This window comes from Saccostrea echinata, unplaced genomic scaffold (genome assembly GCF_033153115.1).
Source record: "Saccostrea echinata isolate AGI-Se365-2 ecotype Australia unplaced genomic scaffold, CSIRO_AGI_Sech_v1 ptg000064l, whole genome shotgun sequence".
Taxonomy (NCBI): Eukaryota; Metazoa; Mollusca; class Bivalvia; order Ostreida; family Ostreidae; genus Saccostrea; species Saccostrea echinata.
In genome coordinates this window covers 6,279,812-6,351,900 of record NW_026889813.1, presented here as the reverse complement: position 1 = coordinate 6,351,900, position 72,089 = coordinate 6,279,812, and the positions used below count along the sequence as shown (strand labels likewise).

Genomic DNA, 72,089 nt, shown 5'->3' with positions numbered 1-72,089 from the left:
GCTTGAAATAGTAATGATAAATTAGCAATTATTCTTTGCAGAAAAAATAATCGTTAAACAAGTTTATTTTTTCTTTCTTCACATATAAGATTATGTTTATCTTCCTTATCCAAATGAATTAAAATGATTCACGAAGTTTATTTGAAAAATCGACCATGTCTTTTTAAAGTCGGAAATTTCATGAGCATTACACAACCTTATAACCTTAAACCCATTTGAATAAAATTTTCAATGTTTAAGCTCAAGGACTTGGATATTAAATGTATTGAGGACATCCGAAATAAGGTATTAAAAGATTTTAAAAGAGCACAACTTTATTGCTCTTCAAGATCGTCAATAACGTAAAGTTCACATGGAAAATATGGACGTAACCTGAAAAGAAAATGCTAATGAGCATCCCCTTTTATTGTGATGTAAGTGCAGTGACACACTATAGGTACTTTAGAGGTTAGGTATAAGTTGGATTGTAATTGCCAAAGCATGAGTGAAATGTCTATGTAACTAAGCACAAGGTGAAAACATTTCAATTAAACTTCCCCTCAAAGAGTCAGATATTTGTTCATTATTCTTTGCAGGTGATACTAGTATTTCATCATCTGAGTTCATCATTATGCATAGTATAGTATAGTTAAAAATTCAACGTCAACAAAAAAAATCATTTCTTCCACCTTTTATCAGTGATATTTTACCCATGAGTCCAACACTTTGACAGTATTATACTTCAATTGAAAGGGGGAAAATCTATTGCATTTCATTGCGCATATTTTGTTATATCTTCACTTTGCTTTTAAGAAACTTTATTTGAAAGGCTCTTTGTGGCTCCTTAAATAAAATAAATCTATCTAAAGCTCTTCGAATGCATGGATGTAAGATTAATTATCATTTTGCCATGTCCATTGATCTTTTACCATAAAAAGTCTTTTTCATTAGCTAACTATAAAGCCAGGGGTTCTTCAATATTTCATGAAACTTAATGTAGTATCCAGGATCCTCTATTTACAAATAGGATTGGAAGTCCTGGACATGTCAATAACTGTTTTGTCATTTCATGCCTCTAAATGCCAGCGTCCAATATTGGATGATTTAAGAAGTAATAACATCAAGTAAAGATGTACAGCTGTCAAGTGTTCAAGTCTTCATTTCGAACAAGCTTCGTTCCAATGTGTAAACACTGACCATAAAAGGTCTAAATTAACAGCAATTCTGCAGTGACATCTGTGAGTCAAGGCAAACTATGTTTGTGCTATCATAGCAATCCGGAGAATTTGCCGTCGTCCGAACCGCCGTTCCTTTCATGCAGTATAATGATAGGCATTGTTCCGGTGAACCAATGCTTAAGAACAATTAAATAACAACACTGATAGCATGCGCTGTAATGTCAACTGTTTGGCTGAATGATGCTCATCTGATTAAAAGACAGAAATAGTTAACAAGTACATGTATGATGGTACTTGTTCTTGTTTTGCAGAAACTAATTCGGGAAATGTTTTACCACACTTGAGGGAAAGCAAAACACGGTGTTTCAAGAATCTGGCGAAAATTCGAACACAATGATTCCATATATTACGACTTGTAATGTTTGTTTGTTTGTTTATTGTTTAACGTCCCTCTCGAGAATTTTTCACTCGTATGGAGACGCCACCACTTGCCGGTGGAGAGCTGCAAATTTTAACCTATACTCGGCACTCAGGGCCATTGAGCAGTGAGGGATCTTTTTCTTGCCAGCACCTACTGCAACAAGGGACCTCAGTTTATACGGTCTCATCCGAAGGACCGGTCTCCACGTCCCACAGTGGGATTCGAACCCGCGACGTAGGGATCAACTCCTAACTCCGCGACTCTAGAGCGAACGCTATAACCACTGCGCCACTCGGGTGACACGACTTGTAATGGGAAAAAAATGAATTCGTTGAAATGGGATAAAAGATATCAAGATATTTCCAAAAAATATTCTCTTAATTTTAATTCTAGACAAAAGCGTGAAAAATAATTAATGAAATTTACAAAGAATGTAATAACTGCTTTTGTAAATGCTCAATTCTTAATCATGTCCTTTTCAGTATATGTATGGCTACAAATTCAGAAATTTTCAACTTTAATCCAGAATTAAACCATCTCTCAATATTGTATGAAAGAACAACTGTAGACAGTATTTAATCATTTTAAAGCATTGTTTGAAACAGACTTTTAAACTAAATTGGTACTAAGCAGTTATCAAAACTGTTTACAAAGCTCGCAAATAACCCGTTTATTTTATAATGTCATTGAAATTTTGTTTTCAAAGGGGCATTTCCATAATACGGCATCTTCAATCATTGAATACCGCCTTGAAAGCTGATTATTACAATGTCTTTATCATTAAATTTAATAGTGTCTCATTGCAAAGCATCTGTCTTCGGTTCTGAGTGTATTTTTATACATTTTCAACTTTATAATGTATCTTAATGCCATTGTTATCTGCCCTTAAAGAAATGGCAAAATCACTCTCATATTTTGCATCAGAGTGAGAAAGAGATGCCTAAGTGACGCCTCAGTTCTTTCTGAAATGGCGACGAGCTAAATGAAAGCACTTGAGAAGCAGACGACCTGGCATTACACGAGTACATGCGCATTGAGCCTATAATCTGCCCTTTGTTTGTAGGAGAGGAGATGTTGCTCTATATGCTGTAGTCCAAATAGTAAAAGAATGTGAGAAATATGTACAAATGGAATAATTTAGTCAGATTTAGCTTCCAAATTTTTATATCAAAGTCAAGCATGGCGACAGCGATATGGGAGATTTATTGAAACTATCTTTTAATGATAATCTGTAAAAGAAAGGGTGTCTGGATAAGAAGATCCGAGGTGTGAAGTCTTAAATTTATTAAATTGTGAATGCTTCAGCTGCTTTTTCCCCTTTCCATTCCCTTCACAATCTGCTGTATCAAACTGTTTTGTACTAGGCTGAGCAAAATTAAAATTTAAAAAAAAATTATCAATACATTTTATAATTTGATTTTGCAAAATTGTGTCTTCGAATTTCGAACAAACCGAATAATTACAAGACGTTATTATTACTAAATGTGCAGAAGAACGCAAAAAAAAAAAAATAAATAAATACATGTACGTTTTTGTCTAGATAATATTCACGAGAAATATGGCTGGTTTTCAGAATATTGATAATTACATGGTTATGTTATATCACTTTGACACAAGCCTTTTTGAATGAATACTGTCATCGAATATCTTTACCCCTCTTCTTCTTATATAAAATTGTTATAGAGCTTGCATTATTATTCATCCAAACAGTCGAAAATTAAAAAGAACCGCAAATCTTGAAGGTGTTTAAAAAAATTTAATTTCTATATATATTAATAATCAATCTTCATTAAAGTGAGTAAACTAGAGAACATTTCCTATTGTAATGGATCTACAGCATGAAAGCTTCATGACAAAGCTTAAGAATTCTATCATATAGAAGTTTTTGGTTAATCATAACTTGGATTACTGTCAGAATAGAAGAACTGAGTTGGAGTCCTGTTAAGTGATAGAGCTAGTTCATGAACAGAGCCTACGTGATTATCAGGATTCCATTTTTGGATCGAGATTATAGATATCGTTTGTTTTGGGTTTTTTTTTTTAAATCGTAGGCGCTTAAGCTCACGGCTTGAAAATATTGTTGGGTCTTAGAGATTTTACCTTAAAAGAAACTTATCTTTTAGCTTGAGCTACTACCAGAATATTGGGGTTTTTTCGTTCGAAGATTAGTATCAAAAATTTTAGCCTTAGGTGAGTAGTTTTGGAATGAAGTTTGAGGGTTCGAACAGAAAGAATACAAGGTAATCAGTTTGAGCCAAAGGGAACGCAGGGTAGGAGTTCTAAATCGCAGCATGATGGTACTACATGTAGCAGGATAATTTTTTTTTTATCAAAACATGCAGCTTTTATGAGATTCAAAATTAGAGCACGAGGACTAAACCTTGAAATGGAGTAAGTCCTATTAAAATAGGATTCTTCATGGAAGATGGGAAGAAGATGGGTGAACAAGGCGGGCGAAGTGCCTAAAGTGCGACAAACATGAATTGAAAAATAAAATCTCAATTATATAAAAATTTTCTTTGATATTTTATCTAACATTAAAGTATATTTTATGCTAAATCTCTACAATTTACAAAAATCTCACAAAGACTGAAATTATTTGCCTACGAAATAGCTTACACACACTAAAGAGGACAAAAAGGGTCATTTTCTCACACTTTAACAAAATTTTTCGATATGAGTGGGTCTTCGCTCCATTTTTTTGAAAGTTGATCCTAAAAGTTTGCATAAAAATATACATTTATTGGTTTACGAAAACATGGAGCAAAGACCCACTATACCTTAAAAGTACACTTTTATGACAAAGCATTCACATCTTTCCGAGAAATACTTGAAGTCCATTAAGTCAAGGGTCATATCACAAACATGATTTAAATGCCGCTATTCGTCAGGAGATGCGTGGCGTAGTGGTTAGCGTGTTGGTCTCAATACAATATGAAACTCCGGATTTTTATTTTTAGGGGGTTCGAATCCCACGAATACCATTTTATTTTTTAAATAAAAGAATAATTTTTTCCGAGATCTTTTTTCTCAGAAAAGTTTTGTTGATCATAATTTAATAAATTTCAATAATGAGAACTTTATTTTAAAGACTTAATTCATAAATTGAATATGATTTTATTAATATCGGAATCTATAGGCATTCTGCACGCCTTGTTCACCCATCTTCTTTGTTAGATTAGGGTCTTAAATGGTTGGCAGAGAAGCGTAGTGATTAGGATTTAGAATTAGAGTTTGAATTCTGCCTTGATAAGACAAAAAGACTTCATACTGCCCTGATTACTTTGTTTTGAATAGGAAGTCATAAAGTAAGTTTTTTTTAAGAAAAGTGCAATATTGCAAAGGTATTAGTATTTGCTCCATTTTTTTCAAGCCGATTGTGAATTGTATCTTATAATTATAAGTATTTTGTCATATTTAATACTTCTACGTTGTATAGGCAGCTACACGTTAATATATTGTATATATTTTTGGGGGATAAAATGCCTCAGCGGTACCACTGAAGACGAGAGAAGAAGGAAAACATTGTCAAATATTTAAAGACAATCATTTTACAGAAAGGAGAGTGTAAAATATGAAATATTTATCTAGGTTCAAATCACTTTACCTCAGCCAGACATCTGCTAACCATTTTAAGTCCAGAAAGAATCCTATATATAACCGAGGGCGTTTGGAAGTGTACAGATAAAAACCAAACACATTGAAAATGGGTTCCTTCAGATACAAACGCATCGAACAGTCGAAAGAAAATATCATTAAGATATATGAAAAAATTCAATAATTATAAAAATAAATGCTAAGTAAGCCTATTACCACACGATAACAACGTTACCGACGTCTATACGACGTTAATTTTCGGAACTCGTTTTCATTTTCTTCACAGATCTATGGAATATCTCAAAATCGTTTCTATTTCCCTGTCTTCAAATAATGTTTACGGCAAATTTCGCTCACGCTTCTACATGTAGCTTTGAATTGTTACATCTCAACTTTATCTTGAAAACACTATTTTATATTCCTAAAGTTTAAAATCGAAGGGGGAAAAAGTTTCAACACTAAATGCCACGAAAAATTATCGAAAAGGATCTGGAAAGTCTTATTGCAATGTAATAATATCAAAATAGTGAAAATAGTGAAACTTTTCTTTAAAACTAAACAGGGTTTAAAGAGGATGTTAAGATATAAAAGATGGCCACAGGCGAAAAGATGGACAGAGGCTATAGATAGAAACACAAGACATGAAATATCGGACAATTTTTATTCACTTGCTTTTAAAGTTACCCGGAAACAAAATGAATTTTGTGAAAGCATATTGAAGTGAACTTTTAACAAAATTATTCAAATTGAGACGTATGTGTGCAAAGAAGCTTTGAAGAATATCAAAAGGCACGAAACAGAAAAACGTGAGAGAGATTCCAAAGACTTGTGAGAAACGATAATGAAATCCAAAAGTCCACATCGTAACGGTCGTATATACAGATTACGTTGTTGTCGTGCAGCGATAGGCGTAACTAGTGACTGGCAATCGGAATTTTTTTTTCATAATCGATTATTGGAATATAAATGGACGTACTATAATCAATTCATAATCGATTGATTTTAAATGTTAAATTTTTTAAAGAATATTCTGGAGTGATTTCTAAAATGCATTTTTGATGTACATGTGTATTTTGTATCATTGGCTACATTTATTAAATTATTACTTAGAATTTAATGAATGAATCAAGAAATCATAGGAATAATTTGCTTTGACTATTATTTCGATTAATCGATTATCAAAATTAGGATTGATTATCGTCAAATATAATCTATAAGCAATTTTGATTAGATAATCGATTAATCGGTACATCACTAGACGTTTGCAACTTTGTGGGTTTTTTTTTTAATTTAATAATTTTTAGAAAATTTTCAGGCAACAATCAAAACAGATAGAGGTATTAGTATTCATAAAATGTTGATGGTTTACCATTATCAAGGATTTTATAACAATTGTGTTTTTCTTTGATAATAAGTGTATTTTATATCACCATATTCTCAAAAAAATCAAAGCAAGTGATTTTATAGCAGATCGATGAATCTCGTTACATACTATGAGAGCTGAAATGTGTGTTTACATTCATTTTAAAATTTTATATGAAAATAAAACATATTCAACAGAACAAAGTAAAGTAGTTGTGTTTAATTTTATATGATAGACTGATGGAAAAGCATATCTAAACCTTTTCACTTCAGTACATAACAGAATAAATAATATATAATAGTGAAATCTTTAACATCAGTGTAGAGAATTTCTAAACGTCATTCAGTGAAATTCTCATGTATATGTATACCGTGTAACGGGTATTTTCTGCGGTTGTCCAATTTTTGCGGAATTTTGCGGAAAGGACAAATCCGCAAAAATTACAATCGCAAAATATTTTTCAATATTTCTTCAGATATATATTTTATACATGCAAGTATGATAAGTTGTGCGTATGTCACAGGATTCTCATTAACGCAAGAAGCTGCGTACTAGACGCAGCAAAATTATTTGGGACGCAAGGTTCTTAAAAACGATGCGTCCGCAGACTCATGAGTGGACACGTCCTCGTTAGCGAGAATATTCGGGTGTCATCGAAAGTCGAAGATTTTAGATGTCACTCAGGATTTGTCCAAAACATATTGAATCAAAACGTTCCTGTAAATAATATCAATTCAATAATTTTATACAAAAGATCTTTTCTTGTACCTATTTCTTTATTTTATACGGATATGCATGTAGGCCTACATGTAAATGACTAAAAGAGATTTCGCAATTATTCGTCCAAACTCCGATAGCTTCAAACAACACATATTAGCTTTTCTTTCTTTCTTTAACACTTTTTTTAATCTTGTGTTTTATCTTGAGACCATAATTACTGCTTGTATACACAATGTGGCTTGATTGTCTCGTGAATTTCACTCAATGCAGACGACTGACATGATTAGTTACGCCTCATTGCACATGGCACCTGTGATTGTATACGGTCAACTTTAGGTTACTTGATTATGCAACTGTTTGTTTGAGCTTAAAATATAAACACCAGGTTAATTTTGATGGCAATTAACTATAAGTGTATTTGTAGAATATGGCTTGGATGCATTAATTATCTATATATTTAAATATTTTAATAGATCGCATAAAACGTTTGTTACAATGTAGAATAAAGATTTTTATTGTTGTTTGGGTGGACTGATACTACGGTGGTACATTTAGGACACGTAATAATTTTTTTTAAGATACCAGGAAATATTTATCTCGTGAAAACGACATAATATATCGTGAAAACGACTTATTTTCTCGTGAAAACGAGAAAATATCTCGTGAAAACGAGATATTATCTCGTGAAAACGACATAATATCTCGTGAAAACGACATATTTTCTCGTTTTATCGACATAATATGTCGTTTTCACGAGATAATATCTCGTGAAAACGAGATATTATCTCGTGAAAACGACATATTATCTCGTGAAAACGAAATAATATTTCGTAAAACGACTTATTATCTCCTGGAAACGAGAAATTATCTCGTGAAAACGAGATATAATCTTGTGTGAATTAAATTTTAGAAAATCATATTTCCCAAAATTGATTATTTTTCCCCAATTTCACTTACATACTTATTATATATGGATCATGCTTTCTTTCATAACCAAGTAGTTTTCTGCTAGATTTGAGAAACTTTTTCTTCTGGTATATTGTATTGTGAGCTATATTAATTAATGTCCTTCTAACAAGACAATGTGCTATCCTGAAATACTTATTATTGCCTTTTCAAATCTATTTGTCATTGGTTGAGATAGATGACAATAAGTATGTTAATATAATATTATATTTTATTAAATAAAAGTTGCATTGAGCATGTATACTAAGTTACACATCCATAGTTACATTATAATTATACATTATATTGTGTAACCCTGTGCAATTTCAATCAAAATGTCCCCTATACCTGAGCTTAAGATACAGATCAAGTTTGAGTTTCATTCCTGTTGATCGAATTAAAAAGAGTTATGACCATATTTGCCATTTTTTTCAAACTGTTTTACATAACATATATTTGCTGAATATCAACGTTGGTTTGGATCTAGTCTCCTTAATGCGACATTTTTTTTATCTAGGAGCTGTAGTATTTGTATTTTGAAATTTCTAAATATTTTTTTAATGATCTTTGAAACCAAAATGAAAGCATTTATATTCCTTAATGACTTCCTCTCTTGTACACTCTTCAACCATATTTGACAACGAATAGCAAAATACTAAATCAGGTTGTTCAATGTATGTAACAAAATTTAACGTCGAAAAAATATGTCGTTTTCACGAGGTAAGTCGTTTTCACGAGATATTATCTCGTTTTCACGAGATAATATGTTGTTTTCACGAGATATTATGTCGTTTTCACGAGATAATATGTCGTTTTTACGAGATAATATGTCGTTTTCACGAGATATTATGTCGTTTTCACGAGATAATATCTCGTTTTCACGAGATATTATGTCGTTTTCACGAGATAATATGTCGTGAAAACGAGATATTATCTCGTGAAAACGACATAATATCTCGTTTTAACGAGATATTATCTCGTGAAAACGAGAAAATAAGTCATTTTCACGAGAAAATATCTCGTGAAAACGAGATATTATTTCGTTTTCACGAGATAATATGTCGTTTTCACGAGATAAATATTTTTCCTGGTATATTCAAAAAAATAATTACGTGTCCTAAAAGTACCACCGTATGATACTGTAATAATTCATTTCAATTGGGACTCGTTATAATTGTACAAAGACTAACTAAAAGATAGTAGTTTAAATTTAGCTTAATACCAGTTCTCATGCACCTTTGATCAATATGTCTCAATGAATTTATAAAACGTAAACATGGCAGCTATCTGATAATTCTTAGAGTTTCAACTTTGGTGATCATACCCAGTATATATTTTTTGCGGTATAATGCAACCGCAGAAATTGAAAACGCAGAAATTAATTTGCTATCTTTTAAGGGTTAAATCGCAAAAATTTCCAACCGCAGAAAATACCCGTTATACGGTATCTCTGTGGTATCTTTTTGTTTCTTTAATTTTGTATTTTAATTGTTTTAAATGTTATTTTCTGTATGAAAAGAACAGGAATGTGCTTTTTAAAAAAGTCACTATTAAACAATTATTGACTGAATATGAGGGTAATAATTTTTTTTTTTTTTTTTGGACTTAAAGAAAAAAAATTATCCGAGGACGGGCATTTTGGCAGAGGGTCCAAAAACTATGTTACCCTCAAACCCAGTCAATAACTGTTTTGTTTCAATCTCCATTTTCCCACATGTTGACAAATCGGGACGAATCTTTCCATATTATGACAATTCCTCTTGGCATTCATTTCGGTAACATCGGAAATTAACTACTTCCTTTTAGGTATGACATATGCGGTCATATTGGACTAGAAGCTTATTCATTATTAAAAGTTTTGGACGGCTCCAACTAACATCTAATTTATTCGTGATACATGTACCAAAAAACTTCGAATGAACTTATAAAACTTCGGAAAAACTTATTATACTACCGATCTCTAAATTTTGTAAACTGTGGAAAAATCTTTTTTTTTACTATGTTGAATTGAATTACAGTATTTTTTTAATGGTAAATAAAAAAGATATTTGTTCTTATATTTCTTTATTTTCCTCAGTGAATAAAAAGTTAACAAATAAGGCATTCTAGTTTTTTGCTATCTAAAAGATGCAGATTCACTGCATTTGAATATTTTTTCTTAATACAATTACTATAAGCATGTAGAAAGGCCTATAAATGTATTATATAGAAAATAATTAATTACTGTTTCTTGTAAAATATCGAAAATATTTTACTTTATAAATAAATTTCTTGTTTGAATTTCTATAAAAATTAAATTTCATAAGATTTGTTTTAGCTATTTGTTAGCTATGTGGAATAAGATAATTGATAAATTAAATGAAAATATCTGTACAAATGATTTCAAATTTAATTTAAAATATAAACAAATGAGTGCTATGAAAAGATAAAGATTAATGGTAATTCAACCACTATGGGGGATAAATTATACGAAAATCGATATTGTATATCATTGTAATGGAAATTCTGCATTTTATGGCTTACATTTTGGCCCTTTTCCAATACCGTGGCCTTCTTCAATGATTTTCAGTTTTTATTTAATATTTTTTTAATCTTTACATGAATACGAGTGTATGAATATGTTTGCACCATTAGTCTTATTATCAATCATTCCACGGCAACATACACTAGTTTTTACTTTCATATAAAAGAAAATGTAATATAGTATTGCACTATAGCTATTTTTCACTTAGTTAAAAAGAAAATATAAAAGCAAGCGCAATCATGTTTAAGATGAATTATCATTTTGACTTATGTGTACTTGCTTGTAAATACCTATTATAAATATTGAGCGTTGCAGAGTAAGAGGATATCTTTATTTTTAGATGTGGTATATTGCGGCGCTTTCTTCAAAGCAGTACAAGGATTTTTCTTTGGATTATGACACACTGTAGGTGTGAAGCAAGGCGCTCTATTTCACCGTTTTCTATTAACAGAAAAGGGATTAGCGTAACTGCAGCTACGAAAATTCATATTTATTCGAAGTCTTAAACACAATTAGTTGAGACTTATCACACACTACGTTGTAGATTATTACATAATAATATAAAATTGGTGTCTGGAGATCCATTGGGATTCTCGGATTTTCTCAGCAAGTATACAGTAACCTTGAATATATACTTCAATGGTTACAGAATTGAATTAGTCGGATATTCTTTTCCCTTATCCAATAAAGCTATGTTAACGATCGACGTAAATAAATATAAGAAAATATTAATGAAGTTTCAGAATATCAATGAGAAATGAGTTTATCAATTCATGTAGCTTTAAAAAATTATCAAAATCAAACTATTGGGGAAAAATCTATCTTTATAAATGGTTTATTATTTGGAAGCGATAAAATAAGCAGACGTTGAAAAAAGTACTTGTTTTTTAATTAATTAATTTATTTATTTATTTGTTTATTTATTTATTCATTCATTTATTTATTTATTATAATTCATTCATTCAGGTTTTTTTTTTTAATTTCTATATAAAACTAAATAATTTATATATTTAATATTACATATTCGAACTGCAAAAATATGTACATGTACGTTAGATATTTAATTAAATGTTGTGTTTACATTTAAGAGTACTACATTTCTTTTCTTTCATGTGATTTTTGTACAATGTATTCTTTAATTGTTAGAATATAATCCAGTTGACAAATTTCAACTATATTGCGTAGATGAAATATATTCATTTAAAAAATCATATCTTTATTGTCTCTTAAAATACTTTACTGACTATACGGAACAGGATTTATACATAATACGGTTAATACCTCTTAAAACAAACTACATGTACCATTTATTAATTATGGTTAACTCTCAAAGGAACGAGAGATGTAATTTTGATATATTTTCCTTTTATATACATACAAATACATTATTTCAGATGTGGTCTAAGGAAACAGTGATATAATCTGTAAATTAACAAAAGATTTAATGTTTGAGAAGCCTTATAAAACAAATTATAAACCATTTAGTAATGAACTATTTCAGCCTTGTGGCCATTAATAAACTAACAATTTAAGAGGTAACTGATCCCTTGGTTGTGAAAATATGCATATTTATCTGTCTTCGAGTTGAGTCAACCTCTGCCTCCAGGAACAAAAAGATTTAAATTGTTCAGAGGTCTTGCTGTGTATTATACTTGAATAACAATTACTCATTTATGAAAGAAAATTCATGGACAAACATAACTTATATAATTAATTTTCTAATTTTCAATAAGAGAATTATTTTTCTGTATTCATGTGAATGTGTGAACAGGGTAGCTAGTTCTTATACATGTATATTTTTTATGTAAAACCCAATAAGTGCACATATTTTTTCTTCAATAATAATTTATACTCAGTAATATGCTCAAAAATTATTAGTCTTCCAATAAAATTGTCTCGTAAGAATTAAAAAGCAGCTTATAAATTTTGACTTTTAAACTTATATGTTACATGTAGAATGAATTTCTTTTTGAATAGATTGTACAAATAAAAATATAGGCATGCATGTAATATCTAAAACTATAAGAAGAGGCTTTACCTTTAATTTTCATATAATTTATTAAGTAAAAATTGCAATATTTATGGTATTTAAAGAATCGTTAAAAATATCGCAATAGTGGATAAATTATTTACAAGGAAATCTTTTAAATTCTCCATTTCGGTTTTCAGAGTGTTTGTGTTTTTATTCAATCTTTCGGACATCTTTATCTCTCTATTAAACTCAGAGAAAAACCCGCGAAAACATCGCTATCCAATTACTGCTTGATTGGTGATCAGACTCCCTCTATTGGGGACAAATTAGACGAAATTACCTGCTGCTTACAAAGATTGATAGCTGCCCTAATCACATGCTTTAGCGCGGCAAAGAAAAATGACCTGATCAATATCGCCCGGTACCCAAACTGACCACTGCGGACAGGGCGTGTACAAAAAGAAAACCGACTACTGCTGTTCCGGAATGGTATCATCAAAGGATAAAAACACTGGCCAGTAGTCTTGGGGTGATTTGGTCATTATGTGGAGTAGTTGGTAGCGATTTAATTTTGTTAATGCTGTCAAGGGGTGCTTGAATGTTTGTTGTTTGCTCTAGGGGATTAAGCCTTTTGGTCATTGTGGAGGGTGAGATAACTCCTTAAGAGGATCGAGTTATTGCCCCTTCTTATTGACTTTGGCGCCTCGCTTCGTCTTACGTTTAGACATGGTATATTGTTAGATAATATAAAGCAGATGTTAAAATGTTTTCAACGTTTCATTCTTAGTTAATTAACCTTACTCTTAAGCAAATTGAATCGCCTGAAATTGCAGTGTTTTAAGTTTTACAAGTACTATCATTTTAACCAAGAAAAAATATCAATGTTTCATTTCTTTTCCTTGAAGTCAAAATTATTTCATTTAACGTAAAATTAGATTTTTAATCACAAGTGCACTTATTCATGGAGATAAAATCCCAAAATAAAATATTGATTTAAGGATCTTTTTTTCTTTGATTATTTTTCCCCACAAAATCTAACTTTGTAGCAAATTAATAAAAATAATCAAAGCAATTTACAAACCCTTATAAATACCACGGAATATTGCTACATGAAATCCGATCCTTTTTTCATTCACCGTGCATGGTCTAATCTTCGGTCGTCATTGGTTGAAATTATGACAGCTCACCAATCAATAGAAATTCCTGCATTGTATAATTATTTTCTTTTTCAAGAAAACAGATTTATTGTATCTTTACAAGATGGCATATATCAATACATCAACTGTAGATTTAGGTAATCGAAACTTCTTTTTAGGTCTTTATGAAATTTCGCCGCAAAGCAAAGTTGGACATTAATCCATACTGTGGTTTAAAACTAAGCTCCGCCCCTTTCTCTGGGTATTCGCTGAGCTTATGGAACTTCATGGTTTAAAGGAGAAACTTTTTCCAGAGGTGCAAGTTTTTAATCAGGCGTTTATAATAGACAAAATAGTGGAAAAGCAATCGTCCTGGAAAACTCGGACATGGTCAAACTCGATACAGTGTATTCCAGCATAAAACCTCTCCCATAATTTACACTTCTTTCATATGCACACAGTGGGAAAATGTTGTTTTAGTGAAATTGGCCAAGTTTATATAATAATTAGATAAACATTTCTTGATTTTCCGGACGAAAGCTTTGGTCTGACATTTGGATTACAGGTTGATACGTCAAGAAAGACCGCACGTGCGAAGTTGTCCGCGCCAATTGCATCAGTGCAACGGACTGAACGGAAAGAAATCAAATCACAGCGGATGTCCGAATTTCCTCGCTGCATTGGTCAGGCGGGGTACTCATTTGGAAAAACAAAAATATCACCACTGCCCAGGTCAAATTATTTCCAGGTATGTTTTGTATTTACCTTACAAATTAATTCGACATGTTGAGCTATTAGTGACGGCCACTTAGCGAAGAAATATCATGACCCATAATTTGCATAAATTTGTAATTAATATTTCTTCTGAAGTTAGTTAGCCAGGTGCGTAAAAAATGAATCACTGGAATAGGAAAAAGTACCTACCGCTTTCTTGAATTAATGTTTTGTCGTAAAAATATCTTCTAAGCAGGACATAGATTTTTGGACTGTTACTGTATAATGGTGTTAAGGTTTCGGAGGCTCCCCCGACATTAACTAATGGGGGTTATGTTGAATCGGTCCTAGGTCAGACGTTTACTAATTACCATGCTTTTTTGCTGTTAATAGTTCCGAGCTGAGGACGTGAATGTAGGCACTCTCTCGGAGAAAATATTTCTGTTTTGTTTATTTTATTTTTTAAAAATATTTGTTTGTATTATGAAACATATTTTTATGTTAGCATCTTTGCAGATAGGATCTATCTGTTGAAATAATATTTTCTATTTATATGTTTTATTCAGAGTTATTGGCGTTTTACTCCTTGATTTTTTAATAAATGCATTCATTTAAAAAAAAACCTGTTCAAAGAAGTAATTCTAAAATCACATTTTTTTTTTAATTCTGGACCCATGCACATCATATTTTCAATTTATGTCAACTGGTTTTACAAATTTCAAACACTATTTTAATTTTTATTTCATAAAAGCAAAAAATTATACGAAAAATCTTTTTTTTTTTTTTTCAAGTTTGAGAATTATTCATTTAGATATGGTGAACATATCCTAAACAAACATGGTTCAAAACTTGGTAATGTTAAATATTTCTTAACAAAATAAAAACTCTTGCTGACTTCTGTATAATTTTCAAGAAACTTACATAAATATTTTACGCCTTTGAATTTATTTCAATGATATATACATCACCAAGAGTAACTTTTTTTTATTTCTATACAGATGAAAAATTCCATGTTAATTTTTAAAGCTAATTTATTTCAACAATACAAAAACAATTGAATATCATTATTTCTACTTAATATCAAGAAAATAACAGTACAAAAAGTTAATGTTACGTTTGTTTCTTTCAAATATTATAAGTTACTTGTAGGTTTTTATTTCTTATGTTTTATATCGATTAAATTTACAAAAAAATAAGTGCTTAAATGGGGAAAAAATTCTATAAAAGCCTCAGCAAATGAAAAAAAAAAAAACAACTCATGTCTTGCTATATTTTCAATGATACCATTACATGTAATTTTTTTTCAAAGGAATATAGATTTATTCAAAATAATTAAACAAAATAATGAACTGGAAAATTATGACAAATCGAGCTTAAGGTAGCAATAAGTAAAATTTGCTTCGATAAATATCAGACAGCTCATCGGGCAATACACATCATCCCGCCCCTTATCTGATGACCAAGGCAACCCCAGGGATCCAAGTTTTCTGTTTCATGTGCCTTAATCTCAGTAGTTTGGGCACAGGTAAAAGTGTATGAGATTTACCAGGCATGAAATCGACAAATGTCCACTAATAAAGATCTAATCAGACAGTGATAATGATGGACTACCTCTTAAGGCGGATTAAACTCAACTTTTGGTTGTGAAGTGGCGTTCTATCTGTGAAAAAAAACCTTAAAGAGTAAATGCAAAAGTTCAAAATCTGACCCTCGAATGTTTACTTTAGTTTTACCTAAATTAAATCCCCAAGTGTATATTAATTTCATTCTGAGAGAACTAGAGCTACATTTAGGAATTTTTAAGACGGAATTCTTAGTATTATTTTTTTCCGTCAGTAGCAATTATCTCAAAAAAATAATTAACATACACAAGTTTATGAGTGGTTTTTTTTTGTCTGTTATGTACAACTTAAATAACGGCAATTTTTAAAATGTTATTCTCATGCAACACATATTACAGATGTAATTTCTTTCAACAATGATAAACCTAGAGATTCCTTGTATGTATATGATGTAGCTAGAGATAACATAAATGCCCGGGAGGGTCCGATGGCATGATATACCGTAGAAAATGCCTCTATACAGATTCGTTTCCGTTTCCTTTTACCTTTTATTACCATTTCATTGCCTCCAGACTAAGGTATATTCTTATTTAAGGAATTACTTATTTGAGAACAACATACTATCTGAGTTAAGCGGCTTATAAGAGATTAAAGCACTTGACGCGAAAATCTACCCAAATTCCCTTTATATTTTTAATGAAATTAACAATATACGTTAAATCAATAGGTATTTGTGTGCAAGTGATTCTCCTCCCCAATGGGTATTACGTTCAATTACCATGTAAATACAAATTAAGAGCTTGTCACTCTATAAAAGTAGCAGACCTTTTGAGTGCAGTTTCTGGGATCAATACGATTTTGAGACGAAAGTTGCGTCAATGAATCGAGAAAATTGGCTGAGAAAGAAGAAAAAAATCAAGACGCAATCTGTGAGAGAGCTGGAGGGGTTTCTTAAATTAATCAACATTTTAAATTTGTTCTGCTTCCTGTGCATTGGAATGAAGACATGAATGCCGCGACAGTTGATATAAAATGAATTGAAATCGACACAAAAAACGAACTGCGTTCGAATAATACTGAGAACTTCATTGGATGTTTCTATGCCTCGGGCTCGGAATGTCAAAATCGCTTATCATAGTTCTCTCTCAATTGTTGCGGATAGACGTGTCAGTCGTTTCCTCCAAAATAAACAAATCACAATGGTACCCGTGTTTTTCTAATTAAGACACACTTGGTCTTTTTGGCAAAATTCACTGGTACTGCATTGCTATGACCGGACAGGACGATACGTATCTTCATATGACGTAATCCCATTAGATCATGGTCATCCCGCGGGCATATGTAACCTTTTGTCGCGTTTGCTGTATCTTTTCGCGTTCTTCGTGTCAAATATCGCAGGTCTTTCCGCGATCCAGCCAGATATTCATGTAAATAATGATGATATCGTTTACTTTGTAATAGATCATCTATAGAGATTCGAAAGTTGAACTAATTTGACAATTGTGTGCCAGATTTATTAAGTATTTCTATATAGGGATTGCCGATTCCCATCTTTAAAGCTTAAATTTAAGAGAGCTGTTAACCAGCAATACCAGGATTAAGCATTATTTAATTTTCATTATAAGTTTTTTTTTTATCACATCAAATGTAATGTTGATAAAATCCTTTTAAAGTTGAAAAATTAATATAGAAACCTTGTTTTGTGTTAAGAAAGAATTCAAACATGACGGCAAATTATTCATTAATCTTTGCGAACATTTTCTCTTTACTATTAAATGCAAGGAGAAAAAAGTATATCAAGTCCATTTGTAAAACTGACACAAGGGGAAAGAATTTGTGTTGGAAGGCAAAAAAACCATGTTTCCCTGACATATATACACTAAGGAAGAAAAATGACAGAAAAATTGCGAGCCATTCAGAGCATTGACTTAGGTAAAATCTTTTCATATATCACCCCTCAGAAGCATGGATTAAAGTAGGTTTTATCTTGAAGTGCTTGTCTAATTGACAAAAAACTTACAGTGAACTATTGTGGCATCTACGGAGATTAGTCTAAAGAAATTCACTTTTCTTTCTCCCCCTTTATTCGCATGTCCTTGGTTTGAATTTGTTATTTTTCCCTGCACAGGAGGGACGGAGACGAACGGTTTCTGTATAAAAAGAATTCACAGGATATCAATGAAATAGCAATTTATCTGAGAAGATTTAAGTTATTCCACTTTCATAATAAAGCCCAACAGTTGGTTTTGCCCACTGTAACATTAACCTCCAATATAAACAAAAATTTGATTCGTTTTGTAAATAAATCCCTAAGCCAACTCGTCATTTCATGGAATATCTGAAATTGTTTCATAATATTTATGAATGTAAGCGTTTTAATTGAGATTAATTATAACGCAAGATTTGATACAGTAAGCAATTGCAAGCTGCTTGTAATTGTTCTCTATAGCGTTTTATAGGGTCACAAATGCGTTTGTTACTGGTGTATGTTCATTAAACATGTTAAATGCAATTTCATGCGAGGCTGCATCATGTGTAAACTATACCCGATTCATAAACCGAAGGAAAACAGTATTGACAAGGTCCTTATTACAGCATATTGCTGCAATTTAATACCGAACACTGCATAGAAGTGAAGTTAAGATTACCAATGTAAGCCCCTAGATCTCTAAAAAGTCAGAAGTTTTCCTCTCTGCCTATTATATACAATCTTCAATAACAATTCACAGTGTATAGAGAAAAGGTTATGTGATTTATGATCACTAACACGAAATGGCCTTTGAAACAAAATACTATCACAAAACACGAACAGGAAAACATATTTACTCATTGGAGCTTTTTGGTTCGGCCTTACTAAGTAAAAAAACAGTTTGATTGACTGTTCCGCGCCAGTGACAAGTCGATGACCAATCAGATGCCGCGATTCAGTGGGTGCTGTTCGGCCTTTTAACTCGCTCGTTCAAAACCATTAAAATATCCAAATGAGGGCTTATTGGGATATACATATAAACTGACGGTCACCGCTCAACTGTATGATATGATTTAGAACGATTGAAAAATCTTAGGGTGTCTAGAAAATTTGGGATCATTGTAGTTACTACTGGTTAATTGGTGTGTATATTGTGTAGTGGAACAAATTAACCGTTACGGACTTTTTTCTTAGAGGTGTGCGACCTGGAACCAATTGTTTGCATCCTTCTTTGATACATGTGCACGGAGGCATTTTCCAGGCGCTGGGTCTGTCTAAATGCCTGATTAGACTCCATGATTTAGTTTTTCCCTAGATTGAGTCCTTCCCCTATAGTGCCTTCTATAACACATATAGGATCTACGTTACGGAAAGACAATTATACGGACTATTTTCTGTTGACCGAAAAAATTTAAAAACTTGAAAAATGTCAACGAATTTAAGCTTTTAACTTGTTTTTATCAGAGCAGCAAAGGATCCTAGCAAATGATTACTGCATAGGAGCTTAGTTTTGAAATTGAAGTTCATGTTCTGTTGTTTCAGTCAGAAAGGCTTGTGGAAAAAAACCAGGATTTGGACCTTTTCGGTTTACGGGATCTGAGTGTTTTCAGTACCGAATGTGACAGTGAAAACGTATGACATCCTCGCTTAAGGAAGAAACGATGCCGTCGAAAGGTTGGTTACATAATTAGAATCTATAAAATGATAAATTACTTTTTTTTCCAATCAATATATGACATGAGGCAAAGTTATTTTATCTTTCTATTGTTTACAGTTTAATCTAAAGATATTGTTTTAATTTCATGTCATTTGAATTTGACAATATTTATAGAACTGCATTATATAGACAATATATAAATACTCTATACACAGTGCAGGAGAAATTTAAATCAAACCTAATATATTTAGAGTTGTCTTTTAAGTTTCCATTCTGAATTAAACATTGCAGAATTATTTAATAGTTATTGTTTTTGATAATATTATTTTAAGCATTGTTTAATATTCCTCGATAAATATAACACAATTTCAAATTTTACGAGGAATTCTAAAATGAAAAATATTTTAATTTCAATATTTAAAAAAAATCTTATGAGCCACATAAGTAATTCCTTTCTCAAATATTATCAAAACAAGATTTTTATGACCTGTAATTCTGTGAATCAAGGATGTTGCTTTTAGCCTTTTATATGAGATGTCATGAAAGCATAATGAGTATCAACTATCTGTGAACAGTAAAACTTCATCCTGACGAGAAGAAGCAAGACGATAAATCTGAGCGATACAATCAGAGATGATCCGACAATTTGTTCTTGGTCTCCGGGACCCCTCTATCTCTCTTGTCCGTTAAGTCCGACTTTCGAGAACAAATGCATGGGTCTGTCAGTTAAAGGATTTTGCCGTTCATAGTGTTTATTTCTTTTGCATTTTGATTATTTCTACAACTAAGGCCTATATAATTACACATAAAGCTCCCGACTTAGTCTCAATCCTGCTCTGTATCGACGCCTTAGTCCTATAAACCATGTTTTATTTGATTCTTGGGTTCCCTAATCCGAACAAAGAATTTTTGGCCGTTTTAGACCTTCAGCATCTTTTTCTCTCCGTTTTGTTTATGTTTTCATCTTCGATTTACGTAGAGAAATTTGCAAACAAAAACTGTGAAAGCTATCTAGGCATGTAAAATGGAGTTAATCACTCGAATTGATTTAATTATATCTGGTTACCATAACCAATAGTTATGGAAAATAGACAGAAATAAAAGCTATGTGCTTACTGCAAAACCGATTGCAGCTACTTTAAAAGAAAATTTATCAAGACTTGATGTCCTGTAGATATTTTATGTTATCAAGTGATGGCAAAAAAACATGTATAGTTGTGACAGGGATGACATCTGCGATGCTAAAATCTCCATTCTGGCATTGTACATGAAACAAAAACGAAAAGCACTGCCTTCCCCCCGAACAAGTCCAATTTCTTGTTTACCTCTGACACACAAGCAGGATGAAGCAAAGGTTAAAAATAAACGAAGACCTGACATTCAGAAAAATGATGAAATGGACAGTATTTGTCAAATTGGGATTTCATAAGCGTTTTCATGTTTCTTGAGACACCGTTTTTAATGACTCGCTCGTTTGTCGTTTCAAAGGAACGCACTATGTTGTAGATTTGTATATAATATTACATCTTCAATACGAAACGCAGATCTGCCGGAAATTTTCATGTTAATGGTTTTCAAATCCAGACATCTTAATTAATTAGCTTACCGAAGTTCTTTGATATTTTTCTCATTTTTTGCATAATCTTTAATTTGCACCTTAGGGTTTGATTTAAATGACTTCTTTTTTTTAAGAAAGAGGGGACAACTCCTTTAGACTTAGAATAAATTTAAATTTTGATTTGTTTCGAAACATTTCTTAAATTAATATTTTTGTCTCTTTTCAGACGACGACACTAGTAATTCTGTTGGAAGCCCGGATGTTGACAGTCCAAATTCTAGAAAGTCTAGGCAAAAACGAGGTGGGAATCTTAATCCTTAAATATTATTATTTTTTTTTTTTGTCAAACTCCTCCAAATATATAAAATAATAAATTTTATGATATTTTTCTGTTGGTGATAACTGCATCAAAAATGTGATCAACATCATAGCCTTTTTCCCCCAAAATAAAATAACACATCCGGAGGAACAGAAATATGGTCATTTTTACAAAGATACATTTCTGATACCTCTTACAACCAGTCCTTCGCATCAGTAGTAATTACTGTATTTATTTCCGACTTTTGGAGCCTTCTAAGCTAATATTGGAGACAGTGCGGGCAGCACATTTAGAATATGCTATTGATAAACCAAGACATACACTGTGCAATGGCGTCCATCACTGTTACTGAAAGTATCTTAAAGCTATAAAATATCTCTGCTGCTTTTCAAAATATTTTTTCTCTAAAAAAAATTGTCCTTCAAAATTTATTTCTTATTCGTTGAAAATAAACAAAGTTTTACCAAGAACAGTAAATATTTTTTCTTGTTATCTTGATTTCATCAAGAAAAAGGTAGTTTGTATTGTATAAATAAACAACCAAAAAAAAAATTCCGCATTTAGTTTTACATTCTTGATTGTTTGAAAAAATATTGAGCAGGTTGTACAAAAAAAATGTCAAATTCTACTAAGGTAAATTTTCTATTCTATATATGTGTGGAAATAGTGTAACCAATAAAAATATTCTGAATATTTTTTAATATTAAAAAAATACTATGCAAGGCTGTATTTGTCATCAATGTGAAAAAAGCGCATGAAAATTTATAAATAAAATGCGAGAGCTTATCAGATGTGTAAATGACGAATATTGATGAGATCTTTATAAGAGGTATAATCTCATCACTACATAAATTATTAAGTTTATTTTCTTTTATTAAGAGGTACTTATCTTTTAATGTTACTATTATCATATTAATAGCGGGATAAAATGTATAAATCTTTAAAAAAAAAAAACAAAAAAAAAACACAATATTCTGCAAAACGCCACAATGAAAAAGATTATAAATACTAAAAAATAATGATAAGAGGAAAGCAACAACGATTAGGAAGAAATTTTCAACTGTGTTGTTGAATTTTTTTTTTTAAAGAATGCTGAAATTTCCACATAGATTTTCAAAAATAATAATTAAGTCACCAGTATGATTTACAGCTTTACGAGGAAGCTGGTACCAGAACTTGAATGTCTCTAATCACCCAGTATTTTCTTTGATTTTTCCGTGATTGCAAAGACGCATGTTTCCAGTTTGTCTAATGGTTTTGTTTGCTGTTTTTCAATGACGTTTCCTGAGTGGAAGATATTCTTGAAATCTCGCTTTTTAATCCCTCTCCTGGCTTTATATCATTCGATCTCTTGTTTTGGATAATGTGTTGAAATTGTTTTCCAATGCACATCTGTACTCGTTCGTCGATCAAAGACCACTGTATCTAGAATTCATCGTCGAATTTCCAATTTAAAACCTCAGAGATGGAGGATGTAATTCTGGTTTTAAAATCTCTCTTGGTGGTCATCAAAGCTCTTGCTGGCTCACAAAGTATCTTGTGTATATGACTCTTTGAATGATTTTCCAACATCTAATTGCCGGCATTATCTTACTCCTTTCACAAAATGACAACAGTTTTTGAAAGAAATATAAACAAACTAAGCAAAGAAATATTATAAATCTGGTGTAAATTAGCCGTGATTGAAAATACGGGTGGCCATTGAAATCAGTTAAGAGAAGCATCGAAGTGATGAAGATTGCATGTCACCTTGTCTGTAAGACGCTTATTGGCTTTCGTTAAATATCCCTTGCAGCAAACTTGTCACAGACGGAGATATCAATGGTAGTTGCTAGTCTGGGTGGATTTGATTACTGCTATCCGATTTCTTCTTATAAAAAGTCATAGCTAAGCTGGTGTATTAGAAAACATTTCTTCATCAAATTGTGCGAATCATTGTTCAATTTTTGCATTTAAAATGAGTTATTCAAACACATATTGCTAAATGGTTTCAAATTGCTAGCCGTAAGTCAATCATAATTATAGTATTTTAAGACCTTGGAATGTTTGGCAATGATTATTGGAGGAAGAAGAAATTGAGTAACGGCCATAAGAATTCTTCATTACATAGCATAAAAATCCATTTAAATTGATGAAACAATAAATAGGTTACTTTAGATAGCCAAACAGATGACCGAGTTTTAAGGTAGGATATGGCATTGTTCCACTAACCCCCATTACGCGTTTTGCGTGCCATTTACATTTGATTGGTATGCATTGTAACTGCACTGCGAATGTGGGCACGAATGCTCAGAACAAAGAAAGACTGAAACTCGATCACTACTGGGAGTTAGTAAGCTTTCTTATGATTTTCACATGTCATGTTCGGTGTGAGGTATTCGCGAAACAAAGCTATAAAAACAATTACGTTATTTGTCAAAAATTTCTTCCCTTGTTCGTCGTTCGTTATTTTTTCATTGGAACTGGAGATATGAATCAATTATGTTCATAGTCATGAAAAAAAGTTATTCTGAATCACCATGCATTGCAGGTAAACATACACGTTCTATGAACTTTTTTTTTTCCTGTGATAGTTGAATTTCTTTGGCCGTTGTCATTGACATAATTGCATTTCCTTAAAATTATTACAATAATATTTGCTATAACAGTGTATAAGAAAAAAAGAAACATGACTGAATTAAGTTCGCAAAGTTTGAAAAATGAAAAACAGCGTAGACCTGTCACAACACCATAAATATTTAGTTCACAGATAAGCACCTGCATGGTTTCTTGTTGAGGAGCTTTTTCCTTTATTTTTATATTTTAGTCCATATACGGTGTGAAAGAACAGACATTTTATTACATATTCCACGCTATTAAATCTGAACCTTTTTGCACCACCGAAAATGTATACAGTGATGATATAACGCTAAAATCGCACCTTTCTAGTTACCTGAGTATAAATTTAAGCAACAAACATGTCAACGGTTTTACGCCCCAACACCAACAGTGTTCAAAATAAAGCCATGCTGCCCCCTGATTTAGGATGGCAAGTTGCGCAGCTGAACGGAAACAATTTATTTGGCCCTGTCTTGTCGTATCCCATCATTCCCTGCGGCACCGTCATCTAGTAATGGCCGTGGTGACGGGCCTTGGTCTGGGGTTATTGGGGTTATCACCGCTGGTCCATTTCATCGCTAGGTGGTCTCCTCTGCGTGGCATGTCGTCTCTCAAGCTGTCTGTTTATCTCTAATTCATAATTCTCCGACATTTATCCATTATCTCCGGACTTTTTCATATTTTCGATCGCTTAATTACGCAGAGTCAATGCAATGACTCGATAATGTTCCTCTAAGATTTTCTTTGATTTTGCTCTGAAAATTTCTCCCATTCTCTTAATTACCGTTGATGTAAATTGAAGACACGGGTAATATACTTGTCAAGTTCTGAGAAATGTTCTAAGATTGACATCGAAGTCAGAAAATTTAGAGATTCGTTTACTGAACCTTCTTCCGTTGCATTCTGTAAAAAATGAGAACAAAGTTTAAATAAGAGGGTGGTTGTGTTGGATGGAAATTAAAGTTACCTGTATATTCAGTCTTAATGCAAGTATTAGTGATTTACTTGCTATAATTATACTAGATAAAGCTCATCGTAAAATATGCATCGATTTATCTTTTTGCTTTGAAACTGATTTTTTTTTATGTTGATATTAAAAATATGGTAGAAATAAAAAAAAAACTAATAAAAAGGCATAAGACCTTAACAATTTTAAGTCCAGGCGCTTGACTTCCACATGCTAAAGCCAAGTGTTTGGTGGAGGAATACTCACTACTAAAGGTTCCACAGAATGTCAAAAACACTGGGGTTGAGGGAGGCTTTTTTTTTTTTTGAAAATTGACCAAAAAAAAACAAAAAAATCAAAAACTTAGAACAGTCCAATCAGCATTTTATCTGTCTGCAAGATTTCTGCACTTAAATGTGCAATTCACTAGAGAAATGGGAAGCGTTGATATTCCTAAAAGCTTAGCTTATTAAGCAAAATGATTCATTGTTTAAGTCTTGAAATATGTGCATATTAAAATGACCATATGAAGAAACCATTAATATTCTGTTTAATTAGAAAACCTAAAATGACAATTTTCTTTGATATCGTGAAGACAAAAATAAGATTTTTTCCAAGCCATTAATTTGAGTTAAGTCAAGCAGGATTCATCGAGGTGACCTTAGCTATGAAAATAAACAGTGATAAAGCGCCGACGTGTGAGAAGACGGGCTCGTTAGACTGTTGAAGGGACACAACATGACTTGTATTGTTTTAACATGCCTCATAAATCCAAGGAACACTTGGGTTGCAGCTCAAAGACATTTAAACTCTGCTCGTTCATACACCATCACTGCTGACAGCTAAACTATTCTAGTTCTAAGCACTTCGCCATAAAATGCTTGTAAACTGTGAAAGTTTTGACAGTTAAGACATGATTTCATAATTTTCGTTTTTGCCTTGACAAATGTACATAAAATTGTATTTTTGTCAAATGAAATCTGCACGTGTGGCCATTCATTAAATTAGAAGGGTGGGTATTTTTACCATGGTAAATTAAAGAATATCATCCACCAAATGACGCTATCAATTTTCCATTGTAGTTTTATGTAACATTTTATAAATTTTTCCCAATTGTAAAATATTCTACCTTCTGCTAAATTATTTCATATCTTTGGATTTTACTACGTCCAAATTGACGGAAGGCGTGCTTAGAACCCAGCGACCTCATCTTAAAAATCTCGTAAAAATCGTAACCCTGTAATTTACAAGATGGTTTCTTATATGAGAAACTATAATACAACTGGATAAATTTGAAGGGATTACAATTTTAAAAAGATAAACCTTTGACAATTATCTGATTATCTGTTTACAACAGTCGTTGTTTAGTACAATGTCTTATTATGCATGCCAAGTGACCTTTGAGGTTGAATGTTTGACTCTGAAGTTGTTTTGTTGGGTGTACGAAGATACCCAAAGTCAACCCTTTTCAACTTTAAAATATTTGTAATAAACAACATTTTAAACTTGATTATCTGTTTGAATTGTAAAACATGTTATTTGTAAATCTAAAACATATTTGTATACAAATCGACTGGCACCTTAATTTTCTAACATGTCATTGTTGCATGTTTGATAATTGCTTACAAAGAATCTAATACACCGGAAATTCAGATCTGCACTCGATAGCTTCAGGGTGTGCTAAATCGGTATATATACTGTTCAAGTGCAGTTGCATTGTTTATTGTTTAGTGAAAATATAAAAGTACAAATTGAGGAGTAGAAATATTTATATGTGTTCCTCATGTTATTCCGGATCCCGTGACAAGTGCCTATATATCCTCGACTATCCCTGACTATCCTGTGAGGAAACGGATAGTACATCTGATAAGATTGAAAATTGTCAAGAAATTTTGATTGATATAATCATTTAAATGAAAGCAGTATTGATTATATGTTTACAGAATTTGGAATATAATCAAATTAGTAAGAATAACTTTTTAAAAAAAATATTATAGGGACTGCTGTTTCAGTTATAGAAATATTCAAATATTTTACACAGCAAACAAAAAATCACTGTGAACAAGAATATTGTAAAAGGATTTTTTTTGTATTGAGTCCCTAAATCAATTGTCATACTGGAACTTATTGCCGCACTTTATTATTTTTTTTATTTATTTTCCTTGATATCCGTAACACGCTAAGGTCTTACTATCACACGTGGAAACAAAACAGAAATTGTGTAGTTACCAGAATGATTCGGGGTAGTCATGCAATGATGAAGAAAAAGGGTTCAAAGTTCGGTATAATTAAACAGTGCACGCTGTGTTCCCTTTGTCGTATGATTTTTATCTGTGTCGAAAGAAGCTTTGCATAAACCACGAAGCCAAATTTTAAAAAAAAAAATTGTCAAATTATCGATTTTTTTCTGACATATACTACATGCTTATGATTTTCCTTTACACGAGGAAAATAGCTTAAGTTGGAAGAGTAGTTTTATTTTGCGAAGTATCCACGGGTAGGTATAGAAAATCAAACAATTGAAAATATAAATTTTCGTCGTTTTGTTTTGTTTTCTTATATTAATATTTTTGTCTTTGTAGGACACAGCGGAGTCAATCAGTTAGGCGGTGTTTTTGTTAATGGCCGCCCCCTTCCCGATTCCACAAGACAAAGAATTGTAGAACTTGCCCACAGTGGAGCTAGACCATGTGACATTTCTCGCATCCTGCAGGTTTCCAACGGTTGTGTGAGCAAAATTCTAGGACGTTACTATGAGACGGGATCCATTCGACCGCGTGCCATTGGTGGAAGCAAACCGCGAGTCGCCACACCGGAAGTTGTTGGAAAAATTGCTCACTACAAAAGAGAGTGTCCTTCTATATTTGCTTGGGAAATACGTGATCGTCTTTTGTCTGAGGGTTGCTGCAATCAGGATAATATCCCAAGTGTAGGTATCAGAACACAAAAGCAGCAAAAAATAAACCCAACACTCTTATTCCCTCATTTCCTTGGAATTCTGGGAATTCACAGTCTTAATAATTTATTGCCATTCATATTTCTTTACTTCGATAACAAAAACAAAAATATAATTATTTGATTCAAAAATGAAATTATGATTCCGTCATCAATTTGCTCCTAGATTTAAAAAATCCCAACGCATTTCATTCAATGGTATCTAAAATATATCCAGCCTGCCTCTAAAATACTTCTCGAATCCTGCATTAGAACGAGTCAGAAATCAGTGAAATGATTACAAAGACCATGTTTTTATTCTCTAGCGGTTTGTGGGCAGAATCCACGGGTGTGTTTGATTTGTTAAGGATTTTAAAACGCATCCCGCTGCTTACCTAAATAGATGTCTGTTCGCAAACATTTGTTTTCTAAAGCCCATCTGGTTGCTTTCGATGTTTTCTAAATATCAAAGAAACGAACCTGATCGCTAGCTTTTCCTCCCAAAGAGGTGAGGGTTAATGGATATTGTATCTAAAGGAAATTATCCTATTTTAAAATCAATTTAGCAAGCGATACCATATTTTTAAACGTTAAAAAAGCTCAAAAAGTCCTTAACGCGAGTCACCCTTTTAATAAGTTTTTATTTAATTCTGACGTAAAAATATGCATCATTGTATTCCTTTGAGAACACAAGTTCAAGAATTGTATGATGTGGCAAGAAATGCAGAGCCTCATATTTGGGATAAAAAAACGGGGGGATTTGAACTTTGGAGTCGGTATTGGACTATGCTTAAAGTGCTAATGTTCTTGAATAAAAACAGAGATTTTATTCTATAACAAAAGTTGTTGAATTTTTTAACCAAAATTAATCAAACTGAATTGTTAATTAAGCAGACGAAAGACGGGATATTGAAAAAAAGACGCTTGATTAATTTTAGCCATCATTTTCTTTTCTGTGCCAGCAAAATCCTCTATTTTTGGGCACCTTAATGTGAAGATTGAAGTACCAAACCAAATCGAGCGTTAGGTCCGAATAATGTTAATCTTTTTCCTACAAAATTGACATTTTCATATATTTCCAATATTCTATTCATTTAGTTGTTAATATTCAGTAGAAAACTTTAATTTCTAAAGAAATCTCGTAAAGAAGCTTCTGATAATTCGTCTCCGCCAATCACCGCCCGCCTTCTTTTAAGTCTCGCGAGACATCGAGCACTTGAGTAAGCTTGGGAACGTCTCTCGGTCTTTGAGCATCAGACAATACCTTGTTGAAAGTGCTTTAGGTCGAGTATCCACCCTTATTCCCGGTAATGACCATATGCCTTCATCATTTGCATCCCCCGGGTAATAGTGGGTTTTTACAAGAGCTGCATTGAATCTCATTCTCCCTTCTGCGTCGATCGGGATGAGGCCTCAACTTCTTGTTTAATGACACTGTAAATATTTTGAGTAAACACTGAGACATTCCCCTAACAATTGCTTAGTTTGCCTACTCTTGGAATTATGATGTCCGGTAAAAGGAGAAATTGACTACTTGATACAGGGATATTTTTCCTCTTTAGGCAGCTCAACAACCTAAGGAAACAGTTTATCGAGTTACATTTGGCAATGTAAACGGTTAGCTTTTTTTGGAACGCTGGGATTTTATACTGCTTCAACAAGGTCAAAAATATAAAAAACATAAAATTGTTCTACTTAAAAGGCAGTCTTAAAGTCCATGTCATTTTATGAAAGCTATTTAGTGTACAAATCTTTACAAAAAAAGCTCCAACTTAGAAATAACCTCCTGAATGTACTGTACATATACATGTATGTAAGTGGGTCCCCATATTTTACTCGATAATTAATTTTATCACATCTGTCTTGATTTTAGGGCCCCAAATCCAATCACGTCTGCATGGTTGCACAAACCGTACCAGTAATCGCGCGAGTCATCTGATTTGCATTTTGATTTTGTGTTTCCGTCCCAGGTTCTCTAAAATCGGTCGTGAACCGTCGGAAAACACGAGTTCTGTTATGATCTCATAAGATTTCACAGAGTGCTCCTGCCGAGCTAATGATTAATTACAGACCAATAATGGGGCGCATGTGCAACCGATTCCCATGGAAACTGGACTTGTGTCCTTTCTGTTTTGAGTCGTGATTTCGTTTGGAGTTTGTAGTTTGAATTTCAAATAAAAGTTAAAAGAATAACAACAAATATATATGTATGCATGCATAGACTCTACAATATCTCAAATGATACGAAATGTATGGCTTCAAATATTTAACATGATTACATTCATATTTTTTTTATTACAAAAGTTAAAAAATAACTTATAAATAATTTACAAAGTAATAAACAGCGTCCTAATCTTTTAAATTTTATTATTTTCTTTTGATTTACAATGATCTCAAATTCTTCATTACACGATACACTTTCGAAGTAAATGTACACTAACTTTTAGAAAGAACTTAAAGGAATTAATTTGTACGGAACGATATTTTTTTCTTTCCAGGTATTACATGTATGTGCATTGAAATTTAATTCTAGTTTTATGTTTAGCTCTGAAATATCTTTCTTTCTCTCCTACTGAAATACTGGAACACATTACCTTACTCTGCACTGAGTAATCCTCATTTTTTTTTTTGTTTTGATTAATTTTCACCTCTTTGAAATAAGAGCACACATAATTGAATGTATTGGTTGGAATTCAAAAATGATTATTTTGGGATGTGGTCTATAATTGAGAAATTAAATTTATTAATTCATTTAATAAATTTAATTTGAATTGAGGGTTAGTGGTTTAGGTGTACCGTATCTGAAAATGTTGTTCCTGTATTTCAGATCTCCTCAGTGAACCTGGTGCTTCGAAATCTTGCAAAAGAAGACCAGGTGATTTTATTAATTATTTAGCTTCCAAAAAAGATTAAAATCAAAGAAAAAATAGAAATATAAAATGGGATATCAATTAAGATGTGTTATTATCAAATCCAATATCAGTATGAATTATATATTTTAGGACATCACTTATAGAATACTTCTGATTTTTAGCTCTGACAGAAATTTTCAAACCTTGTCTCCTTTTTCAAAATCTTTTTTTTTTCACAAATTCCTTCTGTTATAAACATTTTTTTTTTAAGTTTGTCTCATACATCTTGTAGGTTTCTTCCATTAACCGTGTGCTACGAAATCTTGCCAGCGAGAATCAGAAGGTGATGGGACAGGGTGCAATGTATGACAAGTTAGGCCTATTGAATGGACAGAATTGGCCCCGAACTAACCCCTGGTATGCCACGAACATGGGCGTGCCAGGTCTCCCTCCCTCCGCCTATACTACCCACCAACCAGCTCCTCCCCTCGGAATGGATAAGAAAAGTAAGCGAAAAGTCAATATTTTTAGTCAGTGGTATTTCTAGTATAGATAACATATAAAGATTTCCTTTTTCCCCCCGAAAATGCAGAACATTTTAAGCAGGTTTTTAGAAAATTAATCTAGTTAATATTTTTAGTCAATGATGTTTCTAGTATAGAGAATATATAAATATTTCTCTTTCCCCCCTAAAAGTACAGAACATGTCATGCAGGTTTTTAGAAAATTAATAGGTTTGTGTCTTGATGAAAACGAATGTTCGCAAGTATTTTAATTACAAAATTAATTATAAAAATGATTAAAAGCGTGTGAAGTGTTATCCATTCAACCAGAATATCAAAAGTTTTTCTCTTTTTTTTTTCATATAAAATAAACAATAATATTCATGTTACCTGAATAACTTGTGAACATCAACTATTTTTTTTAGAAAGATATAAAATAATTTTTGAAGTGTAGACAATTTAATGTTATTATGGATAAAGAAAGGGAAATAAACAAGATTTGACAGGAAAATACACAATTGTTTATTACTTGATTTAGTAATGTGCTGTTCCCAGAGTAATGTTGTAAAAATTGCAAATTGTATTGATGGTCAAACGCGAGAAAAGTATCCAACAAGGCAAAAATGTATTTTTCCACAATCATAGTAAAAGCATGCGGATACGTTAGGTGCCAGAATCAATGAGGATAGTGTAAAAATCATAACAGGAGTCTGTATTAGCCTACGTTAGATTAAAAATCGCGTCGTCGATGCCGCTTTTCATTTTTCATATTCATACAGCCGTTCACATCGAATCAACAATATAGATGCAGCCAGGCGGATAAATTAATATTAATGTATCAAAGTGCAACGGCGAGTAAATCAACTTCAAAGAATAGAGGAGAAAGGGAGAAAATGTACAAATGTGGAAGTCCTACTGCTGAACTGAGCGCCACGCTTTATTTTAGCGGATTCAATCCGGGGTCTTTTCAAGAGACCCTTAATTGGATAATAGAAATCGGTGAATGGAAGAATCACAAATGTTGTAGATTTTTAAAAACGGATAAAAATGGAACCAATAATCACCTTGCTTAGCTGTGATTACTTGTAATTGATTATAAGACGTCCTATTTTATTTTAGACGAAACAAAGTATCGCGAGCGAATTTGCTTTATCGAGAAATGCCTTGTTAGATTAGAGGACGTTCGAGGTAAAGCGATACATTTTCAAAATTTTTCTTCATTTTATATCCTTATTTTTCTTAAACAATATTACGTAACTGCTATACAGACATTTCTTAATTTAATTTTTTTTTTTTTTTTTTTTTTTTTTTTTTTTTTTAGAAAATACGTTTTCTATCTTAGTATTCATTCGAAAGTCCATAACATCCAAGTGTTAAAGAGTAGCAAAGTTAATTGACTGTTCACGTGGGATTAGAGTTGGTAGTTTTATTGCAATACGTGTCAACTTATTCACCTTTCTGTTAGAAAAAAAAGACAGTGGTAATAATCTGCGGGAGGAAAAATACTTCTCTTGCTTCGTCCGTCCTGTATTTAAGGGGGAGGTTTCATACACGAGTGACGAATAGAACCTAGTCGTCAGTCAGTCTAGTGGCTTATTCAAGGATTAAAGCTAATCCTATGAAAAATAAATATTCTTTACAAATATCCAGATTTTAAATACCACAAAGTTCTGACGGAATTGATGAGAAAAAAGGCAGATCTTTGAGAAATTCAACGATTTCTACTTTCTCTTTTTTTCTGTTAGAAATAGGGATTTTGAAAATCTTCAGGGATCGGTCAAATTTTTGTTAGAAGAGAAAGCATCTCTATGTAAAAATGTGTGAAATAAGCGTGCTCTTGTGTTATATGAAAACATGCAACTGGGTACAAATATATGGGTGATTTACAAAGAAAACACGGACATAACCCTCTAGCGTATGAATAATATTTATGTTGTGTTTCTAAATCGGACGATAAAATATTAGTTCTTCGATGAAAAAAGTTCGCTCCACCAGGCGCCAGTATTCTGGCAGCGATAGTCGCTGCGCATTAATACCTACACTCTGGGTATCAAAGTCGATCCCAAATTCCCTTCAAGATGTTTTTATTTTTTCTAAATGAAGCATTTTATTATAATTTTGAATCAAAGACTTCGGCCAAATACACAAACTAGGTGTCAAGTGTGTACCGATTAGGCGATCGACGTGTAAGTATAATTTACTAAATGTTCTTAACATTAGCAGATAAATATTTCGTGAAAATACAAATGTGATTATGCTATTTGGCTATGGGATTAGGCCATCTAATGCGATAGTGTGCTGAATGAAATGGGATTTTTGACATCAGTGTTACTTTGTTATTATAAAATCTTGACTGAATGAGTTCCCTTGTACTTGCTCATTTTATAAATCCCTAAATTCAAAAACAATGTGCAACTCTTTCTTAATTTTTTTATTGTGAAATTTATTATGATAATAACAAAAGGATAGCTAATTTTCAGAGATCAAAGATTTTTTGTCAATTTTCTAGAGTTTCAAATTGTAACAGCAGTGAAGAATAATTTTATGACATGTTAAATATCACACGAGTTAAAATGAAATTTCAACTTTGATACAAATCAAACATTGAACTTAAAAGGGGGAAAACGTAATATTGGCTCTTGAATTAATGCTTTATACCCACGATCATACAAAGTATGGATGATTTTTTTTTATTATTATTAATATCTTCATCTTATTCCAATAAACAATCGTAGCAACTTTATATTTATTATTTATCAGCACAAAAGTTATCTTATCATAATGAAACAGTTTTTGGTAATGTGTGGGCGCCGAAATTGTGACACATGTTATGTTTGGTGAAAAAGTCGCCTCGAGACATTTTATCAAAATCAAAAAATCTTCCAGAGCAAGTTGATGAAATGTGTCACGTGACTAGGCCTGTTGCGGTCATCGTCTGTGTTGTCACGGTCAACAAAGAAAGGTCTGTCTGTGTTAGTTTCCTAGTGGTCGCCCGAAGGGACTCAGCAGTCAACAGATTGGCCAAGAATTCTCGTTATGATTACAATTTAAAAATAACAATATACCTGTGATATTTAAAGCAGATATGACCCTCATATCAGTATCTGAAGGTCAAGGGTTAGAGCACATGATCAGGCCGGGTCAGTTTGTGGAATTCCACATCTGCCTTTACACTGCGGTAAAAAAAAAAATAGATAGGGAAATGTAGAATATTACACAATGTATAGATTTAACAAGTGAGCGACAGAATCGTATTTGATGTCACGTGCTATTAATTACGCGACATGAAAATTTAACCGAAAACTGTTCAAAACGCGACGAACAAAGAATAAGGAACAGTTGTTCTCGTGTGCGAATGGTGGATGTGATTTCATGAACATTAAAATTTCTCTGATATTGATAAAATTCTACAACTGGATAATTACGGATAATAATAGCTATCCATTGCTCGTCAATATCAAAACGTGGTTGCGTCGATGCTTGCCATGGTATTTTAATTCAGACTTGGCTCTCTCTGTTCGGGCGATCATTCCCGAGCGAAATGGTTGCAGTTGTTTGGGTCGTACAATTTGCCAACCATCATCACTGCCTGCCTTGTATTTAGGGAGTGAATCGAGACTCAATTCACTGTAATTTTACGTATCGGACATTCAGTGCAAAAACGTAAAAAACAACTCTACAAGATTTACACTATGAAAAGAATTTCTATTCAAAAATGAGAATAGAGAGCCACATTTATCTGGTCATAATATGAAAATAGATATCATACAAGAATAGATCCCATTCACATGTATTATATAACTTTATAGGAAGGAGTGGTGGTGTTCATGCAGAAATGTATCCGGATGTCAACTTTTTTTGTTATAAAAAAAATGTAAGAGCGAATGCCTAGCATACTATTCTCGATTAAGATGAAAAAGTCAACGCAAGTCACATTACGGCTTGGACTCCAATATAACATAGGGCACCACAGGAATGAAAAATAACCTAAATATTTTTATTGAATCTGAAACTACTTAAGCAGCGAAATGATGCTCTTGCACAGTTGGATTTCCACTTCCGGAGTTGCACGAGAACCTAGGAGGTCAAAGGAAATATTCTATGACCTATTGTGGTTTCCTTACAAAGTTGAACAGATTAGTGGACCGCAATCAAACTTATTTAGCACCCTCGAATCACCTCAATGGTCAATTATAAATTATTAATGGGAGTCATACTCTTTGATCTTATACAGAGAATGTTATCCTTTCAGCCTCAGATGAAAATATAATTTTGATTTCTTTCGTATCTCCCATGCTGGAGAGTTCCCGGGAGTGAAAAGATCATTCTCACAAAAAATCCCCATGTTGTGTATGAAATAAATGGTTTTATGGCGATATGAAAATCGATCCCAGGCAGGTAAAGAGTGATTACGATCTCCTACACATTTAACCCCATAACAATGCACAATGTTTTACATAAAACTGTAATAAGAAACCTGAATGACATAAAAGAATGCAAAATTCAATGATGAATTGCCGATCCATATTTAGAGTTAATACGTCTAAATTACCCTGAAAGAGCTGTCAGGTTATGTAACTGCAAATGGAAAACAAATAAGCACAATGCCGTGTAATTAATTTGATCACTTTAAGCCATGTTAGGTCACGTGAATTAAAAAAAAAATAATATGGCCGCCATGAACAGATGACAATGCAGATGCGACTACCAAAATATCGTGACGTTCGAGATGTTGCGATAAGAACAATATGGACTTAATTATGACACACTGTTAAAATTATGTTTGAAATACTTTAATAAGCAGAGCTGTTTATTATCTGATTAGGCAGATAGTTGAAATTACGTTGATACATGTGTTGCTAACCCCCCCAAGCACCCATGTTATCATTATTTCTTGCGTGTTAAGGCAATAGTGCAAGTGCAGCCACGAATCAAGCACGTAGCAAACATAATGGAGAAGTTTAAAAATAAAATCGACAACTTATATTTCAATCTTTAAAGTTAATTTTTTGATTACTATCTAAGATTACACAACCGATTACAAATGAACTCTTCATGTAAAGGTCAGCTATTGACAGAATAAACATTTTGAAAAACATGTCAATTTTCAATTTTGAATCGTTTCAGATAATGATGGCTCGGGTTCAGAAAGCAACCAGAGTGAGGGTCAAAACAATGAAACAGACGAGCAGCTTAGAATGCGTCTAAAGCGCAAACTCCAGAGAAACCGAACATCATTCTCTGCAGCTCAGATCGAAGCTCTAGAAAAAGGTATTTCCAAAGAGGCAAAAAAAAATGTACTGGTATTTTTAAAACAAGCAGAGTCAAAAGATGATTTTATTTAGCATCTTTTTTTCAATCATTTAATTATTTCAAACAATTTTAGAATTTGAGCGAACTCATTACCCGGATGTATTCGCAAGAGAAAGGCTGTCACAAAAAATTGATCTCCCAGAAGCACGTATACAGGTAATTCAAAGCAAAATTTTTGTATAGCTATATTGTCCAACTCCACTTTAGGGAGAGTAATGTATACTATTTAATGAAGAAGCAATTTCATCAGTTGAAAAAGAACATCATCTAAAATATTATTTTTCTACTTTTTGACAGGTATGGTTTTCAAATAGGAGAGCAAAGTGGCGACGAGAAGAAAAGTTACGGAACCAGAGAAGGGATGTAGCGAATGGAGCTACCCGACTACCAATCAACGGAGGCTTCTCAAACGGAATGTATCCCACAATCCACCAACAAATAGGAACAATGGCCGACTCTTACAGGTAAAATACCTCGAAATTTCAAAATCTTTCTTTACATTTAGAGGACAGACAGAGTTAGGGTTAGGCAATTCAATTGTGAAAATTAACATTTTTTCATGGAACAAGAACAGGTGAAGTGAGAGATAGGTACATGTATCATGTGGAATTTCTCTCAAATTCTGTCGAACAAACTAAAATAGATAACATGGATAAACAACACATACAGAAAAAAAAATTGGAAATATGATAAAGGTAGAATGTAAAATGTTAATGAAAAGTGGTCATTGATATGATTTGTATTTAATAAACGGAGTAGCATGTTGTATGCTACCATTAATTCACAAGCATCATATTACATGTACATGCGCTGCATTTGGGTCCTCTCTGAGTAATAGATAGTAATGTAGTTTTGGACTTTTACTTATTCGAAGTTGTAGTTTTTGCAATTTATTAAATGTTTGACTTTGGTTTTTGCAGCTCAATGCCGACCATGCCTTCCTATTCCTTGTCCAGCAATAATATCCCAGCCAATCCAGCATGTCTACAGTCAAGCAACGCAACTTCTTACTCATGTATGATACCAGGTAATACGTCCGAAACTCTAACTGACTTGTTAAATTTTATATTATTTCCGTTAGATATCCAAAATATCACTGCTACCCATAACGATGAGAAAAAGTTGATTAAATTGTAAATTTTCAGGAGTTGTCTCACTTTGCACAGATAGCCTTTCAATGTCTTTTAACGAGTTTTGTTGTACTTTGCAGAATACGCACCTCGAAGTTACGATCCATTATCACTAAGCAACTACTCCCGTCCATCTTGTAACCCCGCAGCAGGCATGCAGGGTCACATGACCCACAATAACCACGCATCAGCGGCCTCTACTGGTGAGCAGATCTATTTCTCCTCCTACTAGGTGATTGTCTTTGCATGTAAAATTGTTTAAATATTACCTCAATCTGATTTTCTTAGCTTTCTTTTGTTTTATCTCATTTTGAATTAAGCAATTCTTTGATTTATCTGTGCAAAAATTGGTTTATAAGTGTAAGCAAAACTTTGTGTTTTAAACATTTATTTAATTTAAGGAATTTATTTCCATAAAAAAACTTGTTAATTTTTCAGGACTGATTTCTCCGGGTGTGTCAGTTCCTATTCAAGTACCAGGTGGGGGACCACCAGATATGAGTGCGCATCACATGGGTGCAATGGCGTCACAGTACTGGCGAGGACTGCAATGACGTCACGATTAGAGTTTCATCAAAAATGGTGTCTATAGACATGACGATCAAATCAACATGGCAAAAGCTCTTAAGTGATACTGATAAATGGCTTGATCAATTTGCAAAGGAAGTGGTTGAACTAAATTGCTTTTTGAAGCAGTGAAGTAACAATCTGTAAGAGAAGGAAACGCCATGTTTTCTCGTTTGCCAGTAAAGTTAGTGCTCAGGAAATCCCCATATAGTTAGTGACTAGTCAGTGCTCAATGTTGCAGCCTCTGAAATCCACTCCTCAGCTACCGCACAAGAGACATCGTTTACACATCAGACATTCCTTCATATCGTAATCGTTGTTAATTTATCTCTTCTTTTACAAATGCTCTATATATTTGTAAATGTATGTATATCCTTTAATATGTAACCATTATGTGTACTTGTTCATGAAAGACAATAGTGTTGTATGGCTTTTTTTTCTCTTGAATTGTTTTTTTTTTCAAAGTAATGTCATAAAATGCATTCTGTTTTTCTTGTTTAACTTATTGAAGAAGAAAAGATTCAAATTGCTACCGATCAATTTTGCATCTTCTACCGCAATTATATGTTTTGTATCTTTCTTTGTGTAGATTGAAAATGTGGTAATCATTTTGAAACTTTGTAAAAGGTTAATTTCAAATCAGTATGGAAGTTGCTAAGGCAAAGCTTTATAGTTTTTTTTATTCCCTGTTCAAAACAGAGTTTTAATTTTGTTATGTAAAAACTTGGATATGTTTGAGATTCTTTGTTAAACAAAAGTTTTATACCAGGACATACCTCGCTTATTTGCATATTAGTGTTCATTTGCAACAGAAAGGTTGCGTTATACTTTCAGGCAAATGAATTTATTCTAATTAGCAATAAAGTTTATTTCCAAAAGTAATCATATATTTCTTTGTTTTTGTTATTGCAAGTTATTTACTTCATCGAAATACATGTTTATCTTTTGTAAGTAAAACCTGTCTTTGGCCAATTACGCCTACATAATGATTTGCAACGACATATGAAAATCTTTCATTAAATTGCTTAAGAATCAAAATATACCATTGGTGATGTTCATTTGCTGAATTTCTCGGAAATTCAATGAACTCGAATTTTAAAAACTAGTTCGATTTGATCAGTGGACTTCGAATTATTGAAATCTTGAACATGAATTCTTTGTACATGTAAAAATATTCCAAAATATAAATGTATTATATGAAGAAATAAAGGATACCTGTACATTCATTAACTACCAATTTAAAATTATATTTTCTAAAATATCTATTAGGGAGATTTTGCAGGCAATTTTGCCAAAGAATAGTAGCAATTTTATCACTGAACCTTCTCAACAAGAGCTCCAAATATAAGGCTTTTACCCAAACGCTTGACTTTGATCAGACTACGGGCTCATGCTTAAATAACCATGATGTGTAATTATTGTGAAATATGGACGCAATGACCAACTTGGTACGCAACATGCACTGAATACCCCAACCGAAAGCGATTCCTCCCGAAAGCATGCAGAGTTTAGTCATTTCAAAAATGTTATACCTTCTTAAAAATTTCATAGTGGAATATGGAAGTAAATGATATTTCTCCTAAGGTATGGCACTATTTTATATATTTTTAGGAATCCCGTTGTGCAAAAGAACAATAAAAGTAATTAAACATGGGGAAAATCTATATAGAATTTTTGTTTTTTTTTTGATTCATGAAAAACTGAAGGGAGCTGAATCCGTAGAGAGATTACGACATCTAGGGATGGAGGGAGTGGGGAAGGGATAAAATTGTGGCCTTGATCATGATAAGCTTTTAAAATTAAAAGTGAATGGGGGACCAAAGACGTCAGAGCTGGTAGCTGAAAAGTTGTGTAGCAAATGTATTACTTCCGCAGACCATACAACCACTCCGACAGAAGATTGTCGAACATCCGACAAAATACTTAAGTGTTGAAGTATAATTCCATGATTTACAACACAGTCCTAATTATACCCTGCTATCGACTGATAACAAAAAGCCAATGCTTTCATTTTTTTGATAATTCCTTACAGAACATGAGATAGAAGCGATGGGTAAGGAGACCTTTGAAAATTTTGCCACCTGCAATGAAATAATTTGTCTTTTCAGAAATACAAAAAGAAAAACCAAATCGTTATATACAAAATTAATATGGAATATTTCCATCCAAATATTTTTTTTCAAAAAAATCAAAAATAATCCCCAAAATTCGGAAAAAAAAAATATATTCACATTTTATATTAACGAAAAATCTTAATTATGACCTTTGAACCTTCAGTATTTCTACAGTTTTCGTATTTTCCCTCCAGTCTTTATGGGTAGACATATCTATACACTAGTATCAGGATATCAATTTAATGTGAAATAAATTTCCATTAATATTTGAGCTGTGAAATTTCATAATCAATACATATGATAAACATAGCCAAAATTTTGTCCAATTTTTTTTTTTCTTATTGGTTAATTAAGAGCGGCAAAATGTGTTCACATTTAAATGAAGAATAAAAAGTCCAGTTAGCAGTACTGAATTTTTTCATATCTTTCCTAAAAGTAGAAAAGTTTGTAGGACACAACACCTGATTAACTTTTTTGCATAAAAATGTGAGAACAGAAACAAAATATTAACCGAGTTAACATAAAAAAAATCCTTGAAAACTCACCTTATCTATTTTGTATCCAACAAGTTTGTTGTTTTTTTTTTACTAGTCTACGAAATAATCTAGTCAGACGTTTTTCATTGTTTTTGTATTAAAACCAAGAAATTTATAATTCTGTTTTTGATAAAACTATTTTTCAATTAAAGAAAGCAATTTAGTAATTAATATTCTGAGATTTCTTCTCATCAAATTCAGAAGATGGGAAACAGATTAAGAGTAAAAGCATAGATACGTTTTCGTTTTTAGAATAAGAATAAAAAATTGATGAATCCAAAGGACCAACGAAAGATACTTTCTTTTCCTTTGTGTATGTGTGTTTAAATGAACTTTTAAAACTTTTCTTACATAATAATGTTTAAATTTCTGCCACGCTCATTCTATGAATAACAAATAATAATTTATAAATCATAATAAGATCCTTGAATCCCGTAAAATGCTCTTTTTAAAATGATTGCCCAGAAACGTTTTTAAGCAAGACACAATACTCATTTTTAAGCTATATTGATTCTTCTGAACGATTTAGCATCAACAAGTAGATATTACAGCAATAAAGAATTCCGAAAGCATACATTTAAAGAAAAAGTAATTTTACCCATATATAATTTTTTAAATTATTTATGATGATCAAAGATTGTTTGTATTTCAATTTCGTTGTAAAAATTCATTTAAATTGCTTTTACAAAGCTCATAATTTTTCTATCGTGGTTGTAAGTAAGGATAATAATATCTACATGTATTACTTTGTAATGCACAATTTGTATTTTTAAAATAAGTATTTTTTTTTCTTAAAATCGCTCTTTTTCCATTATTTTTTATCCTACAGAATTCTTAGAACTTCAAAGTTATTTTTAGAAATGCTAACAAATCGGCATCACAATACAATACAAATTTAGTTAAAGATTTATTCATAAGAATGGTTGACAACACATTCAGTATCACGTTTGATAACAATGAAAAACCGGTCTGGTTAATTTAATCGCTTGAACTTCTGAAAGAAAGGTCTTTAAAAAAAAGACTTACTTGTCAATCAATTGATATGATTTTTCTGAAATCTTAATTTAAAAATCTTATTATATTTTTCTATGAGATTTCAATAGGAATTCTCTTAATGCATTTTAAAAATGCGAAGAGATTGCACATGTCAAACTAATATACACCGTAAATATACATTTATTCTTTAAAATTCATGCATTTCAAGATGTTCAAGATATTTCATTTTATTTTTTTAAACTCATTTAAAATGATTTTTTTCTGAAAGGATTGTTAATTAAGTCTTTTCATACTTTTCGAAAAATGTTTCTTGGAAGCAAATACTTGCTTTTGATTCAAAAACTGAAACAGATTAATAAAAGCTCTTTTGAAAAGGATCAGATGAAAATTTTTGGAAAAAAAATTCCATTCAAAATCGTAAGTCATGCTTAATTTCTGCAACTTAAAATAAACTGTATACATGTATATCTCTCAAGTAAATGTTTCTCACAAGCTGATGGTCATTGTTGAAAACAAAATCTATAATATATTAAGTCCTTATTCATTGTGAAATAAGTAATAAGTATCTGAGTACCTTTTTTATATGTACAATTAATCTTACTAATTAACTAAAATAGGACAATAATCTTTTTAATTATAATGATTATACAGGTATATACTATAATATTCTTTACCATACATTTTAGTAATCGAAGTAATCATGTTCTTATTTGTTTCACATAATAGGCAGTTCATACAAGTATATGTAATATAACTTGAACTTGAACTTGAACTTTATTCTCATAACTGACAAAACAGTGAAGAGAAGATATGTACAGTATAATAAACAGAAAATATTACATGCCTGAAGAAGGGGTAACAGAGTATGTCAACCAAGAGAGCCAACTCTCTCAATTATAATATCTAACAATTTACAAATTTTGCTAAGTTGATTAGTATTGGTTACATTAAAAAGCATTTCAAATTTCAAAACATTTGGATTCAAATGAAAATACTTTGACAAATACATAACTCTTGAGTTCTTTATAGACACATCAGTACATTTAAATAAATAATGAAATTCATCCCCAATTTCGTTGCTGTTACATAATTTACAAATTCTATTTTCTCTAGGGATGTTAAACCATCTACCAGTCTCAATTGGTAATTTTGTATTCCCAGTTCTAAATAAACAATATTTCTTGGATTGTTTAGGAGGCAAATTCAACAAATAGTCTTCAAAGATTAATGATTTTTTAAAAATTCTATAGTTCAGATATATGATTGATTGGAAGTGAATAAATGCAGTGAAAAACAATGTACATCTGGTAACAGACAGATGATACAATCAAAAACATGGATGCCTGGATTGGTATATATTTTTGGACAAATTTTGCTTGTAAATGATGCAAATTTCTAGAATATTAAAAAATTGTAAACTTTCTTTGATGTTCAAAGTTCTACCTTTCTGCAAGCACCCTTATAAATCTATACAATATTTTTATCATTATATAGGACATTTTTGTGAAATTTTGAATGAAAAAATCAAAATCTAAACCTATTCATTTTATTTATATAACAACTTAAGTTGTTATTTTCATGGTTTTTGAAAAAAGTTTGTATCATCTGTTCTTAATTATGCAAAAAATTCCTGTGCCTGTTTTATGCTTCAAACATTTGACATATTAGTGAAAGCAATATGCCACATATGTATTACAACATTGCAACTTTCTTAATTATGTACAATATTTCCTGTGCTAATAATTAAAGTTTATCTGAACAATGTTTGCATATTGAAACATTCTGCGGATGACATATTACATAAACTATTGCAGTTATATGTTTGTCCATGGATACATCTAGGCTTATGATCTACACATATACGTACAGTGTACATTTTTTTGATAAACAAAATTTGTTGAGGTTTTTTTTTTATCCCATTGTAAACAAAACAGAGAAGTAACATTGCCTGTGTTTCTTTTCTTGAGAAAATAAATTCTAATTGTAGATATGGGAACATCTATCAAATAATTATGTTTAATTACTTCATAAGGAATACACAGTAATATTTAACAAAAGATTGCTTATGCTTTAAGGATATTTTCCAAAACCCTATAAATATATAAAATTAAGAACATTTTTAAAAGTGTTGATTATAATTTTGAAATTGTATTTTCTTCTCTTAGAGAGAGCTTTCCTTTGTAATCATCTATTTTGATATGCTTTGAAACTTCGAGCTTTGATTTTGTAGTATCAATTTCTAAAACTAATAACATACTACATGTACCATTCTATTTAAGAATTGAGTGCGATCATATTCTTACTCTCTGAATTTGACAGAATTAAAAAAAATGACAATTAACATTTCATTTACAAATTGCTGGGAAAAGCAGCTTAAAATATCAAGTTTCTTAGATATTAAGTTAAAAACAGAGAAACTACAATATACATGTATGCTCTCCTCTGTGGGTATATAGGGTATACGAATGTCAAAAAGTCAAGCAAAACACCAATTAAATTCAAGAGACTGTAGATAAAATCATTAAACTTCAATGCTGATTTTCATCCCACTGTCTAGCAGAGATAAATCTTCGTACCCATCGCCTTGATCATTCCTTTGTGGGAGATAATACTATCAAAAAACATAAATCCTCAACACAAGGTCATTAGTCCGTGTCATGGCGTGTGAACCTACCATAATTCTATAAATATCAACCATCCTCTTAAGAAAAACTTATGTAAATCTAGTAAGTTTACAGAAATGACACTCATAAAATGGCAAAAATAGTCTATGTTGAAACTCGATCTTCTAACAAGTATTATTGCAAGGGTAAAATAGTCCACTATTGTTTTGATGTCCTTGGTAGGATTGGTTTACTTCTGCCTGGGTGGGTGACGAAGTAGAGAAATATGCCACCAGAGACCAGGAAAGCATAAACACAAGTTCACTGACCATATAACTCAATCTACTACTCTGGCACCCTGTGACATGGGCCTGGTCTCGCTTGTCATAATATGTCTTTGTTCTAGACTACAGTACCATAATATCAGGGACACTCCAACCTTGTTTATTGAATTGATAAATGGAAAGTAGAATGGTTTTAACATGTCAACATTGATTGCTATTTAACCACTATATAGTGTTGAACCATATGCTCTACCCCCAATTAGTGGTTTTATGGGTATACATTAAAATTCTTGGATTCTTTTGTTAAAAATACTTTATTAATAAACAATTTTTCATGACCGATAAACAGGTTGCTGAGTTAATTACACCCGATAAATATGCAAAAAAAAAAAAAAAAAAAAAAAAAAAAAAAAAAAAAAAAAATCAAAACCTTAAAATCTAATCTCTTTTCTGCAAACAACACCATTTAAAAAAAAAACGATATTTCATGTAGAACACACTTAAAATCTTTACAAGTGTAAACCTGAAATTATCTTTTTTACATTCTAATCGACAATTTAAAAAAAAAAATACGAATTCCAAGATAATAAAACAAGAAAATGAATAAATCGCACTCCCACAGGCAATAAATTGAGAAACAGTATAAGTTTCAAAATGTTTTGGCTTGCATGAAGAAACTCTGGATACAAGTGAATTTTAATGAATTTTTTAAACATTTTAAATAGTATATTCTACAAGACCTAAATTTCTTGTAAAACAAAACTTGCTTACTCTTTCACAAAGTATATAATTATGTTAAAAACTAAGGGATGTCTGCAAAACGCTTACTCAGTCAGCAATATATATATATATATATATATATATATATATATATATATATATATATATATATATATATATATATATATATATATATATATAATATCAAGGAAAGTCTGCACTAAACCATCTTGCAAACGACAATGTTCGAAAAAGGTTACAATGTGTTTGGAATAAAGGCCAGGAAAGCATGAGTTGAAATATTAAGGAATGACTGCATTATACAAAGTCCATCTTACAAACGACAATGTAAAAAGTTACAATATGTTTTAAATAAAGGCCAACAAAGTATAAGTTGAAAAATGTACAAAACTAAATCCATCTTACAAACGACAATGTAGAAAAAAGTTACAATATGTTTTAAATTAGGGCCAACAATGTATTAGTTGATAAATCAAGGAATGTTTGCACAAAACCAAATCCATTTTACAAACGAGAATGTAAAAATAGTCAGAATGTGTTTCAAATAAAGGCCAGCAAAGTATATGTTGAAAAATTAAAGAATGTCTGAACTAAACCAAATCCATCCTAAAAAGACAATGTAAAAATATTGCAATATATTTGGAATAAAGACCAGGAAAGATTATGTTTAAAAATAAAGAATATGATTGCTAAGCTTACTCTACCTTACACACGACAATATAAGAGTGTGGAAATCTGTTTTAAATAAAGGTCAGCAAAGTATATGTTGACAAAATTTAGGTATGTCTGTTCTTTCCTAACTCTATTTTATAAATGACAATGTAAAGATGTCGTAATGTGTTTCAAATAAATGCAAACGAAGCATTTGTTGCAAAAAGTACGGAAAGTATGCACTTATAACCAAATCATCTTACAAACAATAATGTAAAAGAATTGAAATGTATTTGAACAAAGACCAGCATTGAAAATGTTGAAAAATTAAGGAATGTCTGCATAAAACAACTCGATCTAACAAACAACAATATAAAAATGTTACAATGTTTTTGTTACAAAGGGCGGCAAAGTACATTTATATGTTGAAAAAATTATGTAATGTCTGCATTAAGCTAGTTTTATCTGCAAGCAATGTGCACGATGAAAATAAAGGTATGTCTCTATCTTACAAATGATTGTGTATGTATGAAATAAAGACCAGAAGTCCAGGTGTGGCCTCCAAGACCATTTAAAAAAAACGTACACTTACCGTTTTCTAAAAAAGGAAATCAGGAAATGGAAAAAAACATCAGACCCTCTCGAAGAATTGTGAAAACAATTCCTTATGATTAAAAAGGAAAGAAGATTTAAATTTATTGCAGCGTTCGAATCTTTCCCTATGGTGGCATATTTCTGCCCCTTATGTGCAAGTTATTTTTCTATCAAATATGTCGACATGCAAGATAAATATGTTGACATGCAAGATAGTTATGTCAACATGCAACATAACTATGTTGACATGCAAGAAAATTGTAATCAAATAAAAATTATAAAAAATCTTCAAAAATCTCAAATATTGCCCATATGTGACATCCAACATGCTAGATGCTACTTATTAATGTCAACATGCATTTTATTTATGTTAACATGCGAGATAAATATGTTGATATGCAACTTATTTATGTCGACATGCAACTTATTTATGTCTACATGCAAGTTATTTATGTCGACATGCATCTTGGTTATGTTGACATGCGAGTTAAATATGTTGACATGCAACATATTTATGTCGACATGCAACTTATTTATGTTTACATGCATTTTTCAGATACAGCTCTACTATGACCTTAACCTTAGACCTTAAAACATAGTTCAAGGTCACTGCACACCCTTTAAAAGAGACCTCAGACGAACAGATGGACGGACGGACGGACACACTAATTACTATAGGTCGCCCGCAGAGAGGTGCCCTAAAAACGTTTTATAATCTACGGTCCCGTTTCTAAATCAACAAACAAACAAACAGAACCGTGCCTCATTGCACGTGTCTTGGGTAGTAACGAGTCTGCACGCTCGCACAAATGTTCAAATTGTGTATCACATAACTTCTTTTGCATTTAAATTTGATCATTTAATTCAAAATCTTATTTTGAAAATCGATCATATTTAAAAAAAAGTATATATCCAAAATAAAATCACAAATCGATCATATTCACTGTAAACTTTTTCGCCATTTCTGTGTCTTAAGACATTCACATCGACTTGTAATTTCATTTTTGGATATTTACTTTTTTTAAAATTATATATATATATCTGTTACTCAACATAGCTAAGTTGCATGTCAACATATTTATCTCGCATGTCAACATAACTAAGTTGCATGTTGACAAAAACAAATTGCATAATGACATAACTAAGTTGCATGTTGACATATAAGTAGCATGTTTACATATCTAAGTTGCACGTTGACATAAATAACTTGCATGTCAACATATTTATTTCGCATGTTAACATAAATAAAATGCATGTTGACATAAATAAGTAGCATCTAGCATGTTGGATGTCACATGTGGGCAATATTTGAGATTTTTGAAAAAAATTTATAATTTTTATTTGATTACAATTTTCTTGCATGTCAACATAGTTATGTTGCATGTTGACATAACTATCTTGCATGTCAACATATCTATCTTGCATGTCGACATATTTGACAGAAAAATAACTTGCACACATGGGGCAGAAATATGCCACCATATTTCCCAAACACAATAATACAATATATTTAAGAATTCATAAGAAAGTGTACTTTATGAAAAAGAGAAGGTACTCTGTGCATGGATTAACAAATAATAATAAATAATAATCCCAAATTTGTAAGCATTTGACGATAGAGAAGAAATTTCATATCAAAATTGTAAAAATCGAACAGAAATATTCTTAACATGCATAGTTTTCTATTACCTTTTTTCCGGTAATTTATTTGAGAAATAACTTTACCCCAAGATAGAATGTAATACTTCATTTTTATATTGTACTCTATTTGAAAACTTTACTCAGCCAGCTAAATTGTTAGCAGAATGTTTAAGAGTAGACAGTTTGTTCTGAAAGATTTTTAAGCTTTAAAACATTCACTTTTTTTATATTGCATTTCCATTTTTTTTTACTTTGATACATATTCATAATAAAAGAAAGAATGAAAATGTACACTTTTTGAGAAAAAATATTACTCTTAAGAATTTTCATTGACGTTAAAATTCAATAAAACCTCCATGAGATTTATGACCTTCTATTAAAAGCCACAGAATTACTATTTAGAACATACGGAGAGAGTACGCCCCTCTTCCGGCAATAAGTCAGAAAAGAGGATGTAGATTTCGTGTCAGTCTGTCGAGATTCCCTCAATCTTCATGAAACCAAACTTTACGTCATCTTGATTAGATCCGTAATTTGGAAATAAACAGGCCAAAACACAATAGTTCTAATTACTGCCTCACCATTCCCCTGCATTAGATCAATGTAATAGTAATTTGTAATTTTTGAGTGGAAGGATTTTGATTAAGTAATTTTAGAACCTTGTATTTGCATGCATTGCATTTACTACAAGGATGAGTTTTTTATGCGTTGTTTTATCAAATCTGATCGAAATATATCTCCTGATAACTTAACAAGCTTATTTTTTAAAATACATTTAAATGTGGCATACATGCATCTTAATTATGCACTAATGGTACATCGATAGTTTTGTTGTACTAAGCGCAGATTCATATAAATTTTACTCGTTATCTTTTTAGACAATGTTTCAGAAACATAGATTTCATAAAATTTCATAAAAGTCTTGAAGTTTATGCAAAACAGCAATGCAATTGGAGATATTTTTTTAAAAAAGTCATCATTATCCTTGTAATTCCAAAAATCTACAAATTAAAAATTCCAGAATTTGTTTTGTAAATACACTGTATTTGTTAACATCAATAAGGCAAAAGTTAAAAAAAGTCAACATAAAGTAACAGCAAGAACTAAAATTTAAAACGATGAAATATCCTTAGTCTGAAAAAGATTGAATTTCAAAATGAAAGAAAGGAAAATTGAAAGAATAACCATAAAAGACAAGTTAAGTATAATATAAATGACAACTATAAAGGGTAAAAATTTGTTCATTAAAATGGTCGTTTTGAAATTTCATTGTAGATGGAATTTATCTATGAACAGTTTCAAATATCTTCCTGAAAATTTTAATCCTATGCTAGGAATTCTATATATCAATAAATTTATTGTGAAAGGAATGCACGTGTCTGCATTTTGTATATTTTGAAAATGTACATTTCTGTGAACTATAGAAGATGGATTCTAAAAAGTTATTACAGCATTTTGAACAGTAGAATATATAAACACATTACATGTAGAAGAATAATTCTTATAACTGTTACATAGATCTATATTCAAATTGTTTGCATCGTTTCTCAATACAGTGAATAATATTAGTTTTTCCTAATAATACAGTTCATTACTTTTGTTCTTTAAATGTTTTGAACATATTGAAACATCTGTATCATTATGTCTTGTTAAGTATTCCATAGAATATTTGTATCTGAGTTTACAAGTCTCTGCTATGATCTTTTTTATTTGTAAAACCAAACTGTTTTTCTCAAAAAGTTTCAATTTCTTCTAAAGACGTTTTCGTTGTTGTTGTAGTTTTAACATAATTATGCGTTATATCTTAGAACTATGGGGATATTCTACACTAAAAAAGAAGCTATAAAAGTGTTTCTAGAAATGAGAAATGAAGAAGTATTCGTTTCTTTAAATAACAGAAGTTTGCAATTATGCTAAATGTTGAAAAAGATAAAATTTTAATAACTTTTTATTAATTTTTTTACAAACTAATTAAAAATTCTTGCAAATTGAATCAGAGATATTCAGTTTAAAGAAAAAACTAGCGATTACATGTAATCTGCTTCAAAAACGATTTTAAACATATTATTATACTAACTTTTCAACTATCAATATGCGTATTAAATACATGTAATTTTTCTAAGAGATATTTCAGAATTTTCAGTTATTTCAAACAGAATTTCTTAGACGTCTTTAAAAAAATGTTACTTTGTTAAAAACAATGCATTAGGAATTGAAATATATGATAATAAGGCAACACATCAAGGGTTCCAAGGAAAATTTTGACATAGATCCTATGTTGAGACTTGTTTGGGTATTGCGTTATTAAACTAATTAGCATATCATAAACAATGTGGTATCAAGGAACCAAAAACAGACACACCTGTATTTCCGGAGAGCTGATAAGATCGTTGTTTACGATCACCAACAGTTACCTCACCAGAGGTCATGTAAAAGAGGTTGATCACCTCAACCTTAATTCAGGCCTTCTCAACCAGAATAACCTACGATTTCTAACAGAATCAAGGGAATCATACACCTTACTCTTAACACAGTTCATATTAGTAACAATAACCTAGGAATTCTAACAAAGTTTAAAAGAATCATAAATATCAGCCATAACATAGCTAGACAATTTTGATAAGAATGACCATAGAATTCTAAGAAATAAAAGAGAGTGATTCACTTCACTCTCAACACAGGCAATGAGAATAAACTTGGAATTGTAATAAAATGAAAGAAAGCATACATCTCAGCCTTAACTCAGACAATGAGAATAAACTTAGAATTGTAACAACAACAAAAAACAAACATACACCTCAGCCTTACTACAAACCCTCTCAATTAGAATAACCTTCAAATTGTAACAAAATAATGAAAATCATACATATCACTTTAACAAATACTTTTGATAAGAATAACGTAGTAATAAGAATAACATAATTCTAACAAAGTAAAGTAAATAAAACACCTGAAACTGAACAAAGATCCTCTCACTAAGAAAACCTGAGAGTTGAGAGAATAACCTAAGAGTTGAGAAAATAACCTAAGAGTTGAGAGAATAACCTAAGAGTTGAGGGAATAACCTAAGAGTTGAGAAAATAACCTAAGAGCTGAGAAAATAACCTTAGAGTTGAGGGAATAACCTAAGAGTTGAGAGAATAACCTAAGAGTTCTATAAAGTAATGAGAATTTCACATCTCACACATAACACTGACCCTCTCAAAGGGAATAGACTTAGAATTGTAATAAAATAATGAAAATAATACATCTCCTGAATACAAATCCTATCAATAAGAATAACCTAAGAGTTCTAATTAAGTATAGATAATTACACATCTCACCATATTTACACTGACCCTCTCAATAATAATAATAACCGTAGAATTGCCTAAAAAAAATGAAGACCATACATCTCACTCAATATCGACTCTCTCAGTTGAATAACCTTAGAATTCTAACAAAGTAAAGAGAATCATGAAATATGGAGATAACGAACATTATTCAAGCTCAAAAGTCTATTTAAACAATACAAATTTGGGGAACAGCAAACACGGACCTCTAAAACATCAAGGGTGGGATCAGGTGGTATGGAGGAGTGAGCAACCCCATGTCGACCATACAACTCACCCTTACCACAGACCCTGTCATTTGAAAAACCTAAGAATTCACCTCACTCTAATCTCAAACCCTTTCAATAAGAATAACCTCAGAATGTTAACAATGTATAGAGAATCACACATCTCACCGTTAACACAAACCCTCTCAATAAGATAAAAAAAAAACAAAAAACATTAGAATTTAAACAAAATAAAGAGAACCAAAGACCTCACCCTTAATATAGACCTCTTCATAAGAAAAAAACCCATTAGAATTGTAGCAAAGTAAACAGAATCATAGACCTCATCCTTAATATAGACCTCTTCATAAGAAAAACAACATTAAAATTGTAACAAAGTAAAAGGAACCTTAACAAATACCCTCTAAATAAGTGAAACGAAGTAAAAAGAATCAAAATTTTCAGAGTCACCTCAAAATTCTAACGATGTAAAGAGAATGAGATACTGTAAACGTATTACATTTGGCATTTAGCTTTTTTAGCGGAAAGCAGCTTCCGCTTTATCAAGTACATCGCTAAAATAAATGTCTTTTTTTTATGAGAGATAATAACATATACATTGATAAATGAGCTAAATCAAATCTTCGTTAACTTGTTGAAAAATAAATTTCTTCCAAACATGGTACACACTAAATATTATACATTTACTGTATCATTTTTGAATAACTTTTTTTTAAAATTTGATTATTGACATTTCATGAAATTTTCTTTTATTCTAAACATTTATATTTTATTAATTTATTTTTATTTCAATATCCTTATTTCTTTCAGAAAATGAACGTCAATCACTTTAAAATTTAAATCAGTCGGATTCACTTAGGTTATCATATTTCTTACGTCCAAAGTTTCATTGTCTTTGTTTAAAAGTCCAATCCAAGTTACTGGATTGTGTGTTCTATACCCTGACACGCAATATTTGTTAGGGATTAAACAAGGATTAGCAGGTAACAACACACTGATTCATTAGATATATATGTGTGTTTCAATCCATCACAAATGAAAAAAATAATGAAGCCCCACTGGATAGGATTATACCATTCGCTAATTATCTGAGTAAGTGAAATTCTACACTCATTTTTTGAGACAGAAAACATGTATGGACATCAAAACATATTTTAAAAGTTGACACTTATTGTGAAAAAATATGCTTTTTTGTTTAAAGTCATAAACCAATTAACCCGAATGACTTTAAAAATTTCTCCTTCGTCATGCTTTTTCAAATTGTAGAGATAATCACAAGGTTGTAATCGAGGAAGTGAGAGGGAAGGTGAATGACAATGTTGTTTCAAGGCCTACTGCATTGGCATTCATAAAAAAGATATCGACGTTTTCGTGCAAGATGGTATTTAACTCTTCACAATTAAACCTAAGTGTTGTAACGTGTGTGTCATCGTTTTAAATATTCAGATGATTTGTATATATTGCAATCTGCGTGTGTAAATAAGATCTTCAATTATAATGAAGAGAAAACCGCTTTTGTTATTCATTGCTTGATATTTTTATTATCAGATCCATTGAAGCGGTCGAATGATGGTTGCTAGTCGATTTAATCCAGATTACAACTCCCAAAGGTCACGTGATGGATGGACAGTTTGTTCTCATGTGAAAGGAAAATGGAAGATAAAGGACCATTATCGGGCACTGCTTTCTATGAAGTCATAATAAAGATGTCCCATGACTCCTAGGATACTCACGTCGTACAAAAGGACATGCACACTCATTTGGAAAACTTCAGAATTAAGACTGAATATAATACAGTATATTGGTATATCTATGTGAATTTGCTCCAGTGTGTGTTGATGCTTGCTATGAATATTTGCTATGACAAATAAAATTTAATTCAGTGTCTCGAAATTCTGCTATGAAAAATGAAGTTTATTTGATTTGTATCATACTATATACATGTAATTCGTTAGAATTTATTTGCTTTAAGCTTTAAATATCATCCATACATGCTCAGTACAGTGGTCGAGTTTAATATTATTGCGTGACAGAGAAATTTGATTTTATTTTATAAACTCTTCAAGTAAACATGGTCTCAAAATGTAAAGTTATATTGGTTTTGTATTTTATGAATAAAGTTTCTTGCACGTTGAAGGCCGCGAACTTTTTGGGATAATTATTACTTCAAAGTTGTTGTTATCAATTTTCTCAAATATTACAGGATTTTTAACCGCATATCAGAGTTTGAATCAATAAAATTCTAACAAAACCCATTATTAATCCTAGCACATAACACGCCACCGTGCACATGCTTAAATGAACATTCCGCGCAGGCGTCGAATCAGCCAATCAAATTTATAGAATGGTTAACATGCTATCCATATCACTAGCAAAAATCTGTAGAACTCATCATGTCGTAGTTAGTACCTCCAACTTATATATAATATTTTGAATACATTCAGTATACACATTTCTTTCATTATACGCCTATTCTTACTCATCTTAACAACAAAATCAAAATAGTACCCACAAAAAAAAAAACACAAGGAAAAATGGATATACATGTATCTATTAAATCATAATTGCTTTCCTCGCATCTTTCTTCAAATCTTGAAAACATTTTAGAATACACAAAGGACAAAAATTAAACTACTTGCATACATGTGATGAAAAGCATGTTACTAAACTGTATTTTGATTTTTGTGGGAAAACTTTTAAGTACAAGTCGTTATGAGATGAATTAAGAGAATCGAAGAAAGAACACACATACTGTACATTGGTGTGAACTGTCTTTCAGCGTGGGGATTAGTTTTGTAAAAATTATATCTAAAAAGTCCAATAGCTCTGGTAAACTAAATGAAATGTGCAGACCAACGATTCCTAAATTTGGACAGGCCTCCGACCCACTTTTAAAGTTATTTTAGGTAGTCAAAATATAACCATCTGGAGCATAAAGCTAGGTAGAAAGAGAGATTGCTTACAAGCTAATCCATCTTCAAAGGTATATTTATTGATAACATGACTGTAAGTTAAAAGTGATTGAAGTCCATTGCCAAACAGTCCATGCAGGCTCTTTAACAAGAGGATTTCGCATTTGTAACATATCCTCTATTTATTCAAATAATTATATACATATAAATATATATGAAATATATTAAATGAATAGAAACTATTGAGTACTCAGTGTTTTGTCGTTAAATACTGAATTTATTTCGTAAGCGATGCAGATTTTTTTAATTTTCACGAGTACGAGGCACGAGTTGCTTTTTAAAAACCTTGTATCACGAGTGAAAAAAATGCATATCCGGCTACAAATCATTGAATTTTCTTATTATATTTTCTTTGGGGTTTTTTTCCTTTCATTTGTTCAATCGCCTATTAAAAATGTCTATTCATAAAACAGTTGCGAGGCTGTGCCAAGTGAAATAACACAGCAGAGCATTGTGACATTGAAGATTGTAAAATAACAATGAAAAAGGTACAAGATACCGAACAGTGATCAAACTCACAAATCCAGTAAAGAAAACGACTCGCGAACAGGGCAAAAAAAGCCCCCCCCCCTCCCCCTTGGAACCACCAGAGGTGGGATCAGGTGCCTGGAAGGAGTAAGAATCCCTTACCGATTGGACACACTCGCCGTAAGCCCTCTGTATTGATCAGGTAAACGGAGTAATCAGTACTCAACATTGTATAAAGAAAAAAATAACCTTACAAATGGTGGGAAACATACCAGTCAAAATGCGATCCAATGATTCGCATATAAGGTCATTGAAACGACCATAGAATTTGCGAAATGCTGACTTTAAACGAGATAGTCGAAAACCTTATAACATCAAATTTGTCAGTAGCTGCCTTCAATTAAAAATTGATCGTAGTCAGAATATGCTCTTGTGTATTGAATCAGTTGGGAGACATCATATACCGGTGATTGTTAAATATTATACATAAATAGGGAAAGCTGGTAATTTGAAAATATGGGTGCTTTTGTAATCGTCTGGATGTGTGCTTTATTCACTCTCGCTGTGTAAAAAGAGTATATTTCTTTATACATTTTTGTGAAGGAATGGAATATAAAGAGCTTTATTACTTGTTATTTTCACAATTGAATTTGTCGATCTTCGGATTTTTCCGTTTGCCCGATCGTGGTGGGGAGCGCGAGGTGGGTGTGCATGACGACATGAGATGCTTGCTCCTCCATGGCACCTGGTCCCACCTCAGTTTCCGGAGGTAGATGTAATTTGTATTGTTTTTAAATTAAATGGTTTTCTGAGGATGATCACTGTTCATTATCTCCAAATTACAACTTGAAGTATTTTAAGAATGGTTGAAAAGTAAATTTCTATAAATGTTACCTTATATAGGAAAATCAATTTGTTTACAAGTAAAACAGCAACGAAATTTCAGTCTGTGACGTCAACATATGACGTGTACATGTATGCATAAATTGTTTGTGCTTGCAAGTGTGACGAAAAGCAAACAATCTGTGTGAACAGCTGCCTTCCAAACTTTCCCGATAACAGTACAAATGTAAGTAACGTACTGTTAAGCGAAAAAAGAAATTAAAAAATGGACACATAAAACATATGGACTTCTATATTTACATGTACATAATATTACTTTCATTTTGACCCCCACCCCACCCCACATACCCTTCCTCCCCTTTCTTATCTAATTTTGTAATGATTTACATTTGAGCCTATATTTGATAGAAAAAAATTCTTTATATAATTTTTTTGTGAGATGGTAGGATTTTAACAATAATATTACAATTTTCACTTATAAATAAAAAAAAAAATTGTGTTAGTCAATAATCGTCGGTGAGATTGAATATTTATTCATCTGCCTTTATATATATTGATAAGAGTAAGCCATGTCAATATAAAGAATGCCTTTACCTTAATACTTGATTTGAACATATGTGGGGTTGTATTGATTACATTTTTTCCCGACCTCAAGTTTGAGATGGCAACAACTGAACGTAACAAGCCTTTATAGCTCAGTGGTTAGAGCACTGGTCTCGTAAACCAGGGGTCGTGAGTTCGACTCTCACTGAAGGCATAAATTTTTGTTTTAATTCTATTAATTGTATGTGCTTAAAGAAATTATTTACAGTATAATATTTAAACCGGGACATAGTTTGTGCAGGAATTGCTTGTTACATTGCTCGAGGCAAAAATGTAATGAGAACCTAGAAATATTGTTATTGTAAGTTACATGTATATTTTGGAACAATGTGTAGCTGTAGAAGGCAAAGTACGTAGTGTGTTTTCTTTGTGCTTCAGAAAAATAATACAACATTAGTTCTATTTAATTTACCATAAGGTGATATGTCTTGATCGAAACATAATCTTGAACTTTGAACTTTTACCAAATAACGCTTTTGGGCAGGAAATATTGTCTCGTTTAGAACTGTCTTCTTTTTCAATCCAGACCTATGGGAAGTCATGTAAATGTCACTGTAGAAGAATTTGTTGTGTGTTACCATTAGCTCCATATGACCATGACCTTTGAGTTAATTCGAAAGGAAAAAATAATTTGAAATCTATTTAAACACCATTTCTAATTATTGTTTTCGACCTTGACTAAAATTTTCACAGACTAAGTGGAGATCTGAATTTAAAAAAAAAAAGAGGGGGGTGCGAGAAACAACAAACATATTCAGAGAATTGTGATCCTCCGCTTTCGGTGTATTATTGGTTGGGATGCAATTTTTACGGCAAACTGCAGGTAACTCTTATCTGTCTTTCCTTTTTTGTCTGTCCATCATACAAAAAAATTAAGATTTTTAAATTTGAAAAAAATTTACGCCAGGTGTAAAATTTTTGAAAACTGCATCAAACTTCAATGTCAACTTCATGAGGTCAAATATTATTATTGATTATGATTCCAAAAGGTCTGTTTCAAGTCAAAAAAATATTAATAACCCTGTCTGTTCTGGTGCAAAAGTTATGGTCAAAGTTAAACTTTCGAAAAGTAGGTCAAACTTCTAGGTCAAAGTCATGAGTAAAACAATATTATTTGTTTCTGAAATGTGTTACCACAGGTAATGTAAGTGTAAAATAAGGAAGCCTTGTCTTCTCTCATTCAAAAATTATTCCCAATTAGAATTTTTGAAAAGTAGGTTAAACCTCAAAGTCATGAGGTCAAAAACAAAGTATATTCGGAAATGGCTGGTCACAGAAAATGCACATGTGAAATATAAATGCCCTATCTTTTCCCATTGAAAAGTTATGACCAATGTTAGAATTTTTAGTCAAATCCAAGGTGAAGGTCACAGCGTCAAATATCAAAGTTCATTAGGAAGGTTATGTCACGGGTAATACATGTGTGAAATAAGAAAGCCCCAAGACTATCTTTTCTTACTCAATAGTTATGACCAAGGGTAAAGTTTTTGTAACAGACGGACAGACAGACAGACGAATGAGATTTAAAGTTCCTTCCCTTCGCGAAAGCGGGGGACAGAATAACCAGCTTGATTTTTTATCGACCTATTTGGCAAAGAGATCAAATCTTTATAGATGAATACAAAGAATAATTTGTTTGCTGAGAACATGGAATTAATGTGATATTTTACCAAAGCCTTCTTCTCAGCACAAAATGACTTTCTTTTTTCTTGTGACGTTGACCTATTTTCTTAACGTATCAGAGAAAACGCTATACTTCTTTGATGTAAAAATGGGTATTGTTCTTGTTATCATCAATATTCTTTAAAAAAAGAAACAATGATACCAATTCTTCAATGACAGTCCATAAATTATAGGATTTACATAATCTCTCTCCCCTTTAGTGTAGAATGGTCACATATGTTTGGACAGTCCGTGTTACAATGGTAGGTATTGAAATAGGGATTACCTACCATAAAAGAGGTAACAGGCTGAAATTATTATACAAAGTATCTGCGGGTTTATAAAGAGTTTTGAAGCTGGAAAACGCCCTCTGTATTATTTTATACATTTATCTATATACAAAATCGCTTTGAATCTAGACTGAAAATATTCTTTTTTTTTAAATTGATCTTAGACCAGCCATGATAATGCTTCTTTGTATGAAATTGAAGGCAAAACAGAATTTTTTAATTGGCTTGAATTTGGGTGATTGTATCTTATCACATCTTTAGTTTCTTCAGCATCTAGAGTGAGTTTTCCTCTGATATGAAAATGTCATTGTTTATAAATCAGAATTTCATAAAATCTGGCGGGCAAAGATAGTGTACGCATTTAACTTATCATAAATGTCTTTTGACATCATCTTCTAATGCAATGAAAAGAAGAAATTAAAGGTGACAGAACTGATTAATTTTGACATTCAACATTCTTCCTCATGCACATACATGTACAAGTACTCTGGAATCATTCTAATATTTCGTGGGCAATCAAAATTTTACTTGTTCATGGGAACGTAATTTTGTGGATAACTCGTTACATACAAAGGATTCAATGAACCGATAGGTTGAAAAAGTAATGGCTCGTGGGGATGTAAATTTGTGGGTAAGGGGGACCCTTGAAATCCAAGAACATTGGTCCCCCACGAACAATGATGATTCCAAAGTTTTTTATATTTAAGTTGATGCACGATTTATAATATGCTTGAGAGAAATGAAGTGTTATATTCTTTTTCTTTTTATTAATATTTCCTATTAACCCTAGGACAGATGAGATGCCAAGCTACAATAACTTGATTATTTTGTCAATCCACTGCGAAACATTATCTCTGTCTTTTTTTTTCAAATACTGTCCTAAATATGAGTCTAATTTTTGGAGAACATTCTGTTGGCAGCATAACTCATGCATCCCTTTTTTAATAATAATTTACTAGTATACTTATATATGTATTTCTATTTTTTCAGCAAAATGAAGATCATTCAAAGCTTTGGCAACCTTGTTACAAGTATACAAAGAAAAACAAAGATGCTTTAATGGAACAAACATTTATTCACTCATTGACATTTTCGAAAATTTTCAATATCTTGACCAGGTCTTCTTCATCATCTCCATCATCTTTATATTTCTAATCGTCATCATCGTCGTCGTCGTCATCTTTGTCGAAACGAGCAAACAAATCCTGCAATGAAAAAGGATCTTTATAACTCAAAACAATAACGAAACGAAAACCTGCGCACGGTTTTTTGTGCAGTTTCAATTGTTAAATTGTACATTTTTAACATATGTTCATTTGTCTTTTTGCTAATTCTAAGTTTCTTCGATTTGTATTGTACTATAAATAATTTTATGATTAAAACATCAATTCAATATTAATAGTCATTGATACAAAACTTCAAGGCGTTTTGTCTCCTTATTTTTTTTTAAGCAAGTTGACATATGTTAGAACACTTATTTCATTCATGAATGTTCAACCCAGATTTAGGATCGAAGTTTCTGATTTCATGGAAAGCATTAATAAATATAGAATTGGTGATAATTAAGAGGAATTTTGAACATTATAGACATGTAGAAATAAGTATTCTAACAAAGGAAACAATAAAACAACTCAAATCTATGTATAACAAATATTTTATTCGTGTTCAAAAAAAGTTTATTTTGATTTCAATAACGCCTGCCAATCAGAAACTTCGATGGACAAATCGTTTGATTCTTTAACAACCTGAAAAAAGTACATAAAACAATCAATATCATTAGAAGCCATTCCCTCCCTACGTAATGCTAAAAAAAAAATCTGAGGAACTTTATAAACTGGATTTTGTATAATTATGGTAAAAAATGTAATTTTTCAGAAACATAAATGAAGATAATTTTTATCATTTCTTTTATTTGTAAAGTTATAAATATTTTATCAATGGATTTACATACTTTGTATCTTCTTATCTTTTTGCTATTCTTCTCCAGGTGTTAAAGTTGTAAAATGAAAAGGAGGCGTTGTTCCCAGCAAAGGTTGTGTTGTAAAATCCATCGGGTCGAAACAGTCGTCCTCAGTATATTTGATAACTCCATCTTTGCCACAAAATGCCGACACGCATCGATGTCCAGATCTTGTTTTCAATTCAGCTATCTCAACTCCAGGTGGATAAAAATTACCGGATCCTGGAGCAGTACACCCAGGTGGTAATGGTGGCGCGGTTATGGGTCTAGAATTTGGCTTTTTTGTGGTCGTAGGTGGTTTGTGGGGAACATTTGATTCTACACAATCTTCCTCCGTATATTTGATAACGCCATTTTCGCCACAGTATGCCGATAAACATTTCTGCCCAGACTTTGTTTTTAATTCTGGTATTTCCATACCAGGTGGATAAATAACGTCAGATCCGGGAACAGGGCACCCATAAGTGGGAGATTCCATTGAAACAGGTCTAGATTCTGGTTTCTTTGTCGTTGATATCGGTTTTTGTGTGATTGGTTTCGGCTTTTGTGTGGTAGGTTTCGGTATCGGTTTTTGTGTAGTAGGTAACGGTTTCGGTTTTTGTGTTGTAGGTTTCGGTGTCGGTTTTTGTGTAGTAGGTTTCGGTTTTTGTGTAGTTGTAGTAGGTTTTTTAGTGGTCGGAGATGGTTTAGGGCGACGCTTTGGCAACTTTACCTTATTCTTCCGACATTTGCATTTTTCCCACTTCCTTTTCTTCCCATTGTAAAGACACTTGAACTTAAAGCATTGATTATCTATGAAATATCTCCCCTTGAAATGCTCTCGCTGATTCAACTTTATTCCTATTAAACAACATATTCCTCTCTTGGTCTGAAATTTCATTACACATCCATCATCATCACGTGGGGTTGTTGCAGTTAGGTTGTTGATCAAAGTACTTGCTTCTTGGCATTTCTCATGCATTTGATTGCCAGACACAGGAAGTGATATAATACAGAAAAAGCTCAGAATGCAGACGCCAAGGTATAGTACTGCCTGCGTCTGCATCTTGAGATAACTTATTATTTGGGATGGCCGTGTTCAAATTTATAATCATATCAATGCAAGATGTTGTCTTTCTAATCCACTCTTGACGTGTGGATTGTCTTAATTCCCTCTTTGTCCCCTCTCCACCTTTCATCCCACATTCTACTTTTTAACAGAAAAATAAAACTTTTCCCCTAATAAATATAACAGTTCTATAAGAAGATTCCTTTGAAGTTCTGAAATGATATGCGTCAATCCAATACTTCGAAGGAAATATAAATGCAGTCACTATCTAAAAAAAAAAATGATCAATTCCTAAGTACATGTATCTGGGGTCCTTTTTAGAAAAAGTACTGACGACAAAGAACACCCCCCCCCCCATTTTTTTTTTTAAATTATTTCTACATACTTTATTTTTTTTTAAACCTGTGTAACCTTACGTATAAGAATATAGAAAAATATTTTCAGTCGAGCAATTCTAAAGTTATTTGGTGATCAAATTGTTGGTTTTTGTCGTAAACAATTTTGGAAAACGGAGCCCTGATTTTTGTTGAATTAAGGAGATGGGCGACATAGCGTGCAGAAAGCCTATAGCTTCAGAAATATAAAAATCATGTTCAGTTTGTGAATTTAATATTTAGAGTAAAATTCTCATTATTGAAATTTATGTAATTATGATAAACAAAACTTTTCTGAGGAAAATTTTCTCGGCAAAATTTATTCTTTTATTAAAAAAATTAATGTAGTATTCGTGGGATTCGAACCCTAGCAATAAAAATCCCGAGAAGCATTTTCTTTCGAGACTAGCACGCTAACCACTAGACTACACAAGTCCTGACAAACAGTGGCATTTAAATCATGTTTGTGATATGATCCTTGACTTAATGGACTTTAAGTATTTCTCGAAAAGATGCGAATGTTATGTCATAAAAGTATATTTTTAAGGTATAGTGGGTCATTGCTCCATATTTTTGGTAACCAAAAAATGTATATTTTTATGCAAACTTTGAGGATTAACTTTCAAAAAGGTGGAGCGAAGACCCACTCATATCAAAAAATAGTGTAAAAGTATGCGAAAATGACTCTTTTTGCCCGCTTTAGTGTGTGTACAATATTTCACAGGCAAATAATTTCAATCTTTGAGGGATTTTTGCAAATTGTAGAGATTTTACATAAAGTATATTTTAATGTTAGACGAAATATCAAGGAAAATTTTGATATAATAGGAATTTAATTTTTCATCTTCATGTTTGTCACACTATAGGCTTATCGCTCGTCATGTTCACCCATCTCCTTTCTGTAGAAAATGTACAATTCAAATACACATATGTCATATTATGTCATATTTGACAAATATTCAGCAATGGGGCGACAAAGATACTTTTTATTTGTGAAAAAAGAAGTACATTAACCTTCGACAATTTTGAATTCATGGTGGGTGAGTACAAGTTCAACGTCAGCTTCTTAGTCAAATTACAATCGCTCGACTCCTTATTTTTTTTATTTGAAAATAGTCAATAGCAATTGGGGGGGGGGGGGGGGAGTGTCCGAGAGATATTGTATTATGTTTATAGATGCTTACGTTTGATGCATTGCCAATAATAACGGAACACGCACCAGTAAAACATGTAGCTTCGTAACGAAATGGTATGACTTTGGAAATTAAGTACGGTTGATATTCATATTTTTGATTAATATATAACCCTTATTGGATGGACCTCTATTTAGTGAAATAGACACTTATTACATGTATATTAGGAAATGAAATCAAATGCGAATAGTACGAGTGTACTTATTAAAGCTTTGTCTTCATTGGTCCAGTAACAATGAAAAGAGTGCATACACGTGTATGTGCTTCAAATCAATTCCTCAAAAAATGAGAAAACAATGATTATTTATTCGTAAGTTTAATTTTGTCGAAGAATCGTTATAAATTAAAATTATTTTGTTCTCAACATTAAGTGTAGTGCAATTATAAGTAGAGTGTATGTATCTTAGGTAATATATATTAATCTGTAGAAAACGTAGAATTGGAAAACCGTATTGCAAGGGAGGTAACACATAGTTTTATCATTATTTGGGCGTGGCTATTTCTTGAGGGTGTGTTTACCGGTCCAACCTTAGATTCGCTTCATCGGTTCAGTAACCAACATGAGTAATAACAATTACTCCGATTACAAATTAACAAACGACCTGTGATGACGGGTGACGTGGAAATCTTCGAAAACCTAAAGGGCAGATTGTCAATAGAAAGAACTGATTGCTTTTAAATATTTTATTTGAAAATACATTTTTATAATTCACCATTTATGGTTTAAACCCCAAAACGCAGTTACTGTTACAACCACTGCATTTGTAAAACGCCTGATTCGGTAAGATTTCATCCGATAAAGCTGTGTGTTCCGAGGACAATGGGCTTGTTTAAACGGATTTTTTTTTTTTACAGTACACAGTGTTGATAAGTCACATGTAAATAGATCTGATGGTGGATGTTAATTTTAAGACAAAACAATTCTTCTTCTAAATAGTATAGACATAACGGTCAGTATTGTTTTCGGTATGAAAATTACATAGACTAGCAAAAATAGTTGCCACTTTAAAATAAATTCCAAAATATATCGAGATATAATGCAAAAAGGAGGCTAGGTGCTCAACATATAACCCACAAAAATACATGTATGAAATATGATTTTTCTAGCCATAAACTTATTTAGTTAACTTTAAGAAAATAATCACATGTTTAACGGTGTATACGCTGAACTTCATTGAATGCAACGATATAATTAACCTAAATACTTGTATACTACAAAACTTTAAAAGAAGGGAAACGACTCCATTTTGTACAAAATTTTAACATCCGGTAATCGTAATACATTCGAGTTCTTTTTCCGAGCTTTGTCGGAAAGGCCCGAGAAATTGCGATTAGAATTACCATTTTTAGACTATTCAAACTTTCTGGAAAAGAAGATTTCTGTATAACAACATTAAATATGTACGATGGCTTATAAAATCGTACAACGATTTTATTTATTTTTCTGTAAAAAAAAAAAATCGATATGGCACGTATAAACTGTCGTTAAGAAGAGGTTTCCCTACACTTAAAAACAGAAGTTGTCATGCAGAGGCATAGCTACGCGTACACATGTACACTCATTTTCGGGGGGGGGGGGGGCGACTGTGTTGCATTTTTCGTTGTAATATATTTTATGGTGTGTTCGTTGGGGAGCGCGCAGTTGTACCATTAAAAACCCCAAAACCCTTTACTCAGCTTACACTTGCAACTTTGATGCTCCTGTTCGAACTTCAAAACGCACGAGACAGTCTCGACTGCGACGTTGCATTTACAGTGTGAGCCAATGCCCAGGTACTCTCTAAACATTCCATACAGAAATACATGTACATGTATAGCAAAAATACATAATAAACGGGTGTATGTATGGTATTGAAACACTATCTCATTTATAATTATATAAGTTTTCGGCACAAGCATTTGGCGTGTAAAACATTGCATTATTACATTTTTTTTTATTCCTATTCAAAGAATTTATTATTCTTATTCTAAAACATCATTCCATTCGATAAAATGTCATTCCTATTCGAAAAAATGTGATTCCTATTCGATAATTTGTCACTTTTATTTGATAAGTTGTTATTCCTATTGGAAGAAATATGATTCCTATTCCAAAATATATCATTCATATTCGAAAACGTATTTCCTATACGATAACATGTCATTCATATTGGAAAACATGTGATTCCTATTCGATAATCTCGTCATTCTTATTCAATAAACTTTTTCTTATTCGAAAACATACAGTTCATATTACCCAGAATGCAATTATTGAATAAGAATTATAAAAAAAGTCGCATTAGAATGATCAATTTATCAAATAAGAATGATAAAATTAACGAATAGGAATGATATGTTTTTCAATAGGAATAACATGTTTATAGAATATAAATCATTTAATGATCAAATAAGAATGAGAAAATTATCGAATAGAAATCACATGTTTTCAAATAGGAATAACATCTTATCGAATAGGAATAATAAAAATTATCGAATAGAAATAACATTTTTTCGCATAAGAATAACAAATTATTGAATAGGAATCACATTTTATCGAATAGAAATGATATGTTTAGAATAAGAATAACAAAATTTTTGCATAGGAACAGGGACCTATATACTATATAGTATATAGGTCCCTGATAGGAATAACAAAAAAAAGTATAATGATGCAACGTTTTACACGCCATATATACAAGCGTTTGACATTTTAAACATTCTCTTTCAGAAATAATATTACAATATTGAGATTTATTTATATAGAGAAAATGCAACAACACCAAAGATAATTATTTATTTGTATGTGGCGAGTATTGTCGTGGCAATATTCGTGGGTCGCCGAACAAATCAACACAACATTGGCAGACCCACTTGAGTATCAACAACAAATCAATCAATCATCAATCAAATTCAGCAATTATATAAAATGGACCATCCCGGGTAATCCGCGGACAGTTACTTAATCTTTACTACATACACAACCTACAATAATCATCTCAATACAAAATGCAGTTATTATAAAAGTTATCAAACCCAGTCACAAACAATGCAGTTCCCATCAGCACAAAATTTTGACTCAGTGTTAACCATTATTCAACTTATTTCACATTAATAATACTTAGTTTAGATATCAGTTGACTTTAGTGTGCGCATATGCCACGACGCTCAGGAATGGATCTTTTCCTCCTTAGGATTCCTTATTGCCATTGCCTCTCGGACATCGTCTTGATTGTACCAGTTCATCCACATAAATAAGGCTATGACAATTTTCCTACAAATTAAACCAAAAGAGCAGTATCTATTGCCTAAACAAAATAAATTCTAAACTACTAACGTATTTTTATCTCAAGTGAACTTCAGAAGTTGCAAAAAAATTTTAACATCAAAAACTTCAAATACATTTATTAGCCTACACCTAACAGAATGGGATGGGTGGGTGGGCAATAACAATTTTTTACCAGTCGATTACTTGTATTTTTACCAATTTATGCTCTTGATAGATCTGCGTCTGTTCACCATTCAGCAACCAGATTTAATAGGGAGCCCGAACCCGATGTTAATTATGGAATCTCTGTACATCATTCATCAAACCCGACTTCTTTTCTCATAAAATAAATGCATCTATTTTTGATAATTAAATAGATGCTATTATTTTTATTTGTTAAGTTAATGTTTAAAACATCAAGTACCTGTGCCAAACCGAAGAGATAATAAAATTTCATGACGAAATCAACATTTTCAATGTTGAAATTCAGACCAATTCATTTTAAATTTCATTTATAATACTGGAGATTAAAATTTAGTTGTCAGAGATGCTGAAAATTCGCCATGCAGCTTAAAGGGGCTTGAACCTTAATACGGGGACTCAGGGCGGCTTCTCAAACACCCTGCCTTTATTTCCTTCTACACCAAACATCTGCTAGCTACGGCCCTAGCCGATCCGTAATACATTTGAGGATGGCTTTCTATTGTCTGAAAGGCCCTAGAGAGTTGAGACCGTGCACGAGACAACCATTAATCAGAAATTTGCTGGTGTCGAATGAAACTTATTTTGAAATCTACCGATACTTGAATATATATATATATATATATATATATATATATATATATATATATATATATATATATATATATATATATATATATATATATATATATAAATACGATTACCAACTTAGGTCCGGAGTAGGTAATCAACCCGACTTGGGTGCTGTTGCTCATTTTAAAGAGAATAATAGAATTTTGGTGCGATTTATGGTTTATTATGATAGAGGACAGAGGGAAAGAACGAATTAAAGAGAAAACGAGGGGAAATTTGGTGAGATTAAAAAAAACGATGATATATATATTTTCAACAGCACCAAAGTCGGTGATACAAACAGCACCTAAGTTAAACCCAGAGTTAAGTGCTGTTAAGGGCGAAAACTGCAACGTTCTTGTCTATAATGTATAATTATTTTCGTCTTTAGTCCATAATAAAATGTTTTAACCCTTTTACTTGATCAGTACATTGTATCTGATTAGGTTTGTTCTATGCGGTATTTTACTCTTTTTATTATGAAGAGAATAAAAGAAGATAGGCCTTTGACATATTTTAAAAATATTATAATTTCTTACTTCATGAAAAAAGGTAAAAGAGATCTAAATCATGTTTATTAAATTAATGTCCGCAAAAGCTAATCACGAAAAGTGATATGAACATCGCTTGATTATTGTCATAGGAAATTATCATCAACGTATACACTTTCTTTAAAAGATAGCTACGTCAAAGTTCTCCAATGACAACAAAATTGAATGAGAATGTATATATAAACAAACGAGTTGTCGCTCTTTATGACCTGCATTATATATAAATCAAAGTACTGATAATACTGATATGTCTCAAAATTTAGAAAAAATAAAATGAATAACCCCATTTTTTTTTTTTTTTTTTTTTTTGAAGTCGTTAAAGATTGAATTTTTTAATTTCTCGTAAAATTTAATCATTAATTTTTTTTTTTGCTTTTTTTAAAATAGAAAAACTGACAGTACTGTAATTAACATGCTTTAACATTTTGCACTACTTTAAAAAAAATTTACATTAGGGGACGACCATTTGATTCTAAAGGGGGAGGCAAATATTTTCGAGCCAGATTATTTATTTCCATTTCATTCAAAGACAGATTATTTATTTTCTTCCTCTCTGAAAAAAGTTTGAGATGCAAAAAAAAAAAAATTAATAATGACAATAATAAAACAAGGGGGTTGGGGGGGGGGGGGACGGCAGTTTATTTATTTTCTTGTCAGTCGAGGACAGATGTATTTTTAATATATATTGCATATTTATAATATATAATATATATAATAATATATATATAATATATGCATATTTTCGAGGACAGATTATTTATTTCCAAATTATACACAGATTATTTATTTCCAAAATATACCACCCCCATCCCAGAATTTCGAGTCAGATAATTTATTTTCATGTCACTCTAGAACAGATTATTTATTTTCTTCCTCTCTGAAAAAAGTTTGAGAAGCAATAATTATAATAATAATAATAGGGGGCAACGACAGTTTATTTATTTTCTTTCCAGTCGAGGACAGATTATATATTTTTAATATTTTCGGGGACAGATTATTTATTTCCAAATTATACACAGATTATTTATTTCCAAAATACACCCCCATCCCAGAATCAAATGGTCGTCCCCTTAAAAACAAAATAATTAAAATTGTAATTAAAGAAAATTAAGATTTAAAAATCTTAGAAATCTAGGCACGACCTCTTCGTATGGCAGCAATGACAATGTTGATAGTGTTGGGAATCTTTAAAGTCCACAGTGTAGCAATGTGATGGGACTTCTTTACAATACACAGAGCCATAAGCGGAATCATGAATCATGGATATCGGTGTTACAATAAATAAACCTATTATACACGATGTCTCCTTTGATTCACTAATACCCTATGTAAATAAACAATTAGCTATAAAGGAATTGACGCAGTTAATATAAGTAATATTCTCAATCACAAAAGGGTCCAGTCTTGTTTCCATAATATTTCAAGTTGAAGTCCACACTTTGTATTTCTTACAAATATACACAGGCTATTGCTTCCAAACTTTTTAATTACAAAAAACTCTACAGTGCCTAGATATCGAACATCTTAAACAAAATCCTCCAAAGTTTCATGGTCTTCTTCACCCTACAACTATAGTCCTGCTGGACACGTCGTTATTGGTGACGTAATATAGTTAATTATGAGGATCTTAAATCACTTATTTTAAAAGGGCCAACATTTGGGGAACCCTGTGGCAGTACATATTGTCGTTTTGTACATATTGTCGTCGGCGACAATATGTACCTACCCTCACTGTACATATTGTCGTCCATCGTTACAAACCTTATTTTCCTCCTGTATAGTGGACGGCAGTATGTGCGACATATTGTTGTCGATATATTGTTTTGATGAATATTTACTAGGGTCGTGGAGAGAGAGAGAGAGAGAGAGAGAGAGAGAGAGAGAGAGACTGACAAAAACGCGAACACAGAAAAACACACACCCGCATGGAGAGAGTCAGAGAGATAGCATTACTCGCAATACTTTAGGGAGAAAACGTTGTTTCCAGGATCGGTGTAAACGACTATGATATACAAAGATACCGGAATTCTTGATTCAACTTATATATTTGGATGCTACTTTTTAGTCTTCAGTAGTAATAATTATCTATATATATAATAGTTTTGTTTTTTTCCTCATTCCACATTTCCACAGTTCCACATTTTAGATCACCTGAGATGAAAGCTCAAGAGAGCTTTTCTGATCACTCGTTATCTGGCGTCCGTCTGTCTAGATCTGTCCCTCCGTCTGTAAACTATTCAACTTCTTGTAAAACCACGGGGCAAATTTTGTACAGAACATCCTTGGGCAAGGGGGTCCTATGTTGTAGAAATGATGGACCAAGACTCTTTCCAAGGTGAGATAATCAAGAAAAGGTAAACATAAGGTAGTTCATTTAAAAATCTTTTTCTCCAGAAAAGCTGACACTTATGATGAGGGTACTTTAGGTAGTGTATATTTTAAATTGTTCAAATTATGACCCCCCTAGGGTAGGGTTGGGCCTCAAATTTGAATAAAATTTTACCATTGAAATATTTAGGAAAAATCTTTTCCAGAACCACTGGGCCAGATAAGAAGAAAGTAAGAAGAAAGCTTCCTAAAATAGTGACGATTCTAAATTGTTCAGATCATGGTCCCCGAAGTTAGGGTGGGGCCACCATTGGGAATCAAAGTTTTATGTTGAAAATATTTAATTATATTTAACTCTTCTTCAGAAGAACTACTAGAGCAGAAAAGATTTCCTCCTGGGGTAATGTAGATTGTAAATTGTTCAGATCATGACACCACAAAAGGGGATAAAAGTTTAATATTGAAATATATAAGAAAAATCTTTACTTCTCAAAAATCACAGGACCAGAAAAAGAAAGTAATGTGGCAGCTTCCTAAGATAGTGTATATTGTAAATTGTTCAGATTGTGGTTCCCGAGGGAAGGGTGGATCACAAAAGGGAATCAAAGTTTTACATTGAAATATATAAGAACAATCTTTTAGAATTTTCTCTTCAAGAACCATTGGACCAGAAAAAAATGAAACTTTGGAAGCTTACTGAGGTAGTCTAGATTGTAAATTGATAAGATCATGGTCTTCAGGGATAAGATCGGTCCAAAATGGGGATTACATAGATAAAAATCTTCAAAACTCATTTTCTAAAAAAAAAAAAAAAAAAAAAAAAAAAAAAAAAAAAAAAAACAAGCGAAGCCATGATGAATCGAATTAAAGTGCATCCTCATAGAGAATAGATAATCACGACCCATGTATTTAGGGTGGCGTTACAGAAGGCGATCATTTTTACATACAAATACATGTTTATTGGGAAAAAAAATCTGCTGAAAAAAAAACAGGGCCAAAGTGTCTCAGGTGAGTGTTGTAGCCCATGAGCCTCTTGTTTTAAAGTCTTCTCGTTAAACCTGCTTCTATAGAAGTTATACGAAATTTGAGAACATTTTAGTGCACTGAATATCAATTGATTTATTATTATTTTTTTTAGATTTAAATTGATACAAGGATGCAATCGCAGCTAGGTTAAGGATTTCCATATTTACCTCAGCCTATGTAGAGGTTTGGGAAAGCTATTATGACGTCAAGTTAAAACAATACAAATGAATCTCGATGAATAAATATCTATATGTTCTTTTTAAAACACACTCAGATACTTTCGTTTCTCATAAATATTACAAAGATAAATGGATGTGCAACTTATCTTGCCATAATAACACTTAGCGTATTTAGAATGAAAGCCAGTTTGATCTCGTTGTTCTTACTGAGATAACGTCATTTCTTAGTTTAACACGCAGTTTCTCTGTACTTGAGGCATGGATCAAGCTACTATCGTAGTTTGTAGAAATAAAAATAGATATGAAACAAGCGTAATCTTATTAAAATAGAACATATTCTGAAATATGTTAATCCACAT

The 72,089-nt window shown here is 31.8% G+C and overlaps 2 protein-coding genes and 1 non-coding gene across 5 annotated transcripts; 2 read left to right on the top strand and 1 right to left on the bottom strand.

The window, feature by feature from the left end:
• The first annotated feature begins 19,675 nt into the window (after positions 1 to 19,675).
• Positions 19,676 to 38,883, top strand: LOC133175859 (paired box protein Pax-6-like). Of its 3 annotated transcripts, none has more exons than XM_061310988.1 (11): positions 19,676 to 19,754; positions 21,522 to 21,596; positions 27,741 to 28,087; positions 30,920 to 30,967; positions 31,237 to 31,450; positions 36,575 to 36,718; positions 36,834 to 36,916; positions 37,058 to 37,224; positions 37,681 to 37,787; positions 37,971 to 38,093; positions 38,329 to 38,883. In XM_061310988.1, the coding sequence occupies exons 1-11, from the start codon at positions 19,715 to 19,717 to the stop codon at positions 38,442 to 38,444; spliced, it is 1,464 nt and encodes a 487-aa protein (XP_061166972.1). In that variant the 5' UTR covers positions 19,676 to 19,714; the 3' UTR covers positions 38,445 to 38,883. The 3 variants fall into 3 exon arrangements, with proteins under 3 accessions (XP_061166972.1, XP_061166974.1, XP_061166973.1); XM_061310990.1 differs by having other exon boundaries at positions 37,971 to 38,122; positions 38,329 to 38,433; XM_061310989.1 differs by lacking the exon at positions 30,920 to 30,967.
• Positions 38,884 to 57,143: 18,260 nt separating this feature from the next.
• Positions 57,144 to 57,216, top strand: Trnat-cgu (transfer RNA threonine (anticodon CGU)). Its single transcript has one exon. It is a non-coding gene; the product is annotated as a tRNA-Thr (tRNA).
• A 2,949-nt stretch (positions 57,217 to 60,165) lies between these two features.
• LOC133175944 (uncharacterized) lies at positions 60,166 to 62,131 on the bottom strand. Its single transcript, XM_061311100.1, has 2 exons — positions 61,687 to 62,131; positions 60,166 to 60,219 (listed from the first exon to the last, which is right to left on the bottom strand). Exons 1-2 carry the CDS (start codon positions 62,017 to 62,019, stop codon positions 60,166 to 60,168), a joined length of 387 nt encoding a protein of 128 aa, XP_061167084.1. The 5' UTR covers positions 62,020 to 62,131.
• Positions 62,132 to 72,089: the final 9,958 nt, after the last annotated feature.

Bases quoted from the DNA above. Each gene is read 5' to 3' on its own strand.
- LOC133175859 (XM_061310988.1), top strand. From the start codon at position 19,715: ATGACATCCTCGCTTAAGGAAGAAACGATGCCGTCGAAAG. The intron at 36,917-37,057 runs GTAATTCAAAGC...ACTTTTTGACAG, and splicing joins TCCCAGAAGCACGTATACAG to GTATGGTTTTCAAATAGGAG. The intron at 37,788-37,970 runs GTAATACGTCCG...TGTACTTTGCAG, and splicing joins TTACTCATGTATGATACCAG to AATACGCACCTCGAAGTTAC.
- LOC133175944 (XM_061311100.1), bottom strand. From the start codon at position 62,019: ATGCAGACGCAGGCAGTACTATACCTTGGCGTCTGCATTCTGAGCTTT. The intron at 60,220-61,686 runs GTAAAGTTGCCA...TTTTCATTGCAG, and splicing joins GCAAATGTCGGAAGAATAAG to GATTTGTTTGCTCGTTTCGA.